Source organism: Leptodactylus fuscus, assembly GCF_031893055.1.
Source record: "Leptodactylus fuscus isolate aLepFus1 chromosome 7 unlocalized genomic scaffold, aLepFus1.hap2 SUPER_7_unloc_1, whole genome shotgun sequence".
NCBI classification, from domain to species: domain Eukaryota; kingdom Metazoa; phylum Chordata; class Amphibia; order Anura; family Leptodactylidae; genus Leptodactylus; species Leptodactylus fuscus.
Window position 1 is genome coordinate 672803 of NW_027439807.1, and position 72089 is coordinate 744891.

Sequence of the window (72089 nt, forward strand, 5' to 3'; positions counted from 1 at the left end):
AGGATAATACTGTGTGCAGGGGCCACTATGGGGGATAATACTGTGTGCAGGGGCCACTATGGGACATAATACTGTGTGCAGGGGCCACTATGGGGTATAGTACTGTGTGCAGGGGCCACTATGGGGGATAATACTGTGTGCAGGGGCCACTATGGAGGATAATACTGTGTGCAGGGGCCACTATGGGGGATAATACTGTGTGCAGGGGCCACTATGGAGGATAATACTGTGTGCAGGGGCCACTATGGGGGATAATACTGTGTGCAGGGGCCACTATGGGGGATAATACTGTGTGCAGGGGCCACTATGGGACATAATACTGTGTGCAGGGGCCACTATGGAGGATAATACTGTGTGCAGGGGCCACTATGGGACATAATACTGTGTGAAGGGGTCACTATGGGACATAATACTGTGTGCAGAGGCCACTATGGGGTATAATACTGTGTGCAGGGGCCACTATGGAGGATAATACTGTGTGCAGGGGCCACTATGGGGTATAGTACTGTGTGCAGGGGCCACTATGGAGGATAATACTGTGTGCAGGGGCCACTATGGGGTATAGTACTGTGTGCAGGGGCCACTATGGGGTATAGTACTGTGTGCAGGGGCCACTATGGAGGATAATACTGTGTGCAGGGGCCACTATGGGGTATAGTACTGTGTGCAGGGGCCACTATGGGGTATAGTACTGTGTGCAGGGGCCACTATGGGGTATAATACTGTGTGCAGGGGCCACTATGGGGTATAGCACTGCTTCTCCTCATATAATTCAGTAGTAATAGATGAATAGCTGTACTGTAGTATAAGGGGGCGGAGCTCATGTCTGATCACGTCATTATATCAGTGATGTCACTAAGGGGGCGGGGCTGTGACAACCTCTCAGACATGATGTATACAGCTGGTTGTCAGTAGTAATAGATGTACAGATCTCTTGTCTGATCACTTTATTGCTGTATGCCTGCCCTGCAGTCCTCTGTGCTGCTGTGGGCCCTCTTAGGGGTGCTGGGTATGAGTAGACAGCTGGGGTCCGGGTATCAGGAATCCTTTTATTTGTGTTTTAAAATATTTATTTTCTTATAAAATGCGTTTGGCGCGGCGTTTCGGCCCGGAGACAATTATTTACAGTTCAGTAAGAAAATATGAGATTTGCTTCAGTATAAAGATCCGGCCCCGTGTCTGTGGGGGAGGGGCACTTGCAGGGCCCCCGGGGCCCGATCTCTGAAGAGTTAAGGTGGCGACTGTCCGATTTACACTGAAGAACAAAGGCGAGAGTCACATGTGGCGCTGATCAGTCACTGTCTGAGCCCACGGCCGCAGAGCCCTTCCGCTTCCTCTTTGTAGGTTTTGGCTTAGTGTCTTCCTCCTCCTGTTACCATCAAACAGACAACGGTTATTGTTCATACCACGCACTCCCATCATCCTCTCTATCCCCGCCCGGCCGCAGTCCCTCCCCTAGTATCTCCTCCCTAGGCCGCAGTCCCTCCCCTAGTATCTCCTCCTCACTAGGCCGCAGTCCCTCCCCTAGTATCTCCTCCTCGCCAGGCCGCAGTCCCTCCCCTAGTATCTCCTCCCTAGGCCGCAGTCCCTCCCCTAGTATCTCCTCCTCACTAGGCCGCAGTCCCTCCCCTAGTATCTCCTCCTCGCCAGGCCGCAGTCCCTCCCCTAGTATCTCCTCCCCGCCAGGCCGCAGTCCCTCCCCTAGTATCTCCTCCTCGCCAGGCCGCAGTCCCTCCCCTAGTATCTCCTCCTCGCCAGGCCGCAGTCCCTCCCCTAGTATCTCCTCCTCGCCAGGCCGCAGTCCCTCCCCTAGTATCTCCTCATCGCCAGGCCGCAGTCCCTCCCCTAGTATCTCCTCCTCGCCCGGCCGCAGTCCCTCCCCTAGTATCTCCTCCTCGCCCGGCCGCAGTCCCTCCCCTAGTATCTCCTCCTCGCTAGGCCGCAGTCCCTCCCCTAGTATCTCCTCATCGCCAGGCCGCAGTCCCTCCCCTAGTATCTCCTCCCCGCCAGGCCGCAGTCCCTCCCCTAGTATCTCCTCCTCGCTAGGCCGCAGTCCCTCCCCTAGTATCTCCTCCTCGCTAGGCCGCAGTCCCTCCCCTAGTATCTCCTCCTCGCCAGGCCGCAGTCCCTCCCCTAGTATCTCCTCCTCGCTAGGCCGCAGTCCCTCCCCTAGTATCTCCTCATCGCCAGGCCGCAGTCCCTCCCCTAGTATCTCCTCCTCGCCAGGCCGCAGTCCCTCCCCTAGTATCTCCTCCTCGCCAGGCCGCAGTCCCTCCCCTAGTATCTCCTCCTCGCCAGGCCGCAGTCCCTCCCCTAGTATCTTCTCCTCGCTAGGCCGCAGTCCCTCCCCTAGTATCTCCTCCCCGCCAGGCCGCAGTCCCTCCCCTAGTATCTCCTCCCCGCCAGGCCGCAGTCCCTCCCCTAGTATCTTCTCCTCGCTAGGCCGCAGTCCCTCCCCTAGTATCTCCTCCTCGCTAGGCCGCAGTCCCTCCCCTAGTATCTCCTCCTCGCCAGGCCGCAGTCCCTCCCCTAGTATCTCCTCAGTAGGCCGCAGTCCCTCCCCTAGTATCTCCTCCTCCCTAGGCCGCAGTCCCTCCCCTAGTATCTCCTCCTCGCTAGGCCGCAGTCCCTCCCCTAGTATCTCCTCCTCCCTAGGCCGCAGTCCCTCCCCTAGTATCTCCTCCTCCCTAGGCCGCAGTCCCTCCCCTAGTATCTCCTCCTCGCTAGGCCGCAGTCCCTCCCCTAGTATCTCCTCCTCGCTAGGCCGCAGTCCCTCCCCTAGTATCTCCTCAGTAGGCCGCAGTCCCTCCCCTAGTATCTCCTCCTCACTAGGCCGCAGTCCCTCCCCTAGTATCTCCTCCTCGCCAGGCCGCAGTCCCTCCCCTAGTATCTCCTCAGTAGGCCGCAGTCCCTCCCCTAGTATCTCCTCCTCGCTAGGCCGCAGTCCCTCCCCTAGTATCTCCTCCTCGCTAGGCCGCAGTCCCTCCCCTAGTATCTCCTCCCCGCCAGGCCGCAGTCCCTCCCCTAGTATCTCCTCCTCGCTAGGCCGCAGTCCCTCCCCTAGTATCTCCTCCTCGCTAGGCTGCAGTCCCTCCCCTAGTATCTCCTCAGTAGGCCGCAGTCCCTCCCCTAGTATCTCCTCCTCGCCAGGCCGCAGTCCCTCCCCTAGTATCTCCTCCTCGCTAGGCTGCAGTCCCTCCCCTAGTATCTCCTCAGTAGGCCGCAGTCCCTCCCCTAGTATCTCCTCCTCGCCAGGCCGCAGTCCCTCCCCTAGTATCTCCTCCTCGCCAGGCCGCAGTCCCTCCCCTAGTATCTCCTCCTCGCTAGGCCGCAGTCCCTCCCCTAGTATCTCCTCATCGCCCGGCCGCAGTCCCTCCCCTAGTATCTCCTCCTCGCCAGGCCGCAGTCCCTCCCCTAGTATCTCCTCCTCACTAGGCTGCAGTCCCTCCCCTAGTATCTCCTCATCGCCCGGCCGCAGTCCCTCCCCTAGTATCTCCTCCTCGCCAGGCCGCAGTCCCTCCCCTAGTATCTCCTCCTCGCCAGGCCGCAGTCCCTCCCCTAGTATCTCCTCCCCGCCAGGCCGCAGTCCCTCCCCTAGTATCTCCTCCTCGCCAGGCCGCAGTCCCTCCCCTAGTATCTCCTCCTCGCCAGGCCGCAGTCCCTCCCCTAGTATCTCCTCCTCCCTAGGCCGCAGTCCCTCCCCTAGTATCTCCTCCTCGCCAGGCCGCAGTCCCTCCCCTAGTATCTCCTCCCCGCCAGGCCGCAGTCCCTCCCCTAGTATCTCCTCCTCGCTAGGCCGCAGTCCCTCCCCTAGTATCTCCTCCTCGCTAGGCTGCAGTCCCTCCCCTAGTATCTCCTCATCGCCCGGCCGCAGTCCCTCCCCTAGTATCTCCTCCTCGCCAGGCCGCAGTCCCCCCAGTCTCTCCACATTAGGCCGCAGTCTGTCCCACCAGTCTCTCTACACTAGGCCACAGTCCCTTCCCAGTCTCTCCTCGCTAGGCCGCAATCTCTCCTCGCTAGGCCGCAATCTCTCCTCGCTAGGCCGCAATCTCTCCTCGCTAGGCCGCAGTCTCTCCTCACTAGTCCGCACTAGGCCGCAGTCTCTACTCACTAAGCCGCAGTCCCTCTCCAGTCTCTCCGCACTAGGCCACAGTCGGTCCCCAGTCTCTCTGCACTAGGCCGCAGTCCCTCCCCAGTTTCTCTGCACTAGGTCGCAGCCTGTCCCCGCATTCTGTCCTCACTAGGCCGCAGTCTGTCCCGTCTCTCTGCACTAGGCCGCTGTCCCTCCCCAGTCTCTCCACACTAGGTCACAGTCTGTCCCCGCATTCTGTCCTCACTAGGCCACAGTCCCTCCCCAGTCTCTTCCTGCTAGGCAGCAGTCTCTCCACACTAGGCCGCAGTCTCTCTGCACTAGGCCGCAGTCTGTCCACACATTCTGTCCTCACTAGGCTGCAGTCCCTCCCCAGTCTCTCTGCACTAGGCCGCAGTCTGTCCACACATTCTGTCCTCACTAGGCCGCAGTCCCTCCCCAGTCTCTCTGCACTAGGCCGCCGTCCCTCCCCAGTCTCTTCCTGCTAGGCCGCAGTCTCTCCACACTAGGCCGCAGTCTGTCCACACATTCTGTCCTCACTAGGCCGCAGTCCCTCCCCAGTCTCTCTGCACTAGGCCGCAGTCCCTCCCCAGTCTCTCTGCACTAGGCCGCAGTCCCTCCCTAGTCTCTCTGCACTAGGCCGCAGTCCCTCCCCAGTCTCTCTGCACTAGGCCGCAGTCCCTCCCCAGTCTCTCCGCACTAGGCCGCAGCCTGTCCCCGCAGTCTCTCCACACTAGGCCGCAGTCCCTCCCCAGTCTCTCTGCACTAGGCCGCAGCCTGTCCCCGCAGTCTCTCCACACTAGGCCGCAGTCCCTCCCCAGTCTCTCTGCACTAGGCCGCAGTCCCTCCCCAGTCTCTCTGCACTAGGCCGCAGCCTGTCCCCGCAGTCTCTCCACACTAGGCCACAGTCCCTCCCCAGTCTCTCTGCACTAGGCCGCAGCCTGTCCCCGCAGTCTCTCCACACTAGGCCGCAGTCCCTCCCCAGTCTCTCTGCACTAGGCCGCAGTCCCTCCCCAGTCTCTCTGCACTAGGCCGCAGCCTGTCCCCGCAGTCTCTCCACACTAGGCCGCAGTCCCTCCCCAGTCTCTCTGCACTAGGCCGCAGCCTGTCCCCGCAGTCTCTCCACACTAGGCCGCAGTCCCTCCCCAGTCTCTCTGCACTAGGCCGCAGCCTGTCCCCGCAGTCTCTCCACACTAGGCCGCAGTCCCTCCCCAGTCTCTCCACACTAGGCCGCAGTCCCTCCCCAGTCTCTCTGCACTAGGCCGCAGCCTGTCCCCGCAGTCTCTCCACACTAGGCCGCAGTCCCTCCCCAGTCTCTCTGCACTAGGCCGCAGTCCCTCCCCAGTCTCTCTGCACTAGGCCGCAGCCTGTCCCCGCATTCTCTCCGCACTAGGCTGCTGTCCCTCCCCAGTGCTCACAGAGGCGCTGCTGGATGCAGACTCTTCCTCGGTGTTGGTGGGCTGTGCGGTGTTCTTCCTGCTGCGAGGACTGGTCATGGGGCCCTTCCGTCTGCTCTTGGGAGGTTTCGTTGAGTCTTCATACTCCTCTGCCAGTGAGAACAGGTCACTAAACCTAAAGAACACAAAGATCTGTGACCACCGAAATCTAAGGTGTGGTGTGAGGAGGCGCCTGGTGCCGTCCCCTGCGCTGTGTGGGTGTCATGTGGCACTTACTTCATCTTGTGCGCCTCGTCACAGCTGGCCTGGACATGCTGTAGCGCCTGCAGGATCGGCGTCTGGCTGAAAACTGGTAAGAGGAGCTGGTTATGAAGCAGTGAGCCCAAGTCCGTACCCCCCTCCCCCCCACCCCTCATATTACAGGCAGGGGCTGTGCCGACCCCTACTCTGCAGAGTGACATGGAGAGGATAAGAACATGCTGCGTGCAGTACTGCAATCTGAGCAGCAGGTGGCGGCAGAGGTGCACATAACATGGCGGCTACTCACAGTTCTGCTTGGTGTTGGAAAGGTTGAGCCGCAGGTTATCCAAGTGCTCCAAGATCTGCTCCAGGGTCAGCTGTGCCAACTTACTGCTCGAGCTCCGCAGGCTGCCGAAACACAAGACACCGGAGTCAGCAGAGACCCCACACCCAGCCCTGCAGAACAGCTCCTATACATGGACTGCGGGGGGAGAGGAGGCGGTCTGGGTGAGGTTATACCCCCTAGTGGGTACGAGGGCAGCTATGACAGTGCTCACAATATGGGGGGGCCCTGACTACGCAGGGGGTGTCGGCCTCACCTCTGGCGCTTGCGGGGCAGGCTGTTGTTCTTGATGAGCAGGGACTTTATGTGCTCGGCCAGGGGGTCGTCGTGTTTCAGGCACCAGTGGCGCAGGATGCTGGTGGTGAACTGGTCATCGGGGTGGTAGGGGCGGCTCAGAACCATCTTTACCATTTCTTCTGTAGGCCTGAAGGGGGCAGAAGCAGTGAGAAGAATAAATAATGTGCCCCCCACCCACCATTGTCCTGTCCCCCTGCTCTCGCGCCCCCCCCCCCGCCATCTTCCTGCCCCCTTGCTCTCGCCCCCCCTCTGCCATCTTCCTGCCCCCTTGTTCTCCCCTCTGCCATCTTCCTGCCCCCTTGTTCTCCCCTCTCCCATCTTCCTGCCCCCTTGTTCTCCCCTCCCCCCTCTGCCATCTTCCTGCCCCCTTGCTCACCCCCCTCTGCCATCTTCCTGCCCCCTTGTTCTCCCCTCCCCCCTCTGCCATCTTCCTGCCCCCTTGCTCACCCCCCCTCTGCCATCTTCCTGCCCCCTTGCTCACCCCCCTCTGCCATCTTCCTGCCCCCTTGCTCACCCCCCTCTGCCATCTTCCTGCCCCCTTGTTCACCCCCCTCTGCCATCTTCCTGCCCCCTTGTTCTCCCCTCTCCCATCTTCCTGCCCCCTTGTTCTCCCCTCTCCCATCTTCCTGCCCCCTTGTTCTCCCCTCCCCCCTCTGCCATCTTCCTGCCCCCTTGCTCTCCCCCCCTCTGCCATCTTCCTGCCCCCTTGCTCTCCCCTCCTCTGCCATCTTCCTGCCCCCTTGCTCTCCCCTCCTCTGCCATCTTCCTGCCCCCTTGCTCTCCCCTCCTCTGCCATCTTCCTGCCCCCTTGCTCTCCCCTCCTCTGCCATCTTCCTGCCCCCTTGCTCTCCCCTCCTCTGCCATCTTCCTGCCCCCTTGCTCTCCCCCCATCTGCCATCTTCCTGCCCCCTTGCTCTCCCCCCATCTGCCATCTTCCTGCCCCCTTGATCTCCCCCCATCTGCCATCTTCCTGCCCCCTTGATCTCCCCCCATCTGCCATCTTCCTGCCCCCTTGCTCTCCCCTCCTTTGCCATCTTCCTGCCCCCTTGCTCTCCCCTCCTCTGCCATCTTCCTGCCCCCTTGCTCTCCCCTCCTCTGCCATCTTCCTGCCCCCTTGCTCTCCCCTCCTCTGCCATCTTCCTGCCCCCTTGCTCTCCCCTCCTCTGCCATCTTCCTGCCCCCTTGCTCTCCCCCCCGCCATCTTCCTGCCCCCTTGCTCTCCCCTCCTCTGCCATCTTCCTGCCCCCTTGCTCTCCCCTCCTCTGCCATCTTCCTGCCCCCTTGCTCTCCCCTCCTCTGCCATCTTCCTGCCCCCTTGCTCTCCCCTCCTCTGCCATCTTCCTGCCCCCTTGCTCTCCCCCCCGCCATCTTCCTGCCCCCTTGCTCTCCCCTCCTTTGCCATCTTCCTGCCCCCTTGCTCTCCCCCCTCTGCCATCTTCCTGCCCCCTTGCTCTCCCCTCCTCTGCCATCTTCCTGCCCCCTTGCTCTCCCCTCCTCTGCCATCTTCCTGCCCCCTTGCTCTCCCCTCCTCTGCCATCTTCCTGCCCCCTTGCTCTCCCCCCATCTGCCATCTTCCTGCCCCCTTGCTCTCCCCTCCTCCCCCCCTCTGCCATCTTCCTGCCCCCTTGCTCTCACCTCCTTCCCCCCTCTGCCATCTTCCTGCCCCCTTGCTCTCCCCTCCTCTGCCATCTTCCTGCCCCCTTGCTCTCCCCTCCTCTGCCATCTTCCTGCCCCCTTGCTCTCCCCCCTGCCATCTTCCTGCCCCCTTGCTCTCACCTCCTTCCCCCCCTCTGCCATCTTCCTGCCCCCTTGCTCTCCCCCCCCTCTGCCATCTTCCTGCCCCCTTGCTCTCACCTCCTTCCCCCCCTCTGCCATCTTCCTGCCCCCTTGCTCTCCCCCCCCTCTGCCATCTTCCTGCCCCCTTGCTCTCCCCCCCTCTGCCATCTTCCTGCCCCCTTGCTCTCCCCCCCTCTGCCATCTTCCTGCCCCCTTGCTCTCCCCCCTCTGCCATCTTCCTGCCCCCTTGCTCTCCCCCCTCTGCCATCTTCCTGCCCCCTTGCCCTCCCTTCCTCTGCCATCTTCCTGCCCCCTTGCTCTCCCCTCCCCCCCCTCTGCCATCTTCCTGCCTCCTTGCTCTCCCCTCCCCCCTTGCTCTCCCCTCCCCTCCCCCTTGCTCTCCCCTCCTCTGCCATCTTCCTGCCCCCTTGCTCTCACCTCCCCCCCTTGCCCCCTTGCTCTCCCCTCCCCCCCCTGCCCCCTTGCTCTCCCCCCCTCTGCCATCTTCCTGCCCTCTTGCTCTCCCCTCCTCTGCCATCTTCCTGCCCCCTTACTCTCCCCCCTCTGCCATCTTCCTGCCCCCTTGCTCTCCCCTCCTCTGCCATCTTCCTGCCCCCTTGCTCTCCCCCCTCTGCCATCTTCCTGCCCCCTTGCTCTCCCCCCCTCTGCCATCTTCCTGCCCCCTTGCTCTCCCCTCCTCTGCCATCTTCCTGCCCCCTTGCTCTCCCCTCCTCTGCCATCTTCCTGCCCCCTTGCTCTCCCCCCCTCTGCCATCTTCATGCCCCCTTGCTCTCCCCTCCCCCCCCTCTGCCATCTTCCTGCCCCCTTACTCTCCCCTCCTCTGCCATCTTCCTGCCCCCTTGCTCTCCTCTGCCATCTTCCTGCCCCCTTGCTCTCCCCTTCCCCTCCTCTGCCATCTTCCTGCCCCCTTGCTCTCCCCTCCTCTGCCATCCTCCTGCCCCCTTGCTCTCCCCTCCTCTGCCATCTTCCTGCCCCCTTGCTCTCCCCCTCTGCCATCTTCCTGCCCCCTTGCTCTCCCCTCCTCTGCCATCTTCCTGCCCCCTTGCTTTCCCCCCCTCTGCCATCTTCCTGCCCCCTTGCTTTCCCCCCCTCTGCCATCTTCCTGCCCCCTTGCTTTCCCCCCCTCTGCCATCTTCCTGCCCCCTTGCTCTCCCCCCCTGCCATCTTCCTGCCCCCTTGCTCTCCCCCCCTGCCATCTTCCTGCCGCCTTGCTCTCCCCCCCTGCCATCTTCCTGCCCCCTTGCTCTCCCCCCCTCTGCCATCTTCCTGCCCCCTTGCTCTCCTCTCCCCCCCTCTCTGCCATCTTCCTGCCCCCTTGCTCTCCCCCCTCCTCTGCCATCTTCCTGCCCCCTTGCTCTCCTCTCCCCCCCTCTCTGCCATCTTCCTGCCCCCTTGCTCTCCCCCCTCCTCTGCCATCTTCCTGCCCCCTTGCTCTCCTCTCCCCCCCTCTCTGCCATCTTCCTGCCCCCTTGCTCTCCCCCCTCCTCTGCCATCTTCCTGCCCCCTTGCTCTCCTCTCCCCCCTCTCTGCCATCTTCCTGCCCCCTTGCTCTCCCCCCCTCTGCTATCTTCCTGCCCCCTTGCTCTCCTCTCCCCCCCTCTCTGCCATCTTCCTGCCCCCTTGCTCTCCCCTCCCCCCCTCTGCCATCTTCCTGCCCCCTTGCTCTCCTCTCCCCCCCTCTCTGCCATCTTCCTGCCCCCTTGCTCTCCCCCCTCCTCTGCCATCTTCCTGCCCCCTTGCTCTCCCCCCCTCTCTGCCATCTTCCTGCCCCCTTGCTCTCCTCTCCCCCCCTCTCTGCCATCTTCCTGCCCCCTTGCTCTCCTCTCCCCCCCTCTCTGCCATCTTCCTGCCCCCTTGCTCTCCCCCCTCCTCTGCCATCTTCCTGCCCCCTTGCTCTCCTCTCCCCCCCTCTCTGCCATCTTCCTGCGCCCTTGCTCTCCCCCCTCCTCTGCCATCTTCCTGCCCCCTTGCTCTCCTCTCCCCCCCTCTCTGCCATCTTCCTGCCCCCTTGCTCTCCCCTCCCCCCCTCTGCCATCTTCCTGCCCCCTTGCTCTCCTCTCCCCCCCTCTCTGCCATCTTCCTGCCCCCTTGCTCTCCCCCCTCCTCTGCCATCTTCCTGCCCCCTTGCTCTCCCCCCCTCTCTGCCATCTTCCTGCCCCCTTGCTCTCCTCTCCCCCCCTCTCTGCCATCTTCCTGCCCCCTTGTTCTCCTCTCCCCCCTCTCTGCCATCTTCCTGCCCCCTTGCTCTCCCCCCCTCTGCTATCTTCCTGCCCCCTTGCTCTCCTCTCCCCCCCTCTCTGCCATCTTCCTGCCCCCTTGCTCTCCCCTCCCCCCCTCTGCCATCTTCCTGCCCCCTTGCTCTCCCCTCCCCCCCTCTGCCATCTTCCTGCCCCCTTGCTCTCCTCTCCCCCCCTCTCTGCCATCTTCCTGCCCCCTTGCTCTCCCCCCTCCTCTGCCATCTTCCTGCCCCCTTGCTCTCCCCCCCTCTCTGCCATCTTCCTGCCCCCTTGCTCTCCTCTCCCCCCCTCTCTGCCATCTTCCTGCCCCCTTGCTCTCCTCTCCCCCCCTCTGCCATCTTCCTGCCCCCTTGCTCTCCCCTCCCCCCCTCTGCCATCTTCCTGCCCCCTTGCTCTCCCCTCCCCCCCTCTGCCATCTTCCTGCCCCCTTGTTCTCCTCTCCCCCCTCCTCTGCCATCTTCCTGCCCCCTTGCTCTCCCCCCTCTCTGCCATCTTCCTGCCCCCTTGCTCTCCTCTCCCCCCCTCTCTGCCATCTTCCTGCCCCCTTGCTCTCCCCTCCCCCCCTCTGCCATCTTCCTGCCCCCTTGCTCTCCCCTCCCCCCCTCTGCCATCTTCCTGCCCCCTTGCTCTCCCCTCCCCCCCTCTGCCATCTTCCTGCCCCCTTGTTCTCCTCTCCCCCCTCCTCTGCCATCTTCCTGCCCCCTTGCTCTCCCCCCTCTCTGCCATCTTCCTGCCCCCTTGCTCTCCTCTCCCCCCTTCTCTGCCATCTTCCTGCCCCCTTGCTCTCCCCTCCCCCCCTCTGCCATCTTCCTGCCCCCTTGCTCTCCCCTCCCCCCCTCTGCCATCTTCCTGCCCCCTTGCTCTCCCCTCCCCCCCTCTGCCATCTTCCTGCCCCCTTGTTCTCCTCTCCCCCCTCCTCTGCCATCTTCCTGCCCCCTTGCTCTCCCCCCTCTCTGCCATCTTCCTGCCCCCTTGCTCTCCTCTCCCCCCCTCTCTGCCATCTTCCTGCCCCCTTGCTCTCCCCTCCCCCCCTCTGCCATCTTCCTGCCCCCTTGCTCTCCCCTCCCCCCCTCTGCCATCTTCCTGCCCCCTTGCTCTCCCCTCCCCCCCTCTGCCATCTTCCTGCCCCCTTGTTCTCCTCTCCCCCCTCCTCTGCCATCTTCCTGCCCCCTTGCTCTCCCCCCTCTCTGCCATCTTCCTGCCCCCTTGCTCTCCCCCCTCCTCTGCCATCTTCCTGCCCCCTTGCTCTCCCCTCCTCCCCGTCTCCTCATGTATTGCCGCGCTCTTATCTCTCGGCTGCTGCCATGTCTCCTCTCCACAATAGTGGAATTCATTACAGAGCGGGCGCTGCGGCCGGCGGGTACAAAAGAGCCTCGTCCTGATAAGAGTCCGGGCTAATTACTGATTAATTGTCCTGTTTCCCCCGCTCTGGGTGAAGAGGCGCCCCCGCCCAGATAAGTGCCCGCAGCTGCACAATCACCAGCTCTAGAGAGGAGAGCGAGCGCCGTAATGCCAGCCTCAGATAGTTCTCCTCCCCCCACATATCCCAGGGGCACGGCGCCCTCCCCCCACATATCCCAGCAATGTGTCGCCCCCCTATGGATGGGCAGGTACTCACTTCTCTCGCCTCAGCTGTAGGAGCAGACAGGACAGAGCCTCGGGGTGTTCTGTAATAGACAATACAGGAGGGGGTCACAAACTATTGCTCTGACAACACAATAGCGCGCCGTCTCTGCGCCCATCACCCACCTTTATACTTGAGGTGTTGGAGGATGGGTATGATTGTCTCCAGGGGCACGTTGTGTGCCAGGAAGAGCTGCCACGTACAGTACTGCTCAAAGGTCTCCCACTCCAGGCTCTGAACTGCAAGACAAGATGGCGGCCACTGACTACTGGGGAGTGACTACAGGAAGGGGGACACTGACTATTGGGCACTGGAAGAGGGGGGCACCACCACCCCCGAGGACAGATATACTCACTGAGAATATTCAGCACCGAGTCCTTGCGGAACATCACCAGGTTCCCCATCATGACGTGACACACCAGCTCCTGCAGCTGCGCACAGAAAAGGTCTGATCAGCGAGGGCCCCATGTCCTGCTCACACAGTGGCACCACATGGGGGGGGTGTGTGAGCAGGACATGGTAAGAAGGAAGCACAGCCCAATGGAGACCCCAACTACACCCTGCTCATACCTGGGCCGAGTCGATGACGGCGACAATCATGTTGAGCAGCTCTCCGCTCCGTAGAGTCTCATCCGGAAACTGGAGGGCGAGAAGAGAGGAGGTCAGAGAGCGGCCGCCATGAGGAGGGGTCTGGGGGCGCTGAGTCAGGGTGCGGGCACTCACCTCGCTGTATATAGAGGGGGTCAGGTAGCAGAGCAGCCGCACGTCGTCCTCCTGGCACGCCTTCATGTCCATCATCAGACACGTGTGCAGATCCCCCAGCTGCGTGGCCTGAGCGAACGACTCGTACAGGTTCATCTTCCCGGCCGCCGCTTTACTGCAGTCAGAGAGGGGGAGGGTTAGTACACAGGAGCCCATGTCTGGGGGGAGGGGGGGGGGGGCTGAAGAGTGGGGCGCCCTCACCTGGCCTTCAGGTAGTACAGCAGGTGGTAGCCGATCTTGGGCTGCTTCTGGTAGAGTTCAGACAGCAGGTCCAGCAGCAGCGAGAAGCCATTACTGTCCTCCTGCATCTGGATCAGGTTCCTGCAAAGACACGACAAGTCAGCTGTGGGGTCTGGAGGGGTCGCAGGGCGGGGGTGGAGAGGGGGAACAGAGCACTGACCTGAATATTAGGTAGAGGGGCTTCCCCACCGACTCCTCCAGGGACCTGACAATGAAAACATGAGAGTCAATGCTAAGCCCGGGATGTGGAGCAATGATGGCCGCTGGCTCGGCTGACTTACTCCTCGGTGATCTCCTCTGGGAGGACCTCGCCCCGGAAATGTCCCTTGAAGAGCTCCTGGAGACACGGAAATGTCCCTTGAAGAGCTCCTGGAGACAGGACGCCAGCACCGACAGCTGCTCAGAGTCAAAGTCGTCCTGAGGAAGGGGGTGCAGCGCGGTTAGTCCTGATGGCATCATCGGCACGTTACACCCCCACCCCGGACATCACTCACCTCCAGTATCTGCTCCACAATGTCCTGCATCAGCTCACACTGCGACTCCATGTCACTGCAACACAAGCGCCCCCATCAGTTAGCAGGCAGGGGAGGGTCACTACACTATCTGGGGGCCACAGCACTACCTACCTCTCCTTCTGCAGGGCCACCACCTTCTCCCTCAGCGGCTCCTCCAGCTGCTCCAGATATGGGGTGATGTCCACCGGCTCCTCGATGATCGGCTCTTTGATGGGGTGGAAGCGAAACTCCCTCTTCTTCCCTGCGAGGTGGAGACGGAGGATGAGGAGGATTACTGAGGGGTACACAGGGGACGGAGCACTGCCCAAATCTAGAGGGGACACCAGACGTGTACTAGAGGAGGGGGGAGTAGACCGGTCTAATGACTCCGGCCCCAGGGAACTCCAGGGCCCGGTGTGGGATCTGAACGTAGGACAGAACTTTTATAATTGATGCAAACCCAGTAGAGATGTGCGGCCGATCTCTGGGGGGACTACAACTCCCACAATGCCCTGAGCGCGGCCAGCTTTACCATTGTCAGCACTTTTGCTGTTCATCTCTTCGTCGTCATCACTGAAGGCGGCCTCAGCCGTGTCGTAGCAGCTCTCGTCCTTGTCCGCAAGACTGTTCTCGATCTCCATGGACGCCGGCTCCTCGGCCTTTACTGGGGAGAGCAAGGAGGGTAAAAGTGTCAGTGAGGTCACCAGGGGGCGGAGCTGTGACAACAATATATCAGTGATGTCAGTAACAAGGGGCGGAGCTGTGACAACAATATATCAGTGATGTCAGTAACAAGGGGCGGAGCTGTGACAACCTCTCAGACATGATATATACAGGCTGGTTGTCAGTAACAGAGGGCGGGGCTGTGACAACCTCTCAGACATGGTATATACAGGCTGGTTGTCAGTAACAGGGGGCGGGGCTGTGACTACCTCCCAGACATGATATATACAGGCTGGTTGTCAGTAACAGAGGGCGGGGCTGTGACAACCTCTCAGACATGATATATACAGGCTGGTTGTCAGTAACAGAGGGCGGGGCTGTGACTACCTCTCAGACATGGTATATACAGGCTGGTTGTCAGTAACAGAGGGCGGGGCTGTGACAACCTCTCAGACATGATATATACAGCTGGTTGTCAGTAACAGAGGGCGGGGCTGTGACTACCTCTCAGACATGGTATATACAGGCTGGTTGTCAGTAACAGGGGGCGGGGCTGTGACTACCTCTCAGACATGATATATACAGGCTGGTTGTCAGTAACAGAGGGCGGGGCTGTGACAACCTCTCAGACATGATATATACAGGCTGGTTGTCAGTAACAGAGGGCGGGGCTGTGACTACCTCTCAGACATGATATATACAGGCTGGTTGTCAGTAACAGAGGGCGGGGCTGTGACAACCTCTCAGACATGGTATATACAGGCTGGTTGTCAGTAGTAACAGATGACTAGCTGTACTGTAGTATAAGGTGTGCGGATGTCATACAGAGACACCAGCAGGCGTTGCGCTTGCTCTGGGGGACGCTCCGCACCCTCCATGTGTAATGATCATTAGTGTGATGAGTACAGATAATGATTCCCCCGGCAGAAGATTCTGGTAGAAGACAAAGCAGGAATGACAAAGATAAGAATGTGATGAGAGAAAGCCAAGGAAGAGCGACAGCCAGCGACATTCTCTCCCGATCCCCCACATACACGCACACTTAGCTCAGCCGGGCATGTATGTGCAGGAAGTCACAAGAAGACCCTTCTGTCAATAGACAACATTGCTTAGTAGAAGCCATCTAATGTGGCGGGGGGTCCTCCTGACATCAAACTGGGGGAAAGGACCTGAGGATAAAGGGACGGGCAAAGAGAAGAGCCTAATGGGACGGGTAAAGAGAAGAGCCTAGTGGGACGGGTAAAGAGAAGAGCCTAATGGGACGGGTAAAGAGAAGAGCCTAATGGGACAGGCAATAGAGAAGAGCCTAATGGGACGGGTAAAGAGAAGAGCCTAATGGGACGGGTAAAGAGAAGAGCCTAATGGGACAGGCAATAGAGAAGAGCCTAATGGGACGGGCAAAGAGAAGAGCCTAATGGGACAGGCAAAGAGAAGAGCCTAATGCGACGGGCAAAGAGAAGAGCCTAATGGGACAGGCAAAGAGAAGAGCCTAATGGGACGGGCAAAGAGAAGAGCTTAATGGGACAGGCAAAGAGAAGAGCCTAATGGGACAGGCAAAGAGAAGAGCCTAATGGGACAGGCAAAGAGAAGAGCCTAATGGGACAGGCAAAGAGAAGAGCCTAATGGGACAGGCAAAGAGAAGAGCCTAATGGGACAGGCAAAGAGAAGAGCCTAATGGGACGGGTAAAGAGAAGAGCCTAAAGGGACAGGTAAAGAGAAGAGCCTAAAGGGACAGGTAAAGAGAAGAGCCTAATGGGACGGGTAAAGAGAAGAGCCTAATGGGACGGGCAAAAGAGAAGAGCCTAATGGGACGGGCAAAGAGAAGAGCCTAATGGGACGGGCAAAGAGAAGAGCCTAATGGGACGGGCAAAGAGAAGAGCCTAATGGGACGGGCAAAGAGAAGAGCCTAATGGGACAGGCAATAGAGAAGAGCCTAATGGGACGGGCAAAGAGAAGAGCCTAATGGGACGGGCAAAGAGAAGAGCCTAATGGGACGGGTAAAGAGAAGAGCCTAGTGGGACGGGTAAAGAGAAGAGCCTAATGGGACGGGTAAAGAGAAGAGCCTAATGGGACAGGCAATAGAGAAGAGCCTAATGGGACGGGTAAAGAGAAGAGCCTAATGGGACGGGTAAAGAGAAGAGCCTAATGGGACAGGCAATAGAGAAGAGCCTAATGGGACGGGCAAAGAGAAGAGCCTAATGGGACAGGCAAAGAGAAGAGCCTAATGCGACGGGCAAAGAGAAGAGCCTAATGGGACAGGCAAAGAGAAGAGCCTAATGGGACGGGCAAAGAGAAGAGCTTAATGGGACAGGCAAAGAGAAGAGCCTAATGGGACAGGCAAAGAGAAGAGCCTAATGGGACAGGCAAAGAGAAGAGCCTAATGGGACAGGCAAAGAGAAGAGCCTAATGGGACAGGCAAAGAGAAGAGCCTAATGGGACGGGTAAAGAGAAGAGCCTAAAGGGACAGGTAAAGAGAAGAGCCTAATGGGACGGGTAAAGAGAAGAGCCTAATGGGACGGGCAAAAGAGAAGAGCCTAATGGGACGGGCAAAGAGAAGAGCCTAATGGGACGGGCAAAGAGAAGAGCCTAATGGGACGGGCAAAGAGAAGAGCCTAATGGGACGGGCAAAGAGAAGAGCCTAATGGAACGGGCAAAGAGAAGAGCCTAATGGAACGGGCAAAGAGAAGAGCCTAATGGGACAGGCAATAGAGAAGAGCCTAATGGGACGGGCAAAGAGAAGAGCCTAATGGGACGGGCAAAGAGAAGAGCCTAATGGGACGGGTAAAGAGAAGAGCCTAATGGGACGGGTAAAGAGAAGAGCCTAATGGGACAGGCAATAGAGAAGAGCCTAATGGGACAGGCAAAGAGAAGAGCCTAATGGGACAGGCAAAGAGAAGAGCCTAATGGGACGGGTAAAGAGAAGAGCCTAAAGGGACAGGTAAAGAGAAGAGCCTAATGGGACGGGTAAAGAGAAGAGCCTAATGGGACGGGCAAAAGAGAAGAGCCTAATGGGACGGGCAAAAGAGAAGAGCCTAATGGGACGGGCAAAAGAGAAGAGCCTAATGGGACGGGCAAAAGAGAAGAGCCTAATGGGACGGGCAAAGAGAAGAGCCAAAAAGGACGGGCAAAGAGAAAAGCCTAATGGGACGGGTAAAGAAAAGAGCCTAATGGGACGCGCAAAGAGAAGAGCTTAATGGGACGGGCAAAGAGAAGAGCCTAATGGGACGGGTAAAGAGAAGAGCCTAATGGGACAGGCAAAGAGAAGAGCCTAATGGGACAGGCAAAGGGAAGAGCCTAATGGGACGGGCAAAGAGAAGAGCCTAATGGGACAGGCAAAAGAGAAGAACCTAATGGGACGGGTAAAGAGAAGAGCCTAGTGGGACGGGTAAAGAGAAGAGCCTAATGGGAAAGGCAAAAGAGAAGAGCCTAAAGGGACAGGCAAAAGAGAAGAGCTTAATGGGACAAGTAAAGAGAAGAGCCTAATGGCACAGGCAAAGAGAAGAGCCTAATGGGACAGGCAAAGAGAAGAGCCTAATGGGACAGGCAAAGAGAAGAGCCTAATGGGACAGGCAAAGAGAAGAGCCTAATGGGACAGGCAAAGAGAAGAGCCTAGTGGGACGGGTAAAGAGAAGAGCCTAATGGGATGCACAAAGAGAAGAGCCTAATGGGACGCACAAAGAGAAGAGCCTAATGGGACAGGCAAAGAGAAGAGCCTAATGGGACAGGCAAAGAGAAGAGCCTAGTGGGACGGGTAAAGAGAAGAGCCTAATGGGACGGGTAAAGAGAAGAGCCTAATGGGACGGGTAAAGAGAAGAGCCTAATGGGACGGGCAAAGAGAAGAGCCTAATGGGACGGGTAAAGAGAAGAGCCTAATGGGACGGGTAAAGAGAAGAGCCTAATGGGATGGCAAAAGAGAAGAGCCTAATGGGACAGGCAAAGAGGGGAGTCTGGAGGAAGTCGGAAGGTAGACAAAGAGGCTAGACAGGAGAGGAGGGGACTGTATAGGCTTTATTAGAGCTCAACAGATGACCGCATAGTACAGAAGAGGCAGAAGCACAGCAAGAGATGAGCAGGAGAGAAGAGAAGAAACAAAGTCAAGAAACAGAGCAGGATAGTCAGACGTCACATACTCACGTGCAGCCCTTACTTTCTGAGGCTGGAGATGGCAGGTTACAGAACTCCGGAAACTTCTCTCTGAGCATCGATCGCAGCTCCTTGTCCAACTTGGGGTTATGGAAGAGCGGAGCAAGATGTCTGCACCGAGGAAAGGAAGAGTAAAGAACAGTAAGTAACAGAGGAGCAGTTATATAGTGGTACATATAATATCATAGCAGCAGTATTATAGTAGTTATATTCTTGTACATAGGAGGTAGTATTATAGTAGTTATATTCTTGTATATAGGAGTAGTATTATAGTAGTTATATTCTTGTACATAGGAGGTAGTATTATAGTAGTTATATTCTTGTACATAGTAGTAGTATTATAGTAGTTATATTCTTGTACATAGGAGGTAGTATTATAGTAGTTATATTCTTGTACATAGTAGTAGTATTATAGTAGTTATATTCTTGTACATAGTAGTAGTATTATAGTAGTTATATTCTTGTACATAGGAGGTAGTATTATAGTAGTTATATTCTTGTACATAGTAGTAGTATTATAGTAGTTATATTCTTGTACATAGGAGGTAGTATTATAGTAGTTATATTCTTGTACATAGGAGTAGTATTATAGTAGTTATATTCTTGTACATAGTAGTTATATTCTTGTACATAGGAGGTAGTATTATAGTAGTTATATTCTTGTACATAGGAGTAGTATTATAGTAGTTATATTCTTGTACATAGGAGCAGTATTATAGTAGTTATATTCTTGTACATAGGAGCAGTATTATAGTAGTTATATTCTTGTACTTAGGAGTAGTATTATAGTAGTTATATTCTTGTACATAGGAGCAGTATTATAGTAGTTATATTCTTGTACATAGGAGTAGTATTATAGTAGTTATATTCTTGTACATAGGAGGTAGTATTATAGTAGTTATATTCTTGTACATAGTTGGTAGTATTATAGTAGTTATATTCTTGTACATAGGAGTAGTATTATAGTAGTTATATTCTTGTACATAGGAGCAGTATTATAATAGTTATATTCTTGTACATAGGAGTAGTATTATAGTAGTTATATTCTTGTACATAGGAGTAGTATTATAGTAGTTATATTCTTGTACATAGGAGTAGTATTATAGTAGTTATATTCTTATACATAGGAGATAGTATTATAGTAGTTATATTCTTGTACATAGGAGGTAGTATTATAGTAGTTATATTCTTGTACATAGGAGGTAGTATTATAGTAGTTATATTTTTGTACATAGGAGCAGTATTATAGTAGTTATATTCTTGTACATAGGAGCAGTATTATAGTAGTTATATTCTTGTACATAGGAGTAGTATTATAGTAGTTATATTCTTGTACATAGGAGTAGTATTATAGTAGTTATATTCTTGTACATAGTAGTATTATAGTAGTTATATTCTTGTACATAGCAGTATTATAGTAGTTATATTCTTGTACATAGGAGGTAGTATTATAGTAGTTATATTCTTGTACATAGGAGCAGTATTATAGTAGTTATATTCTTGTACATAGGAGGTAGTATTATAGTAGTTATATTCTTGTACATAGGAGGTAGTATTATAGTAGTTATATTCTTGTACATAGGAGTAGTATTATAGTAGTTATATTCTTGTACATAGGAGCAGTATTATAGTAGTTATATTATTGTACATAGGAGTAGTATTATAGTAGTTATATTCTTGTACATAGGAGGTAGTATTATAGTAGTTATATTCTTGTACATAGGAGCAGTATTATAGTAGTTATATTCTTGTACATAAGAGCAGTATTATAGTAGTTATATTCTTGTACATAGGAGGCAGTATTATAATAGTTGTATTCTTGTACATAGGAGTAGTATTATAGTAGTTATATTCTTGTACATAGGAGTAGTATTATAGTAGTTATATTCTTGTACATAGGAGCAGTATTATAGTAGTTATATTCTTGTACATAGGAGTAGTATTATAGTAGTTATATTCTTGTACATAGGAGGCAGTATTATAGTAGTTATATTCCTGTACATAGCAGGTAGTATTATAGTAGTTATATTCTTGTACATAGGAGGCAGTATTATAGTAGTTATATTCCTGTACATAGCAGGTAGTATTATAGTAGCTATATTCCTGTACATAGGAGTAGTATTATAGTAGCTATATTCCTGTACATAGGAGTAGTATTATAGTAGTTATATTCTTGTACATAGGAGTAGTATTATAGTAGTTATATTCTTGTAAATAGGAGCAGTATTATAGTAGTTATATTCTTGTACATAGGAGGTAGTATTATAGTAGTTATATTCTTGTACATAGGAGGTAGTATTATAGTAGTTATATTCTTGTACATAGGAGGTAGTATTATAGTAGTTATATTCTTGTACATAGGAGTAGTATTATAGTAGTTATATTCTTGTACATAGGAGTAGTATTATAGTAGTTATACTCTTGTACATAGGAGTAGTATTATAGTAGTTATATTCTTGTACATAGGAGTAGTATTATAGTAGTTATACTCTTGTACATAGGAGTAGTATTATAGTAGTTATATTCTTGTACATAGGACTAGTATTATAGTAGTTATATTCTTGTACATAGGAGCAGTATTATAGTAGCTATATTCCTGTACATAGGAGGTAGTATTATAGTAGTTATATTCTTATACATAGGAGTAGTATTATGGTAGTTATATTCTTTTACATGGGGGGCAGTATTATAGCAGTTCTTTTTATTTACATGACGGGTAGTAGTACAGTACTTACGCCAGGACTCTCTTCTCCATGATGTGGGTGAGAGAGCTGAATACACCTTGTCTGACATGTCCCTCTAGTGGTGGGTAAAAGTTGGGGATGATCTATATAGAGAGAACATTACAGATGAGGTTCGGGCCCCTACATGCAGTTCTGGGTTCGGTATACTCTTCCTATAGGGATCACATTTTTGGCGGCTGGTTTGCAGTTGTCTTATATTGGTAGACATTGTGGCCAGCAGAGGTATGGCACTTATATACTGCCACCACTTGGTGTCAGCCATAAGTTCCCCTCATACTGTCACCTCGCACTCCGCCAAGATCTCAGCCGTCCCCGTACAAGGGCCGCCCACGCTCCTCTTGGCCGCGGGTCGGCCTGTCACATATGATTTGTGGGTTCCTTAGTGGAGGATTCAGAAACTGAAGCAAATGAGAAAAACCTGGGCTGGATATAGAACAATTACCCAGAGTGGGGGGCTGGGGGGAGGGGCGGGGGTCTCCCACAGGACGCACTTCCTACAACCTAACTCCAAAATTGGGAACATTGTTTGCATTTTCTTGGCGTCTCCTGGGCCCAGCGGCGGAGGACGAGGGAGGGGGGGCGGCCATTACTAAGTAAGGAGTGCAGGGAGGTGAGACTGCGGAGGGCGCCCCACAATGGCACTGCAATATCTGCCCATTACTCTGCAATTAACTTTATTTATAAGATGCAGTGTGTGCACCACCTCCACAACCCCTCACCTGACCTTTAACCTGCTGTGATGTCTTACCCGGCACATGAAATCCAGCAGTGTGGCGGTGATGGCGGGGTGCGGCTTCATGGAGTGATGCATCACCAATATGGCTGGCTCTGGAGAGAGAGAGGAAAAATGGCGCAAGGTGAGGAGACGGCAGTGGTTACACCAGTGAGTAGGCCATGACCGATCCCTGATCGGCTCCAGAGATCACTCCCCCCCCCCCCCCCCCAGATGTAAGTCAGTGGTGGCGAGATCAGCGGACGCCATCTTACCGATGTTCATGATACTGTCCTTCTCCGGGCTGAAGAAGAGCCAATCATAGAAGAGCGCCAGCTTAGCGTTAGACGCCGCCACGTTGGACTGCAAGACAGAAGATACAGGGTTAATAGACACATCAGGACCCTGGGAAAGCTGGGTGGTCGTCCTAGACTCACACACTAATACCCTGCCCATCAGGACTCTGGTAGAGCTGGGTGGTTACTCACCGTGCAGGTGGTGAGAAGCCAGCCTATGATGGCCCAGCGGGGCAGGATGTCGGAGCTGAGGACCTCGTTGGAGGGGTGGACCACGCCGCAGATGTAACGGATCAGATCGCAGCGCAGGGATTGGCTGTCTGGGGTGGAGAGGTACTGACGCTGGAACCAGTCCTGGTATCTCTTCTGCTGCCCGAAACGCACCTGTACCGGAGAGAGGGACACAGCGGCAAGGTAAAGCATGGGGGACAGGCAGAGCAGCAGCCTACATACAGCAATGTAATAATGAAGTGACTCTGCAGGGTAAAGCATGGGGGATGGAGAGCGGCAGCCTATGTACAGCTAAGTAATAATGAAGTGACTCTGCAGGGTAAAGCATGGGGGACAGGCAGGGTAAGCCTACACCTCAGCTGCCCCCCATCCTCAGTATTGGGCAGAGGGCGCCGCTCAGCCCTGTACACACAGGATCTACCTCCGTGATCGGCTCAGATGTGATGACTGATCCAGAGCCCAATAATCTGGAGACCCCCCGCACTGCGCCCACTCCCACATAAACCCACTCGCTCATACAACCCCCCGCACTGCGCCCACTCCCACATACACCCGCTCGCTCATACACCCGCTCCCACATACACCCTCCCGCACTGCGCCCACTCCCACATAAACCCGCTCGCTCATACACCCCCCCCCCCGCACTGCGCCCACTCCCACATACACCCGCTCCCACATACACCCCCCCGCACTGCGCCCACTCCCACATACACCCGCTCGCTCATACAACCCCCCGCACTGCGCCCACTCCCACATACACCCGCTCGCTCATACACCCGCTCCCACATACACCCTCCCGCACTGCGCCCACTCCCACATAAACCCGCTCGCTCATACACCCCCCCCCCCGCACTGCGCCCACTCCCACATACACCCGCTCCCACATACACCCCCCCGCACTGCGCCCACTCCCACATACACCCGCTCGCTCATACAACCCCCCGCACTGCGCCCACTCCCACATACACCCGCTCGCTCATACAACCCCCCCGCACTGCGCCCACTCCCACATAAACCCGCTCGCTCATACACCCCCCCCCCCCCCGCACTGCGCCCACTCCCACATACACCCGCTCCCACATACACCCCCCCGCACTGCGCCCACTCCCACATACACCCGCTCGCTCATACAACCCCCCGCACTGCGCCCACTCCCACATACACCCGCTCGCTCATACACTCGCTCGCTTAGCCAGGGCAGCGGGATAACTGGTGAGCCGTGTACAGAGTAGAGCAAGACAGAAACTTCACACCAGAGCGCAGGAGAGCAGGATCAGGTCTTCTGCTCCAGTCACACCAAGAGCTGCAGGGTCTCGCATCCCCCACAATGCAATGCATCAGAGCAAAGAGGAGGGTATAATGTCTGCAAAGGGTGACACAACTGGGACTGCAGCTCTGGATGTGACTGGAGTATAATCATTATATGGTGGCACAACTGGGACTGCAGCTCTGGTAGTGACTGGAGTATAAGCATTATATGGTGGCACAACTAGGACTACAGCTCTGGTAGTGACTGGAGTATAAGCATTATATGGTGGCACAACTAGGACTACAGCTCTAGTAAAGACTGAAGTATAAGCATTATATGGTGGGACAACTGGGACTGCAGCTCTGGTAGTGACTGGAGTATAATCATTATATGGTGGGACAACTGGGACTGCAGCTCTGGTAGTGACTGGAGTATAAGCATTATATGGTGACACAACTGGTACTGCAGCTCTGGTAGTAACTGGAGTATAAGCATTATATGGTGGCACAACTGGTACTGCAGCTCTAGATTTGACTGGAGTATAAGCATTATATGGTGGCACAACTAGGACTACAGCTCTGGATGTGGCTGGAGTAGAAGCATTATATGGTGGGACAACTGGGACTGCAGCTCTGGATGTGACTGAAGTATAAGTATTATATGGTGGCACAACTAGGACTACAGCTCTGGATGTGGCTGGAGTAGAAGCATTATATGGTGGGACAACTGGGACTGCAGCTCTGGATGTGACTGAAGTATAAGTATTATATGGTGGTAGAACTGTTACTGCAGCTCTGGATGTGACTGGAGTATAAGCATTATATGGTGGTAGAACTGTGACTGCAGCTCTAGATGTGAGTGGAGTATAAGCATTATATGGTGGCACAACTGGGACTGCAGCTCTGGATGTGAGCAGGACATGAGAGACATTGTAGTACAGTAGTAACTGCAGCTCTGGTAGTGACTACAGTACTCTATAGCTCTTCAGCCATCACAGAATAATCCAGAAATCTCATACCCGTGACGTCATGAACAGGAGCTTGGTCTCCATGTCCGGGGTCAGCCGGCACGCCAGGAACTTGCGGGAGGTGCGAGACTGTAGAAGCTGCAGGATCCCTGGAAAAGAGAAGACAAAGTCAGGGATGTGGGAAAGCTGGGTGACACAGAACACACGGGGCTGGAACAGGAGTGAAGGGGTTAACTCGTAATCTCATTATCTGGCACGCACTGCCTCACTGCACCGGCTGGATCGGTGAGAGGAGAGGCGGCCGCTGAGGCGACGAGCTCAGGAGAGCGCGGCACGGCGGGGGCTATAAATAGACACACCACGGAGGGAGCCGCTACTAATTACACCCCGCCGGAGGGGGAGGGGGCGACATTATCTGCACCCCCCACTGCTCAGGAGTCAGGCACATCAGTATATTGTATAGGTCCAGGGTCTGCCTGTGAGGGGCGCTGGAGGTACCTACCTGTGAACTGGGGGCTCAGCGCCGGCGGGTTGTGCAGCATATCCTTCCATAGAGAATCAAATTCAGGAATCCGCGCAACGTTTTGCAGGAGGCGGACCAGATCCCGACCAATCATAAAACAGTCCATGAACTGCAGAGAATATTGGGAGGAAACAGTCAGGCCGAGAGTAGAGGGAAAGCGGGAGAGGGAGGGGCCAAGGGTAGAGCGCAAGCGGGAAAGGGAGGAGCCGAGGGCAGAGAACAAGCAGAAGGAGGAGCCTAGGATAGAGCGCAAGCAGAAGGAGGAGCCTAGGATAGAGCGCAAGCAGGAAAGGGAGGAGCCGAGGGCAGAGAGCAAGCAGAAGGAGGAGCCTAGGATAGAGCGCAAGCAGGAGAGGGAGGAGCTGGAGGCAGAGCGCAAGCAAGAGAGGGAGGAAACGAGGGCATAGAGCAAGCAGGAGAGGAAGGAGCCGAGGCAAGAGCGCAAGAAAGAGGAGCCGAGCGTGGAGTGCAAGAGGGAGAGAGAGGAGCCGAGAATAGAGTGCAAGCAGGAGAAGGAGGAGCCAAGAATAGAGCGCAAGTGGGAGAAGGAGGAGCTGAGGGAAGAGCACAAGAAGGAGTCGTCGAATGTAGAGTGCAAGAGGGAGGAGCTGAGAATAGAGCACACGTGGGAGAAGGAGGAGCCGAGGGAAGAATGCAAGAGGGAAAAGGAGGAGCCAAGGACAGAGCACAAGCAGGAGAAGAAGCTAGCCGAGGGTTGAGTGCAAATGGGAGACGGAGAAGCCAATGGTAGAGCACAAGCGGGAGAAGAAGGAGCCAAGGGTAGAGCACAAGTGGGAGAAGGAGGAGCCGAGGGAAGAGTGCAAGCGGGAGAAGGAGGAGCCGAGGGAAGAGTGCAAGCGGGAGAAGGAGGAGACGAGGGAAGAGTGCAAGCGGGAGAAGGAGGAGACGAGGGAAGAGTGCAAGCGGGAGAAGGAGGAGCCGAGGGAAGAGTGCAAGCGGGAGAAGGAGGAGCCGAGGGAAGAGTGCAAGCGGGAGAAGGAGGAGCCGAGGGAAGAGTGCAAGCGGGAGAAGGAGGAGCCGAGGGAAGAGTGCAAGCGGGAGAAGGAGGAGCCGAGGGAAGAGTGCAAGCGGGAGAAGGAGGAGCCGAGGGAAGAGTGCAAGCGGGAGAAGGAGGAGACGAGGGAAGAGTGCAAGCGGGAGAAGGAGGAGCCGAGGGAAGAGTGCAAGCGGGAGAAGGAGGAGCCGAGGGAAGAGTGCAAGCGGGAGAAGGAGGAGCCGAGGGAAGAGTGCAAGCGGGAGAAGGAGGAGACGAGGGAAGAGTGCAAGCGGGAGAAGGAGGAGACGAGGGAAGAGTGCAAGTGGGAGAAGGAGGAGCCGAGGGAAGAGTGCAAGCGGGAGAAGGAGGAGACGAGGGAAGAGTGCAAGCGGGAGAAGGAGGAGTCGAGGGAAGAGTGCAAGTGGGAGAAGGAGGAGCCGAGGGAAGAGTGCAAGAGGGAGAGGCCAAGATAAAGTGCAAGAGAAAGACAGAGGTCAAAATAGAATGCAAGCGGAAGAGAGTGTGCAGCTGAATGTAAGATTATAAGATGGAGGCTGAAAGCAGGAAACTGAGGAGGTGAATGGAGGAGTGGAGCAGGTCTGGAGTGTACAGCGGATGTCCGCTGAAATTATACAGTGGGGTGACTGCCCCCCAACACTACAAGGGTTATATTACCCGTTCTTTCAGCAACATGATACAGAAGTCCACCTCCTTCTGCCTGAGGACCAGGAGCTGGGGGGTACCATGGTGGTCCACGATTAACCGCAGGTAGGTGTACACGGACATGGCGATGAGGATGCTGCTCTTCATCACCCACTCTCTGGAAGACAAGATGAACAAAGAGGTCGTCTTGAGAGGTGAACAAAGAGGTGAACACACCGTTATCATCCCGGCACTATGACAGGAGGAGATAACCAGCACTGATGAGGACGCTACTATCCAATACCCGGCCCCCTCCTAACACTACTATCCAATACCCGGCCCCCTCCTAACACTACTATCCAATACCCGGCCCCCTCCTAACACTACTATCCAATATCCGGCCTCCTCCTAACACTACTATCCAATACCCGGCCCCCTCCTAACACTACTATCCAATACCCGGCCCCCTCCTAACACTACTATCCAATATCCGGCCTCCTCCTAACACTACTATCCTATATCCGGCCCTTCCTAACACTACTATCCAATATCCGGCCCTTCCTAACACTACTATCCAATATCCAGCCCCTCCTAACACTACTATCCAATATCCGGCCTCCTCCTAACACTACTATCCAATATCCAGCCCCTCCTAACACTACTATCCAATATCCGGCCTCCTCCTAACACTACTATCCAATATCCGACCCCTTCCTAACACTACTATCCAATATCCGGCCCCTCCTAACATTACTATCCAATATCCGGCCCCTCCTAACATTACTATCCAATATCCGGCCCCTCCTAACATTACTATCCAATATCCGGCCCCTTCCTAACACTACTATCCTATATCCGGCCCCTCCTAACATTACTATCCAATATCCGGCCCCTCCTAACATTACTATCCAATATCCGGCCCCTTCCTAACACTACTATCCAATATCCGGCCCTCTCCTAACACTACTATCCAATATCCAGCCTCCTCCTAACACTACTATCCAATATCCAGCCTCCTCCTAACACTACTATCCAATATCCGGCCCCTCCTAACACTACTATCCAATATCCGGCCCCTCCTAACACCACTATCCAATATCCGGCCCCTCCTAACATTACTATCCAATATCCGGCCCCCTCCTAACACTACTATCCAATATCCGACCCCTTCCTAACACTACTATCCAATATCCGGCCCCTCCTAACATTACTATCCAATATCCAGCCCCTCCTAACACTATTATCCAATATCCAGCCCCTCCTAACACTATTATCCAATATCCGGCCCCTCCTAACACTACTATCCAATATCCGCCCTCCTCCTAACACTACTATCCAATATCCGGCCCCTCCTAACACTACTATCCAATATCCGGCCCCTCCTAATATTACTATCCAATATCCGTCCCCTCCTAACATTACTATCCAATATCCGGCCCCTCCTAACACTACTATCCAATATCCGGCCTCCTCCTAACACTACTATCCAATATCCAGCCCTCTCCTAACACTACTATCCAATATCCGGCCCCTCCTAATATTACTATCCAATATCCGGCCCCTCCTAACATTACTATCCAATATCCGGCCCCTCCTAACACTACTATCCAATATCCGGCCCCTCCTAACACTACTATCCAATATCCGGCCCCTTCCTAACACTACTATCCAATATCCGGCCCTCTCCTAACACTACTATCCAATACCCGGCCCCCTCCTAACACTACTATCCAATATCCGGCCCCCTCCAAACACTACTATCCAATATCCGGCCCTCTCCTAACACTACTATCCAATATCCGGCCCCCTCCAAACACTACTATCCAATATCCGACCTCCTCCTAACACCAGTATCCAATATCCGGCCCCCTCCTAACACTACTATCCAATATCCGGCCCTCTCCTAACACTACTATCCAATATCCGGCCCCCTCCTAACACCATTATCTAATATCTGACCCCCTCCTAACACTACTATCCAATATCCAGCCCCCTCCTAACACTACTATCCAATAGCCAGCCCCCTTCTAACACTACTATCCAATATCCAGCCCCTCCTAACACTACTATCCAATATCCGACCCCCTCCTAACATTACTATACAATATCCGGCCCCCTTCTAACACTACTATCCAATATTCGGCCCCCTCCAAACACTACTATCCAATATCCAGCCCCTCCTAACACTACTATCCAATATCCAGCCCCTCCTAACACTACTATCCAATATCCAGCCCCCTCCTAACACTACTATCCAATATCCGGCCCCTTCCTAACACTACTATCCAATATCCGGCCCCCTCCTAACACTACTATCCAATATCCGGCCCCCTTCTAACACTACTATCCAATATCCGGCCCCCTTCTAACACTACTATCCAATATCCGGCCCCCTTCTAACACTACTATCCAATATCCGGCCCCCTTCTAACACTACTATCCAATATCCACCTTAAAGGGGTTGTCCCATCACAAGGATCCTATCTATACTGCTTGTTAATGTGGATGTAAGACTTTTCCTAAATACATTGCTTCAGTAAAACTGCTTTGTTTGTCCACTATCTTACTTTATTCTATTCATGGTTGACACAGCCCTGACTTAGCTGCTCATAAGTCAAGTGATGTATCTGCTGCTGTCAGGGGGGAGGGGCTGCCTGCTCTCAGGGGAGGGGGGGAGGAGGGGCTAAGTGCAGGGAGCGAGCCTGTGTATCTAGCTATTCCTGTGTCTACATCACATGACCTACCTCCCTGCTATCACATAGGGGAGAGGAGCTGCTTTCATTTCTGAACGTCTTCTGTTCTCCCAGTTATCAGGCTAGCTAATTCAATTGTGTTCATTATGGCAGAGACAGGCAGTCTCTGTATGTAACACAGAATGGAGTTGCTCCTGCCTCTACTTCATAGTCCAATATTGTGCATATGGTGTTTAAGGACCTTCGATGACATCACAGGCCCTTCAGCCGCCCCATAGGATCACGCTATGCGGTGGGCGGAGCTACATGCTAATTTGGGGGTGGAGCTAAACGGCAGGTTGCATGTGAAACCCCCCACCAAATGATGCAAGAAACCAGGAAGAAAGATTTTACAGCAGTGAAGACTGGTGAGTATACGACGTGGGAATACCCCTTTAACGCTAACACTAATATCTGGCCTTCTCCTAACCTTAATATCTGTCCCCTCCTAACACCACTATCCTATATCCACCTTAATGCTAACACTAATATTCGGCCTCCTCCTAACCTTAATATGCGTCCCCTCCTAACAGTACTATCCTATATCCACCTTAACACTATTATTCGGCCTCCTCCTAACCTTAATATCCCACCCCTCCTAACACTACTATCCTATATCCACCTTAACACTATTATTCGGCCTCCTCCTAACCTTAATATCCAGCCCCTCCTAACACCACTATCCTATATCCACCTTAATGCCAACACTAATATTCGGCCTCCTCCTAACCTTAATATCCGTCCCCTCCTAACTCTAATAACCTATATCCACCTTAACACTAATATCTGGCCTCCTCCTAACCTTAATATCCGGCCCCTCCTAACACCACTATCCTATATCCACCTTAACACTAATATTCGGCCTCCTCCTCACCTTAATATCCGGCCCCTCCTAACACCACTATCCTATATCCACCTTAACACTAATATCTGGCCTCCTCCTAACCTTAATATCCGGCTCCTCCTAACACCACTATCCTATATCCACCTTAACACTAATATTCGGCCTCCTCCTAACCTTAATATCCGTCCCCTCCTAACACTAATATCCACCCCCCTCTTCACGCTGATATAATTTCCCTGCAATATTCTTATATATTCGGAGTTGCTCCTTCATGTGACTGCAGACAGATGTGTTGAGGACATTGGCGACATCTGCTCGTCCTCACATAACCTGCTCGCCACCTGCTCCCTGCCCACTGCTGCGATAGGATGGGGTACATCTACCAGAAATGTTGTACTGCGGGATTATATGGGCGACATCAGCGGTCGCTGTTAAAGTCAGCGTTTGTATGGTAACCAGTGTCATGGAGTGGCGGTTGTCAGGCCCGGACTTGCTGTCAGCCGCCCATGACAGGTAATATAAGACAGATTGGTGTGATACCTCCTGCAGGGGTCGTATCTAACACAAGTGTTTATCTGAGGGTTTCTGCCGCGGGGGGACGGGGGGGGGAGGTCGGTGAGCCCGGATGCCACAAAAGCCTCCTGGGCCCGGCTATAAGACGATAACAAGGCTTTGGGGGCCACTTACCTCTGCTCCATTAGAATATCCAGGACACTCTCCGCCAGCCAGATATTTTTAGCAGATATGTCGCCCCCTAGGATACGAGGAGAAAGAAAAAGAGAAATAGTATTTTCCGGTAACAACATCCCCCGGTGGCCATCAGTGCCCTCCTCCCCACCCCGATACGTGTGATACAGCCCTCCTGCAAATGGCCGTAAACTCACCCGCGATCTGCTTCATGAAGGTCATGCACACTCCGTCAGCTCCCAGGACGCCGCTCTTCACCAGCTCCCTCACCAGCCACACCAGCTGAAACGAGACAAGGTCAGGAACGGCGGCCTCTCTTGCAGACATGGCCGTCACACGTGGCTGGGAAGAGTCCCCTGCCATAACCATACGGACAACCGTACGGCCGAAACCCCAATGGTCACTCGATTATCAGCAACAATGGGGGGTTTGGCCATGTGTGGCTGCAGTATCATGTCCATATCAAATTGTATAGAACACGTATATAGTGCCCCACCGTACGACATGGGTCAGCAGAGGTCAACCATCTACCATGACCTGCTCCAAATCCATCATGGCCGCCCTCCTGTCTATTCCCACATCCACTCCCCTCACCCTGCCACCTCCTCAGACCCGTCTCTGAGCTGCTGCATCTTACACTTGGCTTGAGTGCTTTACCTTCTTCTATATAGGTGCCCGACCCCAGACCGGACCACCACCCTACACCAGCACACAGATGAGCCGCCGCTATGGCCATCACCCCCTACCTGTGTCCGGCAGGTGTCCTGCAGCTTCAGGTATTTCTCCATTAGGAGCTGGTTGATTTTGTTGAGTACGATGTTCATCCCATCTCGGCTGACAAGGGCCAGGTCGCGGTAACACTACGGAGAGAGGGAGGGGTCAAGGAGACAGTCATCAGGTAGGTGAGGAGACCAGACAAAACGTAACACAGACCACCCACCTCACAGACCGACCACCGACCCAGCGTAGACATCCTAGCAAAGCTGGAATACTGGAGTGTGACCCCACCCCCTCCACTTATTGGTCAGAGGGCATGTTGGGGCCCCTTCAGTACCCAGACATGGTATGTGACCCATTCAGTACCTTGACATGGTATGTGGCCCCTTCTGAAATGGTATGTGGCCCCTTCTGAAATGGTATGTGGCCCCTTCTGACATGGTATGTGGCCCCTTCTGTACCCTGACATGGTATGTGGCCCCTTCTGACATGGTATGTGGCCCCTTCTGACATTGTATGTGGCCCCTTCTGACATGGTATGTGGCCCCTTCTGTACCCTGACATGGTATGTGGCCCCTTCTGACATGGTATGTGGCCCCTTCTGACATGGTATGTGGCCCCTTCTAACATGGTATGTGGCCCCTTCTGTACCCTGACATGGTATGTGGCCCCTTCTGACATGGTATGTGGCCCCTTATGACATGGTACGTGGCCCCTTCAGTACCCTGACATGGTACGTGGCCCCTTCTGACATGGTACGTGGCCCCTTCTGACATGGTATGTGGCCCCTTCTGTACCCTGACATGGTATGTGGCCCCTTCTGACATGGTATGTGGCCCCTTATGACATGGTACGTGGCCCCTTCAGTACCCTGACATGGTACGTGGCCCCTTCTGACATGGTACGTGGCCCCTTCTGACATGGTATGTGGCCCCCGCCCCGCCTCTTCTCTACACTTTTCCCTTTGAGAATTTTACAGTATAAAATTCCCTTTTCTTCCGGTTTTCTGTAGATTCAGCCGCCGCCGCCGTCATCTTCCATTCTGTCACAAGTGCCGCAATTACCATAAGATCCCCCGATGCGGATGCGAAGTGTGCGCAGGTACAAAGAGTACAGAGAAACCTGTGAGCAGAGGTAGCGACAGCCGGGAGACGGAGTGCTAATGACCGCAGAGCGCCGCACTACACCGGCGATAAATAAAAGATGACACAAAATACTGCGGCGGGGGAGTGGCACAAGCTTTATAGACTGACCCGCCCTGGGTACATTCATACGGGGGCCGGGGGCGCAGGTGCAGAATCAGCGACACCTCCGGGCCACGCTCAGTGTCAGCCCAGCATCAAAGTGCCAGATCTAATTATCTGCGGCCCAGAATCCTCCAGCACAGACCGAGCCGGCCATCAAAAGACATGGCAGGAAGGAGGACGACGGCTAATGAGAGAGTTATAGGAGACAGCAGGAGGGAAAGAGACAGCGCGAGAGAGACAGCGATACACAGAGACAGAGAGAGAGGAAAGAGGAGGGAAGATCTAAGTATCCACGGCACCACAGAATACTGCAACACAGACCAAGCCAGCCATCAAAAGACATGGCAGGAAGGAGGACGACAGCTAATGAGAGTTATAAGGGACAGCAGGAGGGAAAGAGACAGCGCGAGAGAGACAGCGATACACAGAGACAGAGAGAGAGGAAAGAGGAGGGAAGATCTAAGTATCCGCGGCCCAGAATCCTGCAACACAGACCGAGCCGGCCATCAAAAGACATGGCAGGAAGGAGGACGACGGCTAATGAGAGAGTTATAGGGGACACAAGGAGGGAAAGAGACAGCGCGAGAGAGACAGCGATACACAGAGACAGAGAGAGAGGAAAGAGGAGGGAAGATCTAAGTATCCGCGGCCCAGAATCCTGCAACACAGACCGAGCCGGCCATCAAAAGACATGGCAGGAAGGAGGACGACGGCTAATGAGAGAGTTATAGGGGACACAAGGAGGGAAAGAGACAGCGCGAGAGAGACAGCGATACACAGAGACAGAGAGAGAGGAAAGAGGAGGGAAGATCTAAGTATCCGCGGCACAGAATCCTGCAACACAGACCGAGTCGGCCATCAAAAGACATGGCAGGAAGGAGGACGACGGCTAATGAGAGAGTTATAGGGGACACAAGGAGGGAAAGAGACAGCGCGAGAGAGACAGCGATACACAGAGACAGAGAGAGAGGAAAGAGGAGGGAAGATCTAAGTATCCGCGGCACAGAATCCTGCAACACAGACCGAGCCGGCCATCAAAAGACATGGCAGGAAGGAGGACGACGGTTAATGAGAGAGTTATAGGAGACAGCAGGAGGGAAAGAGACAGCGCGAGAGAGACAGCAATACACAGAGACAGAGAGAGAGGAAAGAGGAGGGAAGATCTAAGTATCTGCGGCACAGAATACTGCAACACAGACCGAGCCGGGCATCAAAAGACATGGCAGGAAGGAGGACGACAGCTAATGAGAGAGTTATAGGAGACAGCAGGAGGGAAAGAGACAGCACGAAAGAGACAGCGATACACAGAGACAGAGAGAGAGGAAAGAGGAGGGAAGATCTAAGTATCTGCGGCACAGAATACTGCAACACAGACCGAGCCGGCCATCAAAAGACATGGCAGGAGGACGACAGCTAATGAGAGAGTTATAGGAGACACAAGGAGGGAAAGAGACAGCGATACACAGAGACAGAGAGAGAGGAAAGAGGAGGGAAGATCTAAGTATCCGCAGCACCACAGAATACTGCAACACAGACCGAGCCGGCCATCAAAAGACATGGCAGGAAGGAGGACGACAGCTAATGAGAGAGTTATAGGAGACAGCAGGAGGGAAAGAGACAGCGCAAGAGAGACAGCGATACACAGAGACAGAGAGAGAGGAAAGAGGAGGGAAGATCTAAGTATCCGCAGCAACACAGAATACTGCAACACAGACCGAGCCGGCCATCAAAAGACATGGCAGGAAGGAGGACGACAGCTAATGAGAGAGTTATAGGAGACAGCAGGAGGGAAAGAGACAGCGCGAGAGAGACAGCGATACACAGAGAGAGATACATAGAGAGAAGAGCTAATTTGCGGCCCAGACCAACAGACCGAGCCGGCCAAGTTATAGAAGACAGAAGGAGGGAAAGAGAGACAGCGATACAGAGAGAGGAGGGAAGATCTAAGTATCTGCGGCCCAGAATCCTGCAATACAGACCGAGCCGGCCATCAAACGACATGGCAGAATAAGAGAGAAGGAGACAGCTGTAGCAGATTCAGGAATAGAATCTTACAACTACAGTGAAGACTGGCAGACAAGCAGTAGGAAGGTGCTGGGGAGCTGATGAGCCCCTACGCAATGCAGCTGTGTGGGGGCTCCTGGGGGCCCTGTACCGGTTGCCCATTAGCAGTTGTGGGAGGTAACAGCGTTTCATCTCAAGGACACAGACCAGAGGTTTCGGCCCCAGCTGTAAACTTCTAGATTGAGCGCGCTCTGAATTCTGACAAACTAATAACAATTAAGGTATCTGCACACATCTCAAGGATCTGCACGAAACCCCCAGAGCCCAAACCACCGGAGGGTTCAGGCCCCAAATAATCATCCTAGCAATCGTTAGCGGCAGCCGCCCACCTCTCAATCACTGATCAGAAACCAGGGCCGTCTGCAGAAAGCAATTAGTAACATGAAAGGCTCCGGGCAGGCGCGGGGGGCTCAGTAACCCCTCCTGGTAATAACCGGGTACAGCGCTACACGGGGGCTGAACCCTCGCCTGTCTGCAGGATATATGTACGTATAGGGAGCCCCAGGGGCCTGAACCTCCCCCCTCCCCCAGGCTGCAAATCGGACAGCATTTTATTAAAGACTGGAGTATGCAATCTGCCTACTGACGTCCTCTGTGCTGCTGTGAACCCAGCTCCCTCCATCACAGCCTGTAACCCTCCCACTCCTGAAGTCCTCTGTGCTGCTGTGAACCCAACTCCCTCCAGCACAGCCTGTAACCCTCCCACTCCTGAAGTCCTCTGTGCTGCTGTGAACCCACCTCCCTCCATCACAGCCTGTAACCCTCCCACTCCTGAAGTCCTCTGTGCTGCTGTGAACCCAACTCCCTCCAGCACAGCCTGTAACCTCCCATTCCTGAAGTCCTCTGTGCTGCTGGGCCCCGACTCCTTGGCTCGCTGGCTTCCCTCCCATCCGTGACTAAAATTACCCTACAAATATGCCAACATCACAGAAGGAAAACAAAGGCATGGCCAGGGGTCGCGCCCTCTCCCAGGGCGAAAGTGTTTGCTTAACGTTTCCCGAAATATCGGAGGAGGGCGCCTCCCCTGTCCACCGCGCGAGGAATGCAAAAACACAAAAAGCTAGGGGTGGGCAAGCTGCTGCAGCACGGAAGGGGTTAACATGGAGTCTATAGCTATAGAGACCCTCATGTGTAACCCTCATCATCTGCCCCAGCTATAGAGACCCCTCACGTGTAACCCCCATCATCTGCCCCAGCTATAGAGACCCCTCACGTGTAACCCCCATCATCTGCCCCAGCTATAGAGACCCTCACGTGTAACCCCCATCATCTGCCCCAGCTATAGAGACCCTCACGTGTAACCCCCATCATCTGCCCCAGCTATAGAGACCATCATGTGTAACCCCCATCATCTGCCCCAGCTATAGAGACCCTCACCTGTAACCCCCATCATCTGCCCCAGCTATAGAAACCATCATGTGTAACCCCCATCATCTGCCCCAGCTATAGAGACCCTCACCTGTAACCCCCATCATCTGCCCCAGCTATAGAGACCATCACCTGTAACCCCCATCATCTGCCCCAGCTATAGACCCTCATGTGTAATCTCCATCATCTGCCCCAGCTATAGAGACCATCACATGTAACCCCCATCATCTGCCCCAGCTATAGAGACCATCACCTGTAACCCCCATCATCTGCCCCAGCTATAGAGACCCTCACGTGTAACCCCCATCATCTGCCCCAGCTATAGAGACCATCACGTGTAACCCCCATCATCTGCCCTAGCAATAGAGACCCTCACGTGTAACCCCCATCATCTGCCCCAGCTATAGGGACCATCACGTGTAACCCTCATCATCTGCCCCAGCTATAGAGACCCTCACGTGTAACCCTCATCATCTGCCCCAGCTATAGAGACCATCATGTGTAACCCCCATCATCTGCCCCAGCTATAGAGAACCTCACGTGTAACCCCCATCATCTGCCCCAGCTATAGAGAACCTCACGTGTAACCCCCATCATCTGCCCCAGCTATAGAGACCATCACCTGTAACCCCCATCATCTGCCCCAGCTATAGAGACCCTCACGTGTAACCCCCATCATCTGCCCCAGCTATAGAGACCATCACCTGTAACCCCCATCATCTGCCCCGGCAATAGAGACCCTCACGTGTAACCCCCATCATCTGCCCCAGCTATAGGGACCATCACGTGTAACCCTCATCATCTGCCCCAGCTATAGAGACCATCACCTGTAACCCCCATCATCTGCCCCAGCTATAGAGACCCTCACGTGTAACCCCCATCATCTGCCCCAGCTATAGAGACCCTCACCTGTAACCCCCATCATCTGCCCCAGCTATAGAGACCATCACGTGTAACCCCCATTATCTGCCCCAGCTATAGAGACCCTCACGAGTGACCCCCATCATCTGCCCCAGCTATAGAGACCATCACCTGTAACCCCCATCATCTGCCCCAGCTATAGGGACCATCACGTGTAACCCCCATCATCTGCCCCAGCTATAGAGAACCTCACGTGTAACCCCCATCATCTGCCCCAGCTATAGAGACCATCACCTGTAACCCCCATCATCTGCCCCAGCTATAGAGACCATCACGTGTAACCCCCATCATCTGCCCCAGCTATAGAGACCATCACCTGTAACCCCCATCATCTGCCCCAGCAATAGAGACCCTCACGTGTAACCCCCATCATCTGCCCCAGCTATAGGGACCATCACGTGTAACCCTCATCATCTGCCCCAGCTATAGAGACCATCACCTGTAACCCCCATCATCTGCCCCAGCTATAGAGACCCTCACGTGTAACCCTCATCATCTGCCCCAGCTATAGAGACCATCACCTGTAACCCCCATCATCTGCCCCAGCTATAGAGACCCTCACGTGTAACCCCCATCATCTGCCCCAGCTATAGAGACCCTCACGTGTAACCCCCATCATCTGCCCCAGCTATAGAGACCATCACGTGTAACCCCCATCATCTGCCCCAGCTATAGAGACCATCACGTGTAACCCCCATTATCTGCCCCAGCTATAGAGACCCTCACGAGTGACCCCCATCATCTGCCCCAGCTATAGAGACCCTCACGAGTGACCCCCATCATCTGCCCCAGCTATAGAGACCATCACCTGTAACCCCCATCATCTGCCCCAGCAATAGAGACCCTCACGTGTAACCCCCATCATCTGCCCCAGCTATAGGGACCATCACGTGTAACCCTCATCATCTGCCCCAGCTATAGAGACCATCACCTGTAACCCCCATCATCTGCCCCAGCTATAGAGACCCTCACGTGTAACCCCCATCATCTGCCCCAGCTATAGAGACCCTCACGTGTAACCCCCATCATCTGCCCCAGCTATAGAGACCATCACGTGTAACCCCCATCATCTGCCCCAGCTATAGAGACCCTCACGTGTAACCCCTATCATCTGCCCCAGCTATAGAGACCCTCACGTGTAACCCCCCCATCATCTGCCCCAGCTATAGAGACCCTCATGTGTAACCTCCATCATCTGCCCCAGCTATAGAGACCATCACCTGTAACCCCCATCATCTGCCCCAGCTATAGAGACCCTCACGTGTAACCCCCATCATCTGCCCCAGCTATAGAGACCCTCACGTGTAACCCCCATCATCTGCCCCAGCTATAGAGACCCTCACCTGTAACCCCCATCATCTGCCCCAGCTATAGAGACCCTCACGTGTAACCCCCATCATCTGCCCCAGCTATAGAGACCCTCACCTGTAACCCCCATCATCTGCCCCAGCTATAGAGACCCTCACGTGTAACCCCCCATCATCTGCCCCAGCTATAGAGACCCTCACGTGTAACCCTCATCACCTGCCCCAGCTATAGAGACCCTCACGTGTAACCCCCATCATCTGCCCCAGCTATAGAGACCCTCACGTGTAACCCCCATCATCTGCCCCAGCTATAGAGACCATCACCTGTAACCCCCATCATCTGCCCCAGCTATAGAGACCCTCACCTGTAACCCCCATCATCTGCCCCAGCTATAGAGACCCTCACGTGTAACCCCCATCATCTGCCCCAGCTATAGAGACCCTCACGTGTAACCCCCATCATCTGCCCCAGCTATAGAGACCCTCACGTGTAACCCCTATCACCTGCCCCAGCTATAGAGACCCTCACGTGTAACCCCCATCATCTGCCCCAGCTATAGAGACCATCACGTGTAACCCCCATTATCTGCCCCAGCTATAGAGACCCTCACGAGTGACCCCCATCATCTGCCCCAGCTATAGAGACCCTCACGAGTGACCCCCATCATCTGCCCCAGCTATAGAGACCATCACGTGCAACCCCATCATCTGCCCCAGCTATAGAGACCCTCACGTGTAACCCCCATCATCTGCCCCAGCTATAGAGACCATCACGTGCAACCCCATCATCTGCCCCAGCTATAGAGACCATCACGTGTAACCCCCATCATCTGCCCCAGCTATAAAGACCATCACCTGTAACCCCCATGATCAGATCTAGCACAGGTACCAGGTGACCTTGTCGGCCATCTTGGCTGTCACTTACCTTCTGTGCCTGCGCCGGCTCAGACAGCACCAGTGTGAACAGCCCCAGGCACACCTCTTCATGCTGACTGGCTCCCTTGCAGACCTGGAGGAGACAGATAAGACGCAGTATAATAGACAGACTGAAGGAAGTGATCCGGATGGGGAGCGGCAGGCGCTGTGCGAGCGGGGGCAGCAGCGGGAAGAACTATAATCCGTCTTGGTACACAGGCCGTCTATGGGCCGCGGCTCCAGAATGAGGGTCTCCAGCCCCTGCTGGGGGGGGGATTAGACTGTGAGCTCCACCGGAGCAGGGATAGACAGCGCCTCAGGTCATGTGACCGTCATGTCTGCCCAGCAGTGTACAGGGGATTTATGGAATCCAATCCTTCATATAGCTGAGGGGCTGCTACAATGTACAATGTGCAGCCTCCAGACTGCTGCGCTGTAACAAACCCTCCGCTGTACATAGATAGAAGTCACAGGCTGCGCGGCTGCTGCTGGGGGCTGATAACAGGGAGCAATAGCGGTGCAGGGAGAACAGACAGGAACTTACATAAGCGTTCAGCGCGTCATTGGCTTCTCTCTCCGAAACGCCATTTGTCATGGAAGTCACCAGCGCAACGCAGCGCTCCAGCCTCTGCAATACACAAGACAGATGAGGGGTATATATATATATATATAGGAGGACAGAGTCATCAGTGTATATATATTTCGGTGCACAGGGTCTTATATATATATGGGGCAGTATCTGTACACCCCGCGTCGCCCTCCATTATCGCACATACTATACTATACGCTCAGTCACTTTGTCTTTCAGATTTTGTCACCAACACGGAGCGCGAGAAAATCAGGTCACGCAGCGGAGGACGCAACACACGTGTCACACATTAACTCCTCGTGTCCCTGACTGCTGAGACCGGAGACTAGAGGGGATCTCTATACAGAGCAGTCAGAAGGGCCCCCAATATTACTGAGCAATAAGGTTAGGACTCCAGACCCATCACCCAATCTTATGTAGTAGACCCCCCCTCCCCCACCAAACCCATAACCCAGACCCCTCCATCTCTTCTGTCCTCCAATCCAGACCAGGGCCCCTCTCCTCTACCCTCTTCTAGACCCCTCTATCTCCCTTGTCCCCCCTCTAGACCCATCATCTCTAGATCAACCTTGTCCCGGGTCCAGACCCGTCTCCTCTACCTCTTCTAGACCCCCATCTCCCTTGTCCCCCCTCTAGACCCGTCTCCTCTACCTCTTCTAGACCCCTCTATCTCCCTTGTCCCCCCCCTCCAGACCCATCTCCTCTAGATCTCCCTTGTCCCGGGTCCAGACCCGTCTCCTCTACCACTTCTAGACCCCCATCTCCCTTGTCCCCCCTCTAGACCCGTCTCCTCTACCTCTTCTAGACCCCTCTATCTCCCTTGTCCCCCCCTCCAGACCCATCTCCTCTAGATCAACCTTGTCCCGGGTCCAGACCCGTCTCCTCTACCTCTTCTAGACCCCCCCATCTCCCTTGTCCCGGGTCCAGACCCATCTCCTCTACCTCTTCTAGACCCGTCTCCTGTACCCTCCTCTAGACCCCTCCATCTCCCCTTGTAATGAATGCTGGGGTGCTAATATCCTGCCTTCCCCTTGTGTCTGCCCCCCACCAGACAGTGGGCACTAGGGGGCGCTGGATCGGCCATGCACACATCACCTGTCAGACGACTAATGCGGCGAGTGTTATTAATTATCATCACTGCCAATAATGAGGAAACTGGAGGAGACGGCAGCTAAGTGGCATCTCCTGACAACGGGCGGGCGGCTGCCAAGGATGAAGGGGTTATATAAATCTGGGTTAGTGCATCAAAGGCCCCTCATTATGTGCCGAGAGGAGAGAACGGTGCGAGCACGCTCTACGGTGACGGAACGCTGAGAAATCCAGAATTACACATTCCCTTTGAGCTGTATCCAAGGCGAGCAGGTCCTGCGGGCCCCGAGCGAGCTACAAAGAGACTCGCTGATGTGTGTGAGGGCCCCACAATTACGTGAGCGCGCGGCACACTGGCGGCTGTAACCCTCTCCCTGCCGGGTACAAAACAACACGTATACAAGTGATAAAGACAACAATACAGCTGAGCAATAATACCGTATACTCCTACAGCCCAGGAGAGACCAATAATACCGTATACTACTACAGCCCAGGAGGGACCGATAATACCGTATACTCCTACAGCCCAGGAGAGACCAATAATACCGTATACTACTACAGCCCAGGAGAGACCAATAATACCGTATACTCCTACAGCCCAGGAGAGACCAATAATACCGTATACTCCTACAGCCCAGGAGAGACCAATAATACCGTATACTACTACAGCCCAGGAGGGACCGATAATACCGTATACTACTACAGCTCAGGAGGGACCGATAATACCGTATACTACCACAGCCCAGGAGAGACCGATAATACCGTATACTACTACAGCTCAGGAGGGACCGATAATACCGTATACTCCTACAGCCCAGGACCGACCAATAATACCATATACTACTACAGCCCAGGAGAGACCGATAATACCGTATACTACCACAGCCCAGGAGAGACCGATAATACCGTATACTACCACAGCCCAGGAGAGACCGATAATACCGTATACTACTACAGCCCAGGAGAGACCGATAATACCGTATACTACCACAGCCCAGGAGAGACCAATAATACCGTATACTCCTACAGCCCAGGAGAGACCAATAATACCGTATACTACTACAGCCCAGGAGGGACCGATAATACCGTATACTACCACAGCCCAGGAGAGACCGATAATACCGTATACTACTACAGCTCAGGAGGGACCGATAATACCGTATACTACTACAGCCCAGGAGAGACCAATAATACCGTATACTACTACAGCCCAGGAGGGACCGATAATACCGTATACTACTACAGCCCAGGAGGGACCGATAATACCGTATACTCCTACAGCCCAGGAGAGACCAATAATACCGTATACTACTACAGCCCAGGAGAGACCAATAATACCGTATACTACTACAGCCCAGGAGAGACCAATAATACCGTATACTCCTACAGCCCAGGAGAGACCAATAATACCGTATACTACTACAGCCCAGGAGGGACCGATAATACCGTATACTACTACAGCTCAGGAGGGACCGATAATACCGTATACTACCACAGCCCAGGAGAGACCGATAATACCGTATACTACTACAGCTCAGGAGGGACCGATAATACCGTATACTCCTACAGCCCAGGACCGACCAATAATACCATATACTACTACAGCCCAGGAGAGACCGATAATACCGTATACTACCACAGCCCAGGAGAGACCGATAATACCGTATACTACCACAGCCCAGGAGAGACCGATAATACCGTATACTACTACAGCCCAGGAGAGACCGATAATACCGTATACTACCACAGCCCAGGAGAGACCAATAATACCGTATACTCCTACAGCCCAGGAGAGACCAATAATACCGTATACTACTACAGCCCAGGAGGGACCGATAATACCGTATACTACCACAGCCCAGGAGAGACCGATAATACCGTATACTACTACAGCCCAGGAGAGACCGATAATACCGTATACTACCACAGCCCAGGAGAGACCAATAATACCGTATACTCCTACAGCCCAGGAGAGACCAATAATACCGTATACTACTACAGCCCAGGAGGGACCGATAATACCGTATACTACCACAGCCCAGGAGAGACCGATAATACAGTATACTACTACAGCCCAGGAGAGACCGATAATACCGTATACTACCACAGCCCAGGACCGACCAATAATACCATATACTACTACAGCCCAGGAGAGACCGATAATACCGTATACCTCTACAGCCCAGGAGAGACCGATAATACCGTATACTACTACAGCCCAGGAGAGACCGATAATACCGTATACCTCTACAGCCCAGGAGAGACCGATAATACCGTATACTACTACAGCTCAGGAGGGACCGATAATACCGTATACTACTACAGCTCAGGAGGGACCGATAATACCGTATACTACTACAGCCCAGGAGAGACCAATAATACCGTATACTACCACAGCCCAGGAGAGACCGATAATACCGTATACTCCTACAGCCCAGGAGAGACCGATAATACCGTATACTACCACAGCCCAGGACCGACCAATAATACCATATACTACTACAGCCCAGGAGAGACCGATAATACCGTATACCTCTACAGCCCAGGAGAGACCGATAATACCGTATACTACCACAGCCCAGGAGAGACCGATAATACTGTATACTACTACAGCCCAGGAGAGACCGATAATACCGTATACTACTACAGCTCAGGAGGGACCGATAATACCGTATACTGCTACAGCCCAGGACCGACCAATAATACCGTATACTACTACAGCCCAGGACCGACCAATAATACCGTATACTACCACAGCCCAGGAGAGACCGATAATACCGTATACTACTACAGCCCAGGAGAGACCAATAATACCGTATACTACCACAGCCCAGGAGAGACCGATAATACCGTATACTACCACAGCCCAGGACCGACCAATAATACCATATACTACTACAGCCCAGGAGAGACCGATAATACCGTATACCTCTACAGCCCAGGAGAGACCGATAATACCGTATACTACTACAGCCCAGGAGCGACAGATAATACCGTATACTACTACAGCCCAGGAGCGACAGATAATACCGTATACTACTACAGCCCAGGAGAGACAGATAATACCGTATACTACTACAGCCCAGGAGGGACCGATAATACCGTATACTACCACAGCCCAGGAGAGACCGATAATACCGTATACTACCACAGCCCAGGAGAGACCGATAATACCGTATACTACTACAGCCCAGGAGAGACCGATAATACCGTATACTACTACAGCTCAGGAGGGACCGATAATACCGTATACTACCACAGCCCAGGACCGACCAATAATACCATATACTACTACAGCCCAGGAGAGACCGATAATACCGTATACCTCTACAGCCCAGGAGAGACCGATAATACCGTATACTACTACAACTCAGGAGGGACCGATAATACCGTATACTACTACAGCCCAGGACCGACCAATAATACCGTATACTACTACAGCCCAGGACCGACCAATAATACCGTATACTACCACAGCCCAGGAGAGACAGATAATACCGTATACCACTACAGCCCAGGACTGACTGATAATACCGTATACTACTACAGCCCAGGAGAGACAGATAATACCGTATACCACTACAGCCCAGGACTGACTGATAATACCGTATACTACTACAGCCCAGGAGCGACAGATAATACCGTATACTACCACAGCCCAGGAGAGACCAATAATACCGTATACTACTACAGCCCACACAGCTCCGCCCCCCCCTCTATCACACAGCTCCACCCCCAGTTACCCCTCTATCACACAGCTCCGCCCCCGGTCCCCCCTCTATCACACGGCTCCGCCCCCGGTCCCCCCTCTATCACACAGCTCCGCCCCCGGTCCCCCCTCTATCACACAGCTCCGCCCCCGGTCCCCCCTCTATCACACAGCTCCGCCCCCGGTCCCCCCTCTATCACACAGCTCCGCCCGCAGTCCCCCCTCTATCACACGGCTCCGCCCGCAGTCCCCCCTCTATCACACGGCTCCGCCCCCGGTCCCCCCTCTATCACACGGCTCCGCCCCCGATCCCCCCTCTATCACACAGCTCCGCCCCCGATCCCCCCTCTATCACACAGCTCCGCCCCCGGTCCCCCCTCTATCACACAGCTCCGCCCCCGGTCCCCCCTCTATCACACAGCTCCGCCCCCGGTCCCCCCTCTATCACACGGCTCCGCCCCCGATTACCCCTCTATCACACAGCTCCGCCCCCGGTCCCCCCTCTATCACACTGCTCCGCCCCCGGTTACCCCTCTATCACACAGCTCCGCCCCCGGTCCCCCCTCTATCACACGGCTCCGCCCCCGGTCCCCCCTCTATCACACGGCTCCGCCCCCGGTCCCCCCCTCTATCACACGGCTCCGCCCCTGGTCCCCCCTCTATCACACGGCTCCGCCCCCGGTCCCCCCTCTATCACACGGCTCCGCCCGCAGTCCCCCCTCTATCACACAGCTCCGCCCCCGGCCCCCCCTCTATCACACAGTTCCGCCCCCGGTCCCCCCTCTATCACACAGCTCCGCCCCCGGTCCCCCCCTCTATCACACGGCTCCGCCCCTGGTCCCCCCCTCTATCACAAGGCTCCGCCCCCAGTCCCCCCCAGTTACCTCCTCCAGCTCGTCTTTGGCGTCCAGGCTGGTAGACAGCAGCAGCTTGCTCTTGGGTTTCTGCTCCATTTGGGTGTGTCGGGTGTATCGGGGGCACCTGCCCCTCTTCTGTCCGCTATATATAGGGGGCGCTCACAGTTTTGGGGGGCAGCGAGTCCTACTCAGCAGATCACTAGACATTGAGAGGCTGAGATACAGCGATAAGAGGAGAACAATGGGGGGCCCCACTCACATCTGTACTGGGGCCCCTGCAGGATCCACTCTGCAGACACAATGGGGTACCCCAGACTCTAGGGGGTACCCCAGGATATAGGGGGGTCTGTGGGAAGGATGGGGCAGCCCTAGGACCAATAGACTGGACGGGTATCACAGCGTAACGTATGTGTGGGCTGTATAAGCCGGCACTAGGACCTCGCGGGGCGCTCCCGCTTCAGGCCGGTACCGGGAGATCTCACTCGTTCCTAGCACACACAGGAAGCCATCCCGGGCCCAACAACCAGCCGCCGGAAGCTCCCGCCCTCTCCGAGGTCCGCTGACCAATCACAACACGTACAGACACTTGATAGACAGCTGTTAGCTCCGCCTTATCTCGTGACGTCACTCGTCTCCCGCAATAGTCGTTGGTTTAAACAGGAAGTAGAACATTGCCACGTGACCAGCGAGGTACATCGCGGCGGCCATGTTTCTTGAGGGCAATTCGCCATTAGTTCTGTTCTGAGGTGATTTCGGTGAGTGTCCTGTACACAGAGCTGAAGGGTCGCTACAGTGTCATGTGTCCAGTACAGAGGCTGCCCATACACTGAAGCCACTGACAACCGCTCACTGTAAGTCATTGTAAAATGGAAGACTGTCTGCGGCTGGTTGCTATGGGTTATGGTCTTTGTAAGAAAGGTAAGGAATAGTTGTCATAGCAACGGAACCATAGGTCATGTGACACATCAACAAAATCTGACACCTCCAATGTCCTGTACCCCGAATATCAGCCTGTCATTACCCTGTACCCCGAATATCAGCCTGTCATTATCCTGTACCCCGAATATCAGCCTGTCATTACCCTGTACCCCGAATATCAGCCTGTCATTACCCTGTACCCCGAATATCAGCCTGTCATTACCCTGTACCCCGAATATCAGCCTGTCATTACCCTGTACCCCGAATATCAGCCTGTCATTATCCTGTACCCCGAATATCAGCCTGTCATTACCCTGTACCCCGAATATCAGCCTGTCATTACCCTGTACCCCGAGTATCAGCCTGTCATTACCCTGTACCCCGAATATCAGCCTGTCATTACCCTGTACCCCGAGTATCAGCCTGTCATTACCCTGTACCCCGAATATCAGCCTGTCATTATCCTGTACCCCGAATATCAGCCTGTCATTAGCCTGTACCCCAAATATCAGCCTGTCATTACCCTGTACCCCGAATATCAGCCTGTCATTACCCTGTACCCCGAATATCAGCCTGTCATTACCCTGTACCCCGAATATCAGCCTGTCATTACCCTGTACCCCGAATATCAGCCTGTCATTATCCTGTACCCCGAGTATCAGCCTGTCATTATCCTGTACCCCGAATATCAGCCTGTCATTACCCTGTACCCCGAATATCAGCCTGTCATTATCCTGTACCCCGAATATCAGCCTGTCATTACCCTGTACCCCGAGTATCAGCCTGTCATTACCCTGTACCCCGAGTATCAGCCTGTCATTACCCTGTACCCCAAGTATCAGCCTGTCATTACCCTGTACCCCGAATATCAGCCTGTCATTATCCTGTACCCCAAGTATCAGCCTGTCATTATCCTGTACCCCGAATATCAGCCTGTCATTATCCTGTACCCCAAGTATCAGCCTGTCACTATCCTGTACCCCGAATATCAGCCTGTCATTACCCTGTACCCCGAATATCAGCCTGTCATTATCCTGTACCCCGAATATCAGCCTGTCATTACCCTGTACCCCGAATATCAGCCTGTCATTATCCTGTACCCCGAATATCAGCCTGTCATTACCCTGTACCCCGAATATCAGCCTGTCATTATCCTGTACCCCAAGTATCAGCCTGTCATTATCCTGTACCCCGAATATCAGCCTGTCATTACCCTGTACCCCGAATATCAGCCTGTCATTACCCTGTACCCCGAATATCAGCCTGTCATTACCCTGTACCCCGAATATCAGCCTGTCATTATCCTGTACCCCGAATATCAGCCTGTCATTACCCTGTACCCCGAATATCAGCCTGTCATTATCCTGTACCCCGAATATCAGCCTGTCATTATCCTGTACCCCGAATATCAGCCTGTCATTATCCTGTACCCCGAATATCAGCCTGTCATTACCCTGTACCCCAAGTATCAGCCTGTCATTATCCTGTACCCCGAATATCAGCCTGTCATTACCCTGTACCCCGAGTATCAGCCTGTCATTACCCTGTACCCCGAGTATCAGCCTGTCATTATCCTGTACCCCGAATATCAGCCTGTCATTATCCTGTACCCCGAATATCAGCCTGTCATTATCCTGTACCCCGAGTATCAGCCTGTCACTATCCTGTACCCCGAATATCAGCCTGTCATTACCCTGTACCCCGAATATCAGCCTGTCATTACCCTGTACCCCAAGTATCAGCCTGTCATTACCCTGTACCCCAAGTATCAGCCTGTCATTATCCTGTACCCCGAGTATCAGCCTGTCATTATCCTGTACCCCGAGTATCAGCCTGTCATTATCCTGTACCCCAAGTATCAGCCTGTCATTATCCTGTACCCCAAGTATCAGCCTGTCATTATCCTGTACCCCAAGTATCAGCCTGTCATTATCCTGTACCCCAAGTATCAGCCTGTCATTACCCTGTACCCCAAGTATCAGCCTGTCATTATCCTGTACCCCGAGTATCAGCCTGTCATTATCCTGTACCCCGAGTATCAGCCTGTCATTATCCTGTACCCCAAGTATCAGCCTGTCATTACCCTGTACCCCAAGTATCAGCCTGTCATTATCCTGTACCCCAAGTATCAGCCTGTCATTATCCTGTACCCCGAATATCAGCCTGTCATTACCCTGTACCCCGAATATCAGCCTGTCATTACCCTGTACCCCGAATATCAGCCTGTCATTACCCTGTACCCCGAATATCAGCCTGTCATTATCCTGTACCCCGAATATCAGCCTGTCATTACCCTGTACCCCGAATATCAGCCTGTCATTACCCTGTACCCCGAATATCAGCCTGTCATTACCCTGTACCCCGAATATCAGCCTGTCATTACCCTGTACCCCGAATATCAGCCTGTCATTATCCTGTACCCCGAATATCAGCCTGTCATTAGCCTGTACCCCAAGTATCAGCCTGTCATTATCCTGTACCCCAAGTATCAGCCTGTCATTACCCTGTACCCCGAATATCAGCCTGTCATTATCCTGTACCCCAAGTATCAGCCTGTCATTATCCTGTACCCCAAGTATCAGCCTGTCATTATCCTGTACCCCGAGTATCAGCCTGTCATTATCCTCTACCCCAAGTATCAGCCTGTCATTATCCTGTACCCCAAGTATCAGCCTGTCATTACCCTGTACCCCGAATATCAGCCTGTCATTACCCTGTACCCCGAATATCAGCCTGTCATTACCCTGTACCCCGAATATCAGCCTGTCATTATCCTGTACCCCAAGTATCAGCCTGTCATTATCCTGTACCCCAAGTATCAGCCTGTCATTGTCCTGTACCCCAAGTATCAGCCTGTCATTATCCTGTACCCCGAATATCAGCCTGTCATTACCCTGTACCCCAAGTATCAGCCTGTCATTACCCTGTACCCCGAATATCAGCCTGTCATTATCCTGTACCCCAAGTATCAGCCTGTCATTATCCTGTACCCCGAATATCAGCCTGTCATTATCCTGTACCCCGAATATCAGCCTGTCATTATCCTGTACCCCAAGTATCAGCCTGTCACTATCCTGTACCCCGAATATCAGCCTGTCATTACCCTGTACCCCGAATATCAGCCTGTCATTATCCTGTACCCCGAATATCAGCCTGTCATTACCCTGTACCCCGAATATCAGCCTGTCATTATCCTGTACCCCGAGTATCAGCCTGTCATTATCCTGTACCCCGAATATCAGCCTGTCATTATCCTGTACCCCGAATATCAGCCTGTCATTACCCTGTACCCCGAATATCAGCCTGTCATTATCCTGTACCCCAAGTATCAGCCTGTCATTATCCTGTACCCCGAATATCAGCCTGTCATTACCCTGTACCCCGAATATCAGCCTGTCATTACCCTGTACCCCGAATATCAGCCTGTCATTACCCTGTACCCCGAATATCAGCCTGTCATTATCCTGTACCCCGAATATCAGCCTGTCATTACCCTGTACCCCGAATATCAGCCTGTCATTATCCTGTACCCCGAATATCAGCCTGTCATTATCCTGTACCCCGAATATCAGCCTGTCATTATCCTGTACCCCGAATATCAGCCTGTCATTACCCTGTACCCCAAGTATCAGCCTGTCATTATCCTGTACCCCGAATATCAGCCTGTCATTACCCTGTACCCCGAGTATCAGCCTGTCATTACCCTGTACCCCGAGTATCAGCCTGTCATTATCCTGTACCCCGAATATCAGCCTGTCATTATCCTGTACCCCGAATATCAGCCTGTCATTATCCTGTACCCCGAGTATCAGCCTGTCACTATCCTGTACCCCGAATATCAGCCTGTCATTACCCTGTACCCCGAATATCAGCCTGTCATTACCCTGTACCCCAAGTATCAGCCTGTCATTACCCTGTACCCCAAGTATCAGCCTGTCATTATCCTGTACCCCGAGTATCAGCCTGTCATTATCCTGTACCCCGAGTATCAGCCTGTCATTATCCTGTACCCCAAGTATCAGCCTGTCATTATCCTGTACCCCAAGTATCAGCCTGTCATTATCCTGTACCCCAAGTATCAGCCTGTCATTATCCTGTACCCCAAGTATCAGCCTGTCATTACCCTGTACCCCAAGTATCAGCCTGTCATTATCCTGTACCCCGAGTATCAGCCTGTCATTATCCTGTACCCCGAGTATCAGCCTGTCATTACCCTGTACCCCAAGTATCAGCCTGTCATTACCCTGTACCCCAAGTATCAGCCTGTCATTATCCTGTACCCCAAGTATCAGCCTGTCATTATCCTGTACCCCGAATATCAGCCTGTCATTACCCTGTACCCCGAATATCAGCCTGTCATTACCCTGTACCCCGAATATCAGCCTGTCATTACCCTGTACCCCGAATATCAGCCTGTCATTATCCTGTACCCCGAATATCAGCCTGTCATTACCCTGTACCCCGAATATCAGCCTGTCATTACCCTGTACCCCGAATATCAGCCTGTCATTACCCTGTACCCCGAATATCAGCCTGTCATTACCCTGTACCCCGAATATCAGCCTGTCATTATCCTGTACCTCGAATATCAGCCTGTCATTAGCCTGTACCCCAAGTATCAGCCTGTCATTATCCTGTACCCCAAGTATCAGCCTGTCATTACCCTGTACCCCGAATATCAGCCTGTCATTATCCTGTACCCCAAGTATCAGCCTGTCATTATCCTGTACCCCAAGTATCAGCCTGTCATTATCCTGTACCCCGAGTATCAGCCTGTCATTATCCTCTACCCCAAGTATCAGCCTGTCATTATCCTGTACCCCAAGTATCAGCCTGTCATTACCCTGTACCCCGAATATCAGCCTGTCATTACCCTGTACCCCGAATATCAGCCTGTCATTACCCTGTACCCCGAATATCAGCCTGTCATTATCCTGTACCCCAAGTATCAGCCTGTCATTATCCTGTACCCCAAGTATCAGCCTGTCATTGTCCTGTACCCCAAGTATCAGCCTGTCATTATCCTGTACCCCGAATATCAGCCTGTCATTACCCTGTACCCCAAGTATCAGCCTGTCATTACCCTGTACCCCGAATATCAGCCTGTCATTATCCTGTACCCCAAGTATCAGCCTGTCATTATCCTGTACCCCGAATATCAGCCTGTCATTATCCTGTACCCCGAATATCAGCCTGTCATTATCCTGTACCCCAAGTATCAGCCTGTCACTATCCTGTACCCCGAATATCAGCCTGTCATTACCCTGTACCCCGAATATCAGCCTGTCATTATCCTGTACCCCGAATATCAGCCTGTCATTACCCTGTACCCCGAATATCAGCCTGTCATTATCCTGTACCCCGAGTATCAGCCTGTCATTATCCTGTACCCCGAATATCAGCCTGTCATTACCCTGTACCCCGAATATCAGCCTGTCATTATCCTGTACCCCGAGTATCAGCCTGTCATTATCCTGTACCCCGAATATCAGCCTGTCATTACCCTGTACCCCGAATATCAGCCTGTCATTATCCTGTACCCCGAATATCAGCCTGTCATTACCCTGTACCCCGAGTATCAGCCTGTCATTACCCTGTACCCCGAGTATCAGCCTGTCATTACCCTGTACCCCAAGTATCAGCCTGTCATTACCCTGTACCCCAAGTATCAGCCTGTCATTACCCTGTACCCCGAATATCAGCCTGTCATTATCCTGTACCCCAAGTATCAGCCTGTCACTATCCTGTACCCCGAATATCAGCCTGTCATTACCCTGTACCCCGAATATCAGCCTGTCATTATCCTGTACCCCGAATATCAGCCTGTCATTACCCTGTACCCCGAATATCAGCCTGTCATTATCCTGTACCCCGAATATCAGCCTGTCATTACCCTGTACCCCGAATATCAGCCTGTCATTATCCTGTACCCCAAGTATCAGCCTGTCATTATCCTGTACCCCGAATATCAGCCTGTCATTACCCTGTACCCCGAATATCAGCCTGTCATTACCCTGTACCCCGAATATCAGCCTGTCATTATCCTGTACCCCGAATATCAGCCTGTCATTACCCTGTACCCCGAGTATCAGCCTGTCATTACCCTGTACCCCGAGTATCAGCCTGTCATTACCCTGTACCCCAAGTATCAGCCTGTCATTACCCTGTACCCCAAGTATCAGCCTGTCATTACCCTGTACCCCGAATATCAGCCTGTCATTATCCTGTACCCCAAGTATCAGCCTGTCACTATCCTGTACCCCGAATATCAGCCTGTCATTACCCTGTACCCCGAATATCAGCCTGTCATTATCCTGTACCCCGAATATCAGCCTGTCATTACCCTGTACCCGAATATCAGCCTGTCATTATCCTGTACCCCGAATATCAGCCTGTCATTACCCTGTACCCCGAATATCAGCCTGTCATTATCCTGTACCCCAAGTATCAGCCTGTCATTATCCTGTACCCCGAATATCAGCCTGTCATTACCCTGTACCCCGAATATCAGCCTGTCATTACCCTGTACCCCGAATATCAGCCTGTCATTATCCTGTACCCCGAATATCAGCCTGTCATTACCCTGTACCCCGAATATCAGCCTGTCATTATCCTGTACCCCGAATATCAGCCTGTCATTATCCTGTACCCCGAATATCAGCCTGTCATTATCCTGTACCCCGAATATCAGCCTGTCATTACCCTGTACCCCAAGTATCAGCCTGTCATTATCCTGTACCCCGAATATCAGCCTGTCATTACCCTGTACCCCGAATATCAGCCTGTCATTACCCTGTACCCCGAGTATCAGCCTGTCATTATCCTGTACCCCGAATATCAGCCTGTCATTATCCTGTACCCCGAATATCAGCCTGTCATTATCCTGTACCCCGAGTATCAGCCTGTCACTATCCTGTACCCCGAATATCAGCCTGTCATTACCCTGTACCCCGAATATCAGCCTGTCATTACCCTGTACCCCAAGTATCAGCCTGTCATTACCCTGTACCCCAAGTATCAGCCTGTCATTATCCTGTACCCCGAGTATCAGCCTGTCATTATCCTGTACCCCGAGTATCAGCCTGTCATTATCCTGTACCCCAAGTATCAGCCTGTCATTATCCTGTACCCCAAGTATCAGCCTGTCATTATCCTGTACCCCAAGTATCAGCCTGTCATTATCCTGTACCCCAAGTATCAGCCTGTCATTACCCTGTACCCCAAGTATCAGCCTGTCATTATCCTGTACCCCGAGTATCAGCCTGTCATTATCCTGTACCCCGAGTATCAGCCTGTCATTATCCTGTACCCCAAGTATCAGCCTGTCATTACCCTGTACCCCAAGTATCAGCCTGTCATTATCCTGTACCCCAAGTATCAGCCTGTCATTATCCTGTACCCCAATTATCAGCCTGTCATTATCCTGTACCCCGAGTATCAGCCTGTCATTATCCTGTACCCCGAGTATCAGCCTGTCATTATCCTGTACCCCAAGTATCAGCCTGTCATTACCCTGTACCCCAAGTATCAGCCTGTCATTATCCTGTACCCCAAGTATCAGCCTGTCATTATCCTGTACCTCAAGTATCAGCCTGTCATTAGCCTGTACCCTGAGTATCAGTGTGTACCCCTCTTTTTCCTCCTCCAGGTGACGCCTCCTTTTGAATACTTTTTGGGGTTCTCTCAGCGCCCCCTAGAGGTGAGCTCTGCCGCTTGGTCCCAGGTAAGCTCCTGTATTTTTGCCCCCCATATGTTGTGACGCCATCTTGCTGCAGTCTTGTGTGTTTCTGTAGTTTGTCTCCCCCTCCCAGGCTATATTTATTAGGGGGGCCCTATCATACAGGATGGATTAGACGCCAGGAATCGCCGGCCACCGGATATTTACAGCTTTATCAGTCACTTCCACAGCGACATAATGGACAAACCAAGAAACACAAATCCAGCGTCTCTGGCATTGTTTACAGCCTGCGAGGCAGCGCGAGCAGCGGCCGCCTCCATTATCTTTAATTAAACCGCAGGAACGGCGTATAGAATAGCGAGGCGGGGGAGGGGGAGCCGCGCTGCCAGGAGAATTACTGAGGAGGAAAGCAGGTACCGCCTGAATACAGCGCCAATACCAGACCCCACCAGATGGGGGCACCAGCAACCCTGATGGAAGATCAGAGCCCCGCCCACAGGCATGACAAGCCATAGACATATATAAAGGGGGCTGTGACCCGGGAGGACGTCAGTAATGATACCCCGCAGCGCTGAGCGTGACCTGCCAGTACATAGAATCCATGTCACCTCCACCGCCATAATGTCACCTCCATCACTACTGCCATAATATCACCTCCATCACTACCGCCATAATGTCACCTCCACCGCCATAATGTCACCTCCATCACTACCGCCATAATGTCACATCTACCGCCATAATGTCACATATACCGCCATAATGTCACCTCCACCGCCATAATGTCACCTCCATCACTACTGCCATAATATCACCTCCATCACTACCGCCATAATGTCACCTCCACCGCCATAATGTCACCTCCATCACTACCGCCATAATGTCACATCTACCGCCATAATGTCACATATACCGCCATAATGTCACCTCCACCGCCATAATGTCACCTCCATCACTACCGCCATAATGTCACATATACCGCCATAATGTCACCTCCACCGCCATAATGTCACATATACCGCCATAATGTCACCTCCACCGCCATAATGTCACATATACCGCCATAATGTCACCTTCACCGCCATAATGTCACATCTACCGCCATAATGTCACCTCCACCGCCATAATGTCACCTCCATCACTACTGCCATAATATCACCTCCATCACTACCGCCATAATGTCACCTCCACCGCCATAATGTCACCTCCATCACTACCGCCATAATGTCACATCTACCGCCATAATGTCACATATACCGCCATAATGTCACCTCCACCGCCATAATGTCACCTCCATCACTACCGCCATAATGTCACATATACCGCCATAATGTCACCTCCACCGCCATAATGCCACATATACCGCCATAATGTCACCTCCACCGCCATAATGTCACATATACCGCCATAATGTCACCTTCACCGCCATAATGTCACATATACCGCCATAATGTCACCTCCACCGCCATAATGTCACATATACCGCCATAATGTCACCTCCACCGCCATAATGTCACATCTACCGCCATAATGTCACCTCCACCACCATAATGTCACCTCCATCACTACCGCCATAATGTCACATCTACCGCCATAATGTCACATCTACCGCCATAATGTCACCTCCAACACTACCGCCATAATGTCACATCTACCGCCATAATGTCACCTCCACCGCCATAATGTCACCTCCATCACTACTGCCATAATGTCACCTCCACCGCCATAATGTCACCTCCATCACTACCGCCATAATATCACCTCCATCACTACCGCCATAATGTCACCTCCATCCCTACCGCCATAATGTCACCTCCACCGCCATAATGTCACATATACCGCCATAATGTCACCTCCACCTACATAATGTCACCTCCACCGCCATAATGTCACATATACCGCCATAATGTCACATCTACCGTCATAATGTCACCTCCATCACTACCGCCATAATGTCACATCTACCGCCATAATGTCACATCTACCGCCATAATGTCACCTCCACCGACGTAATGTCACCTCCACCGCCATAATGTCACATCTACCGCCATAATGTCACCTCCATCACTACCACCATAATGTCACCTCCACCGCCATAATGTCACATCTACCGCCATAATGTCACCTCCACCGCCATAATGTCACATCTACCGCCATAATGTCACCTCCACCACCATAATGTCACATCTACCGCCATAATGTCACCTCCATCACTACCGCCATAATGTCACATCTACCGCCGTAATGTCACCTGCACCGCCGTAATGTCACCTCCACCGCCGTAATGTCACCTCCACTGCCATAATGTCACATCTACCGCCATAATGTCACATCTACCGCCATAATGTCACCTCCACCGCCATAATGTCACATCTACCGCCATAATGTCACCTCCATCGCCATAATGTCACATCTACCGCCATAATGTCACCTCCATCGCCACAATGTCACCTCCATCACTACCGCCATAATATCACCTCCATCACTACCACCATAATGGCACCTCCACCGCCATAATGTCACCTCCACCGACATAATGTCACCTCCACCGCCATAATATCACTACCGCCATAATATCACCTCCATCACTACCGCCATAATGTCACCTCCACCGCCATAATGTCACATACACCACTATAATGTCACATACACCGCCATAATGTCACCTCCATCACTATATAGTGCATGATGGGGAATCATCTGTGTATAGTGTTATATTCCTCTGAGCCTGTATCACACACACGGCTTAGATACACCGCCTATATAGTACATGATGGAGAGTCTTCTGTGTATAGTGTTATATTCCTCTGAGCCTGTATCACACACTGGGCTTAGATACACCGCCTATATAGTACATGATGGAGAGTCTTCTGTGTATAGTGTTATATTCCTCTGAGCCTGTATCACACACACGGCTTAGATACACCATCTATATAGTACATGATGGAGAGTCTTCTGTGTGTAGTGTTATATTCCTCTGAGCCTGTATCACACACACGGCTTAGATACACCGCCTATATAGTACATGATGGAGAGTCTTCTGTGTATAGTGTTATATTCCTCTGAGCCTGTATCACACACACGGCTTAGATACATCAGCTATATAGTACATGATGGAGAGTCTTCTGTGTTATTCCTCTGAGCCTGTATCACACACACGGCTTAGATACACCATCTATATAGTACATGATGGAGAGTCTTCTGTGTATAGTGTTATATTCCTCTGAGCCTGTATCACACACACGGCTTAGATACATCAGCTATATAGTACATGATGGAGAGTCTTCTGTGTATAGTGTTATATTCCTCTGAGCCTGTATCACACACTGGGCTTAGATACACCGCCTATATAGTACATGATGGAGAGTCTTCTGTGTATAGTGTTATATTCCTCTGAGCCTGTATCACACACACGGCTTAGATACATCAGCTATATAGTACATGATGGAGAGTCTTCTGTGTGTAGTGTTAAATTCCTCTGAGCCTGTATCACACACACGGCTTAGATACACCGCCTATATAGTACATGATGGAGAGTCTTCTGTGTGTAGTGTTATATTCCTCTGAGCCTGTATCACACACACGGCTTAGATACACCATCCATATAGTACATGATGGAGAGTCTTCTGTGTATAGTGTTATATTCCTCTGAGCCTGTATCACACACACGGCTTAGATACATCAGCTATATAGTACATGATGGAGAGTCTTCTGTGTGTAGTGTTAAATTCCTCTGAGCCTGTATCACACACACGGCTTAGATACACCGCCTATATAGTACATGATGGAGAGTCTTCTGTGTGTAGTGTTATATTCCTCTGAGCCTGTATCACACACACGGCTTAGATACACCATCCATATAGTACATGATGGAGAGTCTTCTGTGTATAGTGTTATATTCCTCTGAGCCTGTATCACACACACGGCTTAGATACATCAGCTATATAGTACATGATGGAGAGTCTTCTGTGTGTAGTGTTATATTCCTCTGAGCCTGTATCACACACTGGGCTTAGATACAGCACCTATATAGTACATGATGGAGAGTCTTCTGTGTATAGTGTTATATTCCTCTGAGCCTGTATCACACACACGGCTTAGATACACCGCCTATATAGTACGTGATGGAGAGTCTTCTGTGTGTAGTGTTATATTTCTCTGAGCCTGTATCACACACACGGCTTAGATACACCGCCTATATAGTACATGATGGAGAGTCTTCTGTGTATAGTGTTATATTCCTCTGAGCCTGTATCACACACACGGCTTAGATACATCAGCTATATAGTACATGATGGAGAGTCTTCTGTGTTATTCCTCTGAGCCTGTATCACACACACGGCTTAGATACACCGCCTATATAGTACATGATGGAGAGTCTTCTGTGTATAGTGTTATATTCCTCTGAGCCTGTATCACACACACGGCTTAGATACACCATCCATATAGTACATGATGGAGAGTCTTCTGTGTATAGTGTTATATTCCTCTGAGCCTGTATCACACACACGGCTTAGATACATCAGCTATATAGTACATGATGGAGAGTCTTCTGTGTGTAGTGTTATATTCCTCTGAGCCTGTATCACACACTGGGCTTAGATACAGCACCTATATAGTACATGATGGAGAGTCTTCTGTGTATAGTGTTATATTCCTCTGAGCCTGTATCACACACACGGCTTAGATACACCGCCTATATAGTACATGATGGAGAGTCTTCTGTGTGTAGTGTTATATTCCTCTGAGCCTGTATCACACACACGGCTTAGATACACCATCTATATAGTACATGATGGAGAGTCTTCTGTGTGTAGTGTTATATTCCTCTGAGCCTGTATCACACACTGGGCTTAGATACATCAGCTATATAGTACATGATGGAGAGTCTTCTGTGTATAGTGTTTTATTCCTTTGAGCCTGTATCACACACACGGCTTAGATACACCAGCTATATAGTACATGATGGAGAGTCTTCTGTGTGTAGTGTTATGTTCCTCTGAGCCTGTATCACACACACGGCTTAGATACACCACCTATATAGTACATGATGGAGAGTCTTCTGAGTGTAATGTTATATTCCTCTGAGCCTGTATTACACACACGGCTTAGATACACCATCTATATAGTACATGACGGAGAGTCTTCTGTGTATAGTGTTATATTCCTCTGAGCCTGTATCACACACTGGGCTTAGATACACCATCTATATAGTACATGATGGAGAGTCTTCTGTGTATAGTGTTATATTCCTCTGAGCCTGTATCACACACACGGCTTAGATACACCGCCTATATAGTACATGATGGAGAGTCTTCTGTGTATAGTGTTTTATTCCTCTGAGCCTGTATCACACACTGGGCTTAGATACACCATCTATATAGTACATGATGGAGAGTCTTCTGTGTATAGTGTTATATTCCTCTGAGCCTGTATCACACACACGGCTTAGATACACCATCTATATAGTACATGATGGAGAGTCTTCTGTGTATAGTGTTATATTCCTCTGAGCCTGTATCACACACTGGGCTTAGATACACCATCTATATAGTACATGATGGAGAGTCTTCTGTGTATAGTGTTATATTCCTCTGAGCCTGTATCACACACACGGCTTAGATACACCGCCTATATAGTACATGATGGAGAGTCTTCTGTGTGTAGTGTTATATTCCTCTGAGCCTGTATCACACACACGGCTTAGATACACCGCCTATATAGTACGTGATGGAGAGTCTTCTGTGTGTAGTGTTATATTTCTCTGAGCCTGTATCACACACACGGCTTAGATACACCGCCTATATAGTACATGATGGAGAGTCTTCTGTGTATAGTGTTATATTCCTCTGAGCCTGTATCACACACACGGCTTAGATACACCGCCTATATAGTACATGATGGAGAGTCTTCTGTGTATAGTGTTATATTCCTCTGAGCCTGTATCACACACTGTGCTTAGATACACCGCCTATATAGTACATGATGGAGAGTCTTCTGTGTGTAGTGTTATATTCCTCTGAGCCTGTATCACACACTGGGCTTAGATACATCAGCTATATAGTACATGATGGAGAGTCTTCTGTGTGTAGTGTTATATTCCTCTGAGCCTGTATCACACACTGGGCTTAGATACATCAGCTATATAGTACATGATGGAGAGTCTTCTGTGTATAGTGTTTTATTCCTTTGAGCCTGTATCACACACACGGCTTAGATACACCAGCTATATAGTACATGATGGAGAGTCTTCTGTGTGTAGTGTTATATTCCTCTGAGCCTGTATCACACACACGGCTTAGATACACCATCTATATAGTACATGATGGAGAGTCTTCTGTGTGTAGTGTTATACTCCTCTGAGCCTGTATCACACACTGGGCTTAGATACAGCACCTATATAGTACATGATGGAGAGTCTTCTGTGTGTAGTGTTATATTCCTCTGAGCCTGTATCACACACACGGCTTAGATACACTGCCTATATAGTACATGATGGAGAGTCTTCTGTGTGTAGTGTTATATTCCTCTGAGCCTGTATCACACACACGGCTTAGATACACCATCTATATAGTACATGATGGAGAGTCTTCTGAGTGTAGTGTTATATTCCTCTGAGCCTGTATCACACACTGGGCTTAGATACAGCACCTATATAGTACATGATGGAGAGTCTTCTGAGTGTAGTGTTATATTCCTCTGAGCCTGTATCACACACACGGCTTAGATACAACATCTATATAGTACATGATGGAGAGTCTTCTGTGTATAGTGTTATATTCCTCTGAGCCTGTATCACACACACGGCTTAGATACACCATCCATATAGTACATGATGGAGAGTCTTCTGTGTATAGTGTTATATTCCTCTGAGCCTGTATCACACACACGGCTTAGATACACCATCTATATAGTACATGATGGAGAGTCTTCTGTGTATAGTGTTATATTCCTCTGAGCCTGTATCACACACACGGCTTAGATACACCGCCTATATAGTACATAATGGAGAGTCTTCTGTGTGTAGTGTTATATTCCTCTGAGCCTGTATCACACACTGGGCTTAGATACACCGCCTATATAGTACATGATGGAGAGTCTTCTGTGTGTAGTGTTATATTCCTCTGAGCCTGTATCACACACTGTGCTTAGATACAGCACCTATATAGTACATGATGGAGAGTCTTCTGTGTGTAGTGTTATATTCTTCTGAGCCTGTATCACACACACGGCTTAGATACACCATCTATATAGTACATGATGGAGAGTCTTCTGTGTATAGTGTTATATTCCTCTGAGCCTGTATCACACACACGGCTTAGATACACCATCTATATAGTACATGATGGAGAGTCTTCTGTGTATAGTGTTATATTCCTCTGAGCCTGTATCACACACTGGGCTTAGATACACCGCCTATATAGTACATGATGGAGAGTCTTCTGTGTATAGTGTTATATTCCTCTGAGCCTGTATCACACACACGGCTTAGATACACCAGCTATATAGTACATGACGGAGAGTCTTCTGAGTGTAGTGTTATATTCCTCTGAGCCTGTATCACACACACGGCTTAGATACACCGCCTATATAGTACATGGTGGAGAGTCTTCTGTGTATAGTGTTATATTCCTCTGAGCCTGTATCATAAACTGGGCTTAGATACACCATCCATATAGTACATGATGGAGAGTCTTCTGTGTATAGTGTTATATTCCTCTGAGCCTGTATCACACACTGGGCTTAGATACACCGCCTATATAGTACATGATGGAGAGTCTTCTGTGTGTAGTGTTATATTCCTCTGAGCCTGTATCACACACACGGCTTAGATACACCGCCTATATAGTACATGATGAAGAGTCTTCTGTGTATAGTGTTATATTCCTCTGAGCCTGTATCACACACACGGCTTAGATACACCATCTATATAGTACATGATGGAGAGTCTTCTGTGTATAGTGTTATATTCCTCTGAGCCTGTATCATACACTGGGCTTAGATACACCATCTATATAGTACATGATGGAGAGTCTTCTGTGTATAGTGTTATATTCCTCTGAGTCTGTATCACACACACGGCTTAGATACACCGCCTATATAGTACATGATGGAGAGTCTTCTGTGTATAGTGTTATATTCCTCTGAGCCTGTATCACACACACGGCTTAGATACACCGCCTATATAGTACATGATGGAGAGTCTTCTGTGTATAGTGTTATATTCCTCTGAGCCTGTATCACACACACGGCTTAGATACACCATCTATATAGTACATGATGGAGAGTCTTCTGTGTATAGTGTTATATTCCTCTGAGCCTGTATCACACACTGGGCTTAGATACACCATCTATATAATACATGATGGAGAGTCTTCTGAGTGTAGTGTTATATTCCTCTGAGCCCGTATCACACACTGGGCTTAGATACACCATCTATATAGTACATGATGGAGAGTCTTCTGTGTATAGTGTTATATTCCTCTGAGCCTGTATCACACACACGGCTTAGATACATCAGCTATATAGTACATGATGGAGAGTCTTCTGTGTTATTCCTCTGAGCCTGTATCACACACACGGCTTAGATACACCGCCTATATAGTACATGATGGAGAGTCTTCTGTGTATAGTGTTATATTCCTCTGAGCCTGTATCACACACACGGCTTAGATACATCAGCTATATAGTACATGATGGAGAGTCTTCTGTGTGTAGTGTTAAATTCCTCTGAGCCTGTATCACACACACGGCTTAGATACACCGCCTATATAGTACATGATGGAGAGTCTTCTGTGTGTAGTGTTATATTCCTCTGAGCCTGTATCACACACACGGCTTAGATACACCATCCATATAGTACATGATGGAGAGTCTTCTGTGTATAGTGTTATATTCCTCTGAGCCTGTATCACACACACGGCTTAGATACATCAGCTATATAGTACATGATGGAGAGTCTTCTGTGTATAGTGTTATATTCCTCTGAGCCTGTATCACACACACGGCTTAGATACATCAGCTATATAGTACATGATGGAGAGTCTTCTGTGTGTAGTGTTAAATTCCTCTGAGCCTGTATCACACACACGGCTTAGATACACCGCCTATATAGTACATGATGGAGAGTCTTCTGTGTGTAGTGTTATATTCCTCTGAGCCTGTATCACACACACGGCTTAGATACACCATCCATATAGTACATGATGGAGAGTCTTCTGTGTATAGTGTTATATTCCTCTGAGCCTGTATCACACACTGTGCTTAGATACACCGCCTATATAGTACATGATGGAGAGTCTTCTGTGTATAGTGTTATATTCCTCTGAGCCTGTATCACACACTGGGCTTAGATACAGCACCTATATAGTACATGATGGAGAGTCTTCTGTGTATAGTGTTATATTCCTCTGAGCCTGTATCACACACACGGCTTAGATACACCGCCTATATAGTACATGATGGAGAGTCTTCTGTGTGTAGTGTTATATTCCTCTGAGCCTGTATCACACACACGGCTTAGATACACCATCTATATAGTACATGATGGAGAGTCTTCTGTGTGTAGTGTTATATTCCTCTGAGCCTGTATCACACACACGGCTTAGATACACCATCTATATAGTACATGATGGAGAGTCTTCTGTGTGTAGTGTTATATTCCTCTGAGCCTGTATCACACACTGGGCTTAGATACATCAGCTATATAGTACATGATGGAGAGTCTTCTGTGTATAGTGTTTTATTCCTTTGAGCCTGTATCACACACACGGCTTAGATACACCAGCTATATAGTACATGATGGAGAGTCTTCTGTGTGTAGTGTTATGTTCCTCTGAGCCTGTATCACACACACGGCTTAGATACACCACCTATATAGTACATGATGGAGAGTCTTCTGAGTGTAATGTTATATTCCTCTGAGCCTGTATTACACACACGGCTTAGATACACCATCTATATAGTACATGATGGAGAGTCTTCTGTGTATAGTGTTATATTCCTCTGAGCCTGTATCACACACTGGGCTTAGATACACCATCTATATAGTACATGATGGAGAGTCTTCTGTGTATAGTGTTATATTCCTCTGAGCCTGTATCACACACACGGCTTAGATACACCGCCCTATATAGTACATGATGGAGAGTCTTCTGTGTATAGTGTTATATTCCTCTGAGCCTGTATCACACACACGGCTTAGATACACCATCTATATAGTACATGATGGAGAGTCTTCTGTGTATAGTGTTATATTCCTCTGAGCCTGTATCACACACTGGGCTTAGATACACCATCTATATAGTACATGATGGAGAGTCTTCTGTGTATAGTGTTATATTCCTCTGAGCCTGTATCACACACACGGCTTAGATACACCGCCTATATAGTACATGATGGAGAGTGTTCTGTGTGTAGTGTTTTATTCCTCTGAGCCTGTATCACACACACGGCTTAGATACACCGCCTATATAGTACGTGATGGAGAGTCTTCTGTGTGTAGTGTTATATTTCTCTGAGCCTGTATCTCACACACACGGCTTAGATACACCGCCTATATAGTACATGATGGAGAGTCTTCTGTGTATAGTGTTATATTCCTCTGAGCCTGTATCACACACACGGCTTAGATACACCGCCTATATAGTACATGATGGAGAGTCTTCTGTGTATAGTGTTATATTCCTCTGAGCCTGTATCACACACTGTGCTTAGATACACCGCCTATATAGTACATGATGGAGAGTCTTCTGTGTGTAGTGTTATATTCCTCTGAGCCTGTATCACACACTGGGCTTAGATACATCAGCTATATAGTACATGATGGAGAGTCTTCTGTGTGTAGTGTTATATTCCTCTGAGCCTGTATCACACACTGGGCTTAGATACATCAGCTATATAGTACATGATGGAGAGTCTTCTGTGTATAGTGTTTTATTCCTTTGAGCCTGTATCACACACACGGCTTAGATACACCACCTATATAGTACATGATGGAGAGTCTTCTGTGTGTAGTGTTATATTCCTCTGAGCCTGTATCACACACACGGCTTAGATACACCATCTATATAGTACATGATGGAGAGTCTTCTGTGTGTAGTGTTATACTCCTCTGAGCCTGTATCACACACTGGGCTTAGATACAGCACCTATATAGTACATGATGGAGAGTCTTCTGTGTGTAGTGTTATATTCCTCTGAGCCTGTATCACACACACGGCTTAGATACACTGCCTATATAGTACATGATGGAGAGTCTTCTGTGTGTAGTGTTATATTCCTCTGAGCCTGTATCACACACACGGCTTAGATGCACCATCTATATAGTACATGATGGAGAGTCTTCTGAGTGTAGTGTTATATTCCTCTGAGCCTGTATCACACACTGGGCTTAGATACAGCACCTATATAGTACATGATGGAGAGTCTTCTGAGTGTAGTGTTATATTCCTCTGAGCCTGTATCACACACACGGCTTAGATACACCATCTATATAGTACATGATGGAGAGTCTTCTGTGTATAGTGTTATATTCCTCTGAGCCTGTATCACACACACGGCTTAGATACACCATCTATATAGTACATGATGGAGAGTCTTCTGTGTATAGTGTTATATTCCTCTGAGCCTGTATCACACACACGGCTTAGATACACCGCCTATATAGTACATAATGGAGAGTCTTCTGTGTGTAGTGTTATATTCCTCTGAGCCTGTATCACACACTGGGCTTAGATACACCGCCTATATAGTACATGATGGAGAGTCTTCTGTGTGTAGTGTTATATTCCTCTGAGCCTGTATCACACACACGGCTTAGATACACCGCCTATATAGTACATGATGGAGAGTCTTCTGAGTGTAGTGTTATATTCCTCTGAGCCTGTATCACACACTGTGCTTAGATACAGCACCTATATAGTACATGATGGAGAGTCTTCTGTGTGTAGTGTTATATTCTTCTGAGCCTGTATCACACACACGGCTTAGATACACCATCTATATAGTACATGATGGAGAGTCTTCTGTGTATAGTGTTATATTCCTCTGAGCCTGTATCACACACACGGCTTAGATACACCATCTATATAGTACATGATGGAGAGTCTTCTGTGTATAGTGTTATATTCCTCTGAGCCTGTATCACACACTGGGCTTAGATACACCGCCTATATAGTACATGATGGAGAGTCTTCTGTGTATAGTGTTATATTCCTCTGAGCCTGTATCACACACACGGCTTAGATACACCAGCTATATAGTACATGACGGAGAGTCTTCTGAGTGTAGTGTTATATTCCTCTGAGCCTGTATCACACACACGGCTTAGATACACCGCCTATATAGTACATGATGGAGAGTCTTCTGTGTATAGTGTTATATTCCTCTGAGCCTGTATCATACACTGGGCTTAGATACACCATCCATATAGTACATGATGGAGAGTCTTCTGTGTATAGTGTTATATTCCTCTGAGCCTGTATCACACACTGGGCTTAGATACACCGCCTATATAGTACATGATGGAGAGTCTTCTGTGTATATTGTTATATTCCTCTGAGCCTGTATCACACACACGGCTTAGATACACCATCTATATAGTACATGATGGAGAGTCTTCTGTGTATAGTGTTATATTCCTCTGAGCCTGTATCATACACTGGGCTTAGATACACCATCTATATAGTACATGATGGAGAGTCTTCTGTGTATAGTGTTATATTCCTCTGAGTCTGTATCACACACACGGCTTAGATACACCGCCTATATAGTACATGATGGAGAGTCTTCTGTGTATAGTGTTATATTCCTCTGAGCCTGTATCACACACACGGCTTAGATACACCGCCTATATAGTACATGATGGAGAGTCTTCTGTGTATAGTGTTATATTCCTCTGAGCCTGTATCACACACTGGGCTTAGATACACCATCTATATAATACATGATGGAGAGTCTTCTGAGTGTAGTGTTATATTCCTCTGAGCCCGTATCACACACTGGGCTTAGATACAGCACCTATATAGTACATGATGGAGAGTCTTCTGTGTGTAGTGTTATATTCCTCTGAGCCTGTATCACACACACGGCTTAGATACACCAGCTATATAGTACATGATGGAGAGTCTTCTGTGTATAGTGTTTTATTCCTCTGAGCCTGTATCACACACACGGCTTAGATACACCAGCTATATAGTACATGATGGAGAGTCTTCTGTGTATAGTGTTTTATTCCTCTGAGCCTGTATCACACACACGGCTTAGATACACCAGCTATATAGTACATGATGGAGAGTCTTCTGTGTATAGTGTTATATTCCTCTGAGCCTGTATCACACACACGGCTTAGATACACCATCTATATAGTACATGATGGAGAGTCTTCTGTGTATAGTGTTATATTCCTCTGAGCCTGTATCACACACACGGCTTAGATACACCGCCCTATATAGTACATGATGGAGAGTCTTCTGTGTATAGTGTTATATTCCTCTGAGCCTGTATCACACACACGGCTTAGATACACCATCTATATAGTACATGATGGAGAGTCTTCTGTGTATAGTGTTATATTCCTCTGAGCCTGTATCACACACAAGGCTTAGATACACCGCCTATATAGTACATGATGGAGAGTCTTCTGTGTGTAGTGTTATATTCCTCTGAGCCTGTATCACACACTGGGCTTAGATACACCATCTATATAATACATGATGGAGAGTCTTCTGAGTGTAGTGTTATATTCCTTTGAGCCTGTATCACACACACGGCTTAGATACACCAGCTATATAGTACATGATGGAGAGTCTTCTGTGTATAGTGTTATATTCCTCTGAGCCTGTATCACACACACGGCTTAGATACACCATCTATATAGTACATGATGGAGAGTCTTCTGTGTGTAGTGTTATATTCCTCTGAGCCTGTATCACACACACGGCTTAGATACACCAGCTATATAGTACATGATGGAGAGTCTTCTGTGTATAGTGTTTTATTCCTCTGAGCCTGTATCACACACACGGCTTAGATACACCAGCTATATAGTACATGATGGAGAGTCTTCTGTGTATAGTGTTTTATTCCTCTGAGCCTGTATCACACACACGGCTTAGATACACCAGCTATATAGTACATGATGGAGAGTCTTCTGTGTGTAGTGTTTTATTCCTCTGAGCCTGTATCACACACACGGCTTAGATACACCAGCTATATAGTACATGATGGAGAGTCTTCTGTGTATAGTGTTATATTCCTCTGAGCCTGTATCATACACTGGGCTTAGATACACCATCCATATAGTACATGATGGAGAGTCTTCTGTGTATAGTGTTATATTCCTCTGAGCCTGTATCATACACTGGGCTTAGATACACCATCCATATAGTACATGATGGAGAGTCTTCTGTGTATAGTGTTATATTCCTCTGAGCCTGTATCACACACACGGCTTAGATACACCATCTATATAGTACATGATGGAGAGTCTTCTGTGTATAGTGTTATATTCCTCTGAGCCTGTATCATACACTGGGCTTAGATACACCGCCTATATAGTACATGATGGAGAGTCTTCTGTGTATAGTGTTATATTCCTCTGAGCCTGTATCACACACACGGCTTAGATACACCATCTATATAGTACATGATGGAGAGTCTTCTGAGTGTAGTGTTATATTCCTCTGAGGCCGTATCACACACTGGGCTTAGATACAGCACCTATATAGTACATGACGGAGAGTCTTCTGTGTGTAGTGTTATATTCCTCTGAGCCTGTATCACACACACGGCTTAGATACACCAGCTATATAGTACATGATGGAGAGTCTTCTGTGTATAGTGTTTTATTCCTCTGAGCCTGTATCACACACACGGCTTAGATACACCGCCTATATAGTACATGATGGAGAGTCTTCTGTGTATAGTGTTTTATTCCTCTGAGCCTGTATCACACACACGGCTTAGATACACCAGCTATATAGTACATGATGGAGAGTCTTCTGTGTATAGTGTTTTATTCCTCTGAGCCTGTATCACACACACGGCTTAGATACACCAGCTATATAGTACATGATGGAGAGTCTTCTGTGTATAGTGTTTTATTCCTCTGAGCCTGTATCACACACACGGCTTAGATACACCAGCTATATAGTACATGATGGAGAGTCTTCTGTGTGTAGTGTTTTATTCCTCTGAGCCTGTATCACACACACGGCTTAGATACACGCTATGTAATAAAGAAACCTCTCTCTAGAAATATTCCATCTCTATCAGGGGTCACGATCCCCATGGTGTGTATCTCCCAGGCTCCGCCCCTTTCCCCCCTGCTATACGTTGCGGTTTGCCTCTTGGCTGCCATCTTTCGTCCTCCATCCTGGGCATGTTTCGGAGAGATGTAACGCCTGTTATCAATCAGCGGGTCAGAGGGGGGCGTTGTCCGTGGAGCGCTGCCTGACAGATGAGAGGAGACAGCTTCTCTATTGCACAACACTGGAGGGAGGGGGGCGCCCTCGCCAAAAACCGTCCGCCTGGATCACTGGAGCATCGTAACACTTTATCAGCCGGAACGTTCCAGCCTCATGTCCACGTCTTGGGTCAGTGTGTTTACAGGCTGCGACCCAGAGAATATGGCGCACACTTCGCCGTATATTGGACACGCGACGCTATAGTTACCTTAAACCCCGTTCTTGTAGTGTTGGGCTGTAAGTGTTCGTGTCCGCCGGAGCCCCTTCCTCCACCCTGCGAGGGCCCCCACTCCCTGGGAGGGGGCCATCCTCTAAGAGGTATTCCTGGCAATAGATAAGACATTGCACAAGAGAAGTAACATCAGGTGCCCCCTCACAGACCCCGCCATAGTCCGCTGCATCCCTTGTCACCCAGCTTTCCACGCTCACTGCAGATATCAGTACCTGGATTCCTCCCATTGCTGGCCTGTGTCAGTCTTTACTGTCATCCTGACAATATATAGCACGTTAGACTGGCATTGTATTCAGGAACCAGGAGGTGCAGGATGAACAACAAGCAGGATTTATACGAGTACATAGAGGAAGGAAACAGAAATAGCGGGTCAGGGTCTCGTGGTGACGTGATGCTGCGTTACGGATTAAGGGAACCCCATCTCTATGGAAGCTCTCCTGACTAGTCTACGTAAGGATTGTTGCCCAGGTGGCGCTCTTCTTCTTCCTTGGAGGGGCCCTGGAGCTGAGATGTAGAGAATGGGCTGAGGTCACTGGAGGGTGCACAGACCAAGTGTCTAAGAGACTGGTGAGACCAACGCAAGATGGCAGCTTCATGGACGCGCGGTCACATGACACCTTAGAAAACGTATGTACTGGGACCCACATTATCACCCCAGCAGGGGGCAGTGTGTCACTCCACAGTACAGGCATGATTGAAGCGCTCTCCGTACTCTAACATGACCGTCATCAGATCCCAAACAGACCCTGATCCATCACTATAGAGGATACAGATCCTGATCCATCACTATAGACGATACAGATCCTGATCCATCACTATAGACGATACAGATCCTGATCCATCACTATAGAGGATACAGATCCTGATCCATCAGTATAGACGATACAGATCCTGATCCATCACTATAGAGGATACAGATCCTGATCCATCACTATAGACGATACAGATCCTGATCCATCACTATAGACGATACAGATCCTGATCCATCAGTATAGACGATACAGATCCTGATCCATCACTATAGACGATACAGACCCTGATCCATCACTATAGAGGATACAGATCCAGATCCATCACTATAGACGATACAGATCCTGATCCATCAGTATAGACGATACAGATCCTGATCCATCAGTATAGACGATACAGATCCTGATCCATCACTATAGACGATACAGATCCTGATCCATCACTATAGACGATACAGATCCTGGATCCATCACTATAGACGATACAGATCCTGATCCATCACTATAGATGATGCAGATCCCGGATCCATCACTATAGACGATACAGATCCCGGATCCATCACTATAGACGATACAGATCCTGGATCCATCACTATAGACGATACAGATCCTGATCCATCACTATAGACGATACAGATCCTGATCCATCACTATAGATGATACAGATCCCGGATCCATCACTATAGACGATACAGATCCCGGATCCATTACTATAGACGATACAGATCCTGATCCATCACTATAGACTATACAGATCCATCACTATAGACGATACAGATCCTGATCCATCACTATAGACGATACAGATCCTGATCCATCACTATAGGCGATACAGATCCTGATCCATCCCTATAGACTATACAGATCCATCACTATAGGCGATACAGATCCTGATCCATCACTATAGACGATACAGATCCAGATCCATCACTATACACGATACAGATCCTGATCCATCACTATAGACGATACAGATCCCTGATCCATCACTATAGACGATACAGATCCTGATCCATCACTATAGACGATACAGATCCTGATCCATCACTATAGACGATACAGATCCTGATCCATCACTATAGACGATACAGATCCTGATCCATCACTATAGACGATACAGATCCCGGATCCATCACTATAGACGATACAGATCCTGATCCATCACTATAGGCGATACAGATCCTGATCCATCACTATAGACGATACAGATCCTGATCCATCACTATAGACGATACAGATCCAGATCCATCACTATAGAGGATACAGATCCTGATCCATCACTATAGACGATACAGATCCTGATCCATCACTGTA

At 51.1% G+C, this 72089-nt stretch overlaps 1 protein-coding gene across 1 annotated transcript; it reads right to left on the minus strand.

Moving 5' to 3' along the window:
• Positions 1 to 1036: 1036 nt before the first annotated feature.
• Positions 1037 to 46268, minus strand: INTS3 (integrator complex subunit 3). Its single transcript, XM_075261209.1, has 31 exons — positions 45762 to 46268; positions 40035 to 40118; positions 39501 to 39584; positions 31698 to 31811; positions 31149 to 31233; positions 30952 to 31018; positions 26722 to 26866; positions 25029 to 25158; positions 24578 to 24675; positions 22272 to 22463; positions 22059 to 22146; positions 21820 to 21899; positions 21063 to 21154; positions 18332 to 18438; positions 14054 to 14185; positions 13654 to 13783; positions 13522 to 13576; positions 13374 to 13444; positions 13309 to 13341; positions 13188 to 13232; positions 12989 to 13108; positions 12749 to 12902; positions 12596 to 12664; positions 12381 to 12456; positions 12151 to 12264; positions 12020 to 12068; positions 6327 to 6494; positions 6035 to 6135; positions 5764 to 5836; positions 5509 to 5662; positions 1037 to 1369 (listed from the first exon to the last, which is right to left on the minus strand). The coding sequence occupies exons 1-31, from the start codon at positions 45828 to 45830 to the stop codon at positions 1292 to 1294; spliced, it is 3057 nt and encodes a 1018-aa protein (XP_075117310.1). The 5' UTR covers positions 45831 to 46268; the 3' UTR covers positions 1037 to 1291.
• Between the last annotated feature and the right edge of the window lie 25821 nt (positions 46269 to 72089).

Excerpts from the sequence above, each read along its gene's own strand:
- INTS3 (XM_075261209.1), bottom strand. The coding sequence starts at position 45,830 with ATGGAGCAGAAACCCAAGAGCAAGCTGCTGCTGTCTACCAGCCTGGAC. Across the intron at positions 21,900-22,058 it reads GGACAGTATCATGAACATCG|AGCCAGCCATATTGGTGATG; the intron begins GTAAGATGGCGT and ends CTCTCTCTCCAG. Across the intron at positions 12,903-12,988 it reads CTGTACTACCTGAAGGCCAG|TAAAGCGGCGGCCGGGAAGA; the intron begins GTGAGGGCGCCC and ends CTCTGACTGCAG.